General features: G+C 40.3%; 2 protein-coding genes across 4 annotated transcripts; one reads left to right on the top strand and one right to left on the bottom strand.

The window, feature by feature from the left end:
• Positions 1-1,528: 1,528 nt before the first annotated feature.
• Positions 1,529-27,785, bottom strand: LOC123816544 (uricase). Its single transcript, XM_045835563.1, has 8 exons — positions 27,630-27,785; positions 17,918-18,136; positions 15,360-15,476; positions 15,184-15,262; positions 8,068-8,254; positions 6,418-6,541; positions 4,403-4,486; positions 1,529-2,472 (listed from the first exon to the last, which is right to left on the bottom strand). The coding sequence occupies exons 1-8, from the start codon at positions 27,654-27,656 to the stop codon at positions 2,398-2,400; spliced, it is 912 nt and encodes a 303-aa protein (XP_045691519.1). The 5' UTR covers positions 27,657-27,785; the 3' UTR covers positions 1,529-2,397.
• Positions 27,786-28,500: 715 nt separating this feature from the next.
• Positions 28,501-40,323, top strand: DNASE2B (deoxyribonuclease 2 beta). Of its 3 annotated transcripts, none has more exons than XM_045835507.1 (6): positions 28,501-28,796; positions 31,683-31,860; positions 35,289-35,370; positions 37,448-37,609; positions 39,094-39,291; positions 39,643-40,323. In XM_045835507.1, the coding sequence occupies exons 1-6, from the start codon at positions 28,687-28,689 to the stop codon at positions 39,981-39,983; spliced, it is 1,071 nt and encodes a 356-aa protein (XP_045691463.1). In that variant the 5' UTR covers positions 28,501-28,686; the 3' UTR covers positions 39,984-40,323. The 3 variants fall into 3 exon arrangements, with proteins under 3 accessions (XP_045691463.1, XP_045691464.1, XP_045691465.1); XM_045835509.1 differs by lacking the exon at positions 28,501-28,796 and adding an exon at positions 34,013-34,148 and having other exon boundaries at positions 31,810-31,860; XM_045835508.1 differs by lacking the exon at positions 37,448-37,609.
• The last annotated feature ends 20,625 nt before the right edge of the window (positions 40,324-60,948 follow it).

The raw sequence follows: 60,948 nt of genomic DNA, 5'->3' as shown, positions 1-60,948 counted from the left end.
AGGCAAGGGAACAGGATACATTTTCTGAGACTGTGTCAGTGAAAAAGTTATGAGATGGGATTTAGAGAGTTTGGAGCAAGTCTCAGCCAGCATCTTGGCTGCCAAAACCACACGGCCCAGCAATGGCTGCTCCTTCCAGTGCTATGCCAATTGCCTCCCGGGGGGCAAATGCACCTGCATCATTCCCCCGTGGTAGTCCTTGAGGTGGGATGGGGGTAAGGACAGGGAGAGGAGAGGGAAGAGTGTTGTGAGAGCAGCTCTGCTTCCCAGGTGGAACACAGTCCCCTAGCCTTCCATAACAAAATTACAAAGGATTTGATACAAGTACCTCACAGGTGTTTACAGTTCCGGTGGGTCTGCTCCATCTGCCAGCCCTGAAAGGAGCGAGTGAAACCCAAGGCCTGGTTTGCAGTACATAGCCTACAGTCCTAACCACAAGGCAGCATCCTTCACAAAACTGGAAACTGGTTGAAGATTCACAGACCGAAGGCTTTCCTGCCACACATCTGGGATGTGATAGCTCGTCTGCCGCTCATTACAATACATGTTTTAAAGAGCTCAGGAAAAGCAAGAGCAGATATGTATAAAATGGGCCACTACTTCTGAGTATTCTGCTCTGGCATGGATTTCTTCTCTGAGCCACTACAGTGCTTCTGTAACTTACATGACAAAGAGAATATCAAGTAAGAAGGAAGGGCCTAATTAAGTTTTTCATATTGTTTGCTTATTCGGGAAAAATTATGTTAGGCTCTAACTTCCTCTTTGAACAGAATGATCAAATCAGCAGAGGAATAAAGTGTACTGGCCACTGGGCCATGCAAGTTACATGATGCGGAAGCACATTTTGTAACATGAGTATTCTATATGACACAAAACTTTCCTTATCAAATGAGTTCCTCCCTCTTACCTCCTGTTCTTTCCAGCACTAGCTGGGGAGTGGCCTCCAGTGTCTTCTAGGGTTAGTTGCTCCCAGACCTTCCACCTCTCACCCCACCCACAAAGTCCACTGATGACTTTCTACTTGAGTCTAACCATAGATTAAAAGAAGGCAGCATATGTCTTTTAACAAATGCATACAGAAATTTCTATGTGCTCAACATAAATACTATCAAAACACTTTACAAACCTTAACCCATTTATCCTCAAAAAACCTATGAGGTAGGTTCTATTTGCACCTCCATTTTATACAGAAGGAAACTTGACAGCTAGTATGAGGCAGAACCAGGACTTAAATGAGTGTGAAACTAAACACTATACATGCTACCTTAAGTAGTAATGTTATGAAACTGAATGAAGCAGAATTATCAAATTATGCTAAGTGCTCTCATGTAAGCATTATTAAAATGGAGATTATTTTAATATTTTTAAAAATAGAGTTTTTAATGGAAGAAGGTTATTTAGAATGGTCACGTGGACAGGTTTTCATAATGGGTTTCTAAAATTATAGTTTATGAAACTTTATGACACACACACACACATACAATAGTAGAGTTTGCCAATTGATATAAACATCACTCCAATTTGTATGTATCTTTGAATCATCAATTATATTTATTTCTCTGATTATGTAGATGATAAATGTTCATATTTGAAAGACCCAGAAAAGCACATGGCCAAAAATAAGAATCACCCAGATCCCACCATGCAGAAATCATCACTGCTGATATTGCATATACAGAGTTTCTAGTCTTCTTTCTGTGTGTCTGTTCATCCATTGGCATATTGACTTAGCTTTTATTAAATGTGCTCTTTGTGACAAAGTGATGCATTATTTAAAGAAAAAAACTTATACTTTTTTTCAGGGCCCCAATGCATACTAAATTCTCTCTAAGGATTGTAGAAGTCATAAAACCAATATAGCAAGATTAAAAATGTACTTTCAGAGTAGGAATAAACTAAGCATTCTTACAAATTCAAATATGCCATCTAACTGAAGCCACAACAGTGATATATTTCAAAATGTGATTTTGTTCGTCATGTTTTCTGCACTACCCAGGAGGAAAGTTCTAGCATCAGTAGGATGAATACAATGCTTGCTTCTTAAACTTGTACACAAATTAACTGATATGACACTTCTATTAATTCATGATTATTTTCTTGGTGAATTGATTCCAAAGCACCTCTAAGATAGGCTAAAAAGAAATATTAATAGATGATTATTCTAATACTGCTCTGCATTTGTTAAATAAACTGTATCCACAAAGCCTGTTATGGTTACTAATCATAAAACACCCTGCTGAGCTTGGTGTAGAAGAGTTCTTTCATACAAGAGGAAAGTGCACGCTATGAATCAACAGACTAGGTTGAAAATCTGCATGGTTACATGCTATGATATCCAGCATCACAAGTGGCTTGTGAATTCTTCAGCTGAGAGTGGACTCCAACTCGGCTCCAAAGTCACAGCTTGGAAGCCAGCTTCCTCCTCACTGTACCAGTAATTCTGCCATAGGGGTTGTCGGATGGGAGCAAGACCTGTAGAAAAGCCACAATGTAACTTCACAGACACTAAAATAGAGCTCTCCTTTATTCTATGAATCAACATTAAATCAACAGCAAAAACAACAGCTCGCTAAACAGAAAAATGTATATGTCCTGCAATCGAGTCTCTTCAAGCATGGTAATGCCTTATTTTTCTAGAAACAGTTGACAGATGAGTCAACTTTCCAAAAAATCAGAGTTTTAGGAAAATTTTAATCTTTGGAATATAAATGTTTCTCAAATGCATTACATATCCCTGCCTTTCAAATAGCGTAGTGAACATAGCTTGGCCTTTGCTTGATGACTCACTTTGAACATCAATCACTGTCCAGAGCCCCAACACCACCATGCCCCCGGCCGCATCTGAGGTCCGCAGGGCTGCTCTCTCTGTTCTAAAAGGCTCCCAGACAACTGTGCACTTAGAGTTCTTCTTCCCATCTTGTCATTTGTCACTTCTCTGTTATCGTTGGTGTGTCCTGACTCTCTGCTTCTCATGTGTTGCCTTCCCTTTATACACACCTGCTGGGCCAGGGTCTGGAAGTGGCTCCAGCCACCCCCAAAGTGCACACACAGACACAGCTGATGACACCCTCCCCTCTCTGCCAGATGGGGCTGGGTGAGTGGGTCTGAACTGAGCATGGCGTTAGTCCTGACGCGCAAGCCTTTTTCTGTTTGGGGCACGTTTGTTTCCTCGAGGGTGAACAGGACCATGATTACTTTTAGGTTCCTTCCCTTTAGAAGGTAATCATTTTAAAAAGTCTTTACATGTGAATTCATGGCATTCTGATCATCAATGTCCTTTCCTTCCTCTGAGATAAACACTGCTCCCCCTCCTTTCGGCAAGTGGGGTCACCGCGGCTCTCTGGCTCTCCGTAGCAGCTCAGGGCTCTGAATCAGCTACAGTGGGCACCTAAGCCTGGCTTTGTTTCCCAGCTCTGTTCCTCCGCCTCTGCTACAGCTGGGGTGGTGCACAGCCCAGTGAAGCTGTCAACATAATTTGCAGAACAGAGAAACATGTGCCTGGAGAGAAGCGTTGTGACTAATAAGGCTGCTGAGTCGGGGGCCCCAGAACTAGGACCTTCTGGACGCCCCTTCACTGGTCTTTGTTCTCCAAAGGATGTGATTCTATGGTGACAGAGCCGTGTTAATAGATGGCCCCTCCCTATTTCGTTCCCTCCACACACTAAAAGAAGCTGCCAAAATGTGTGTGTGTGTGTGTGTGTGTGTGTGTGTGGGTGTTTTCATATTCTAGAAGCCTGTGGAAGGATGAATCAAATAAAGAAATCCTGCTGTTCGGAAAGTGGTCTAAGGGGGAGGGACAGTTCTGCTTTCCCAGGACCGGCTGGGACAGGCTCCCCGTCAGGCCCTCAGGTCGTCTGCCAGCACACTGACTTGGTTTCACCTGCTGCGGTGGCTTAAAGCAAGCCAGGGTAAGCACTTTTTCCAAGGCAAGGTTTCCTTTCAAACCCTGAATTTCCCCATCTTGCCTTCTGTAATTGCAAGTAGAAACACAAATACGCTTTCATCTTTTTTTGTGTATATTGTATGCTACTGAATTGACTGCTTAATCAAGAGTTAGAGATGATGGATGAAATGAAAATAGAATCGTTCTTAAGCTGTGACCTTGTGTGGCCCTTTTCGGAGAAGGAGATGTCAGAGCTGCTCCTCGAGCACATGCTGTTCTTTCTCTGTCCTTCGCTCTCTGAGGCACCCAACCCTTCTCTGTAATCACTCATCCACTTTCAGGGTACTCTGGCCTCTGAAGCCAAGAGGCCCAGAGTCTGAGGGCTATAGTCAGTGGTAACTATAAATATTCCAAAGGCAACAGCTCTTACGGGTTTTGGTGGGTGATATTATCATCCAAAGTTTATAAAGAGGGGTGGAGGGAGGGTAGATGTACTACAAAGATTTTTAAAGTTCTTACCTCATCCTTGTTGATCAGTCCCATTTTAGACATGTCTATGTTAAAGTAATGGATATTTGGCAGGCTGATTTCCATGTCTTCTATCTGCAATCCACAGTAACATACATCACATTGGGCAACTGTGAGTCTATCTGCCACTCAGCCCCTTCCCCTACCAACCCAACCTCTGTTGTTCCTCTGCTGCCTGACACTGTTATCACCTCCTAGTCCTATTATTAGATGGTGCACCCACTCTTTTCCTCTCCATGTACAAAACCTGCTTCTCAGAAAAGCAAGAGCATCTTGGATCAGAAACCCGGGAGACCACTCCTAACTGGCCTCCTGGGGCTGGCCAGTCAACCTCCTAAATTTCTCCTCATTTCGCTCCCACTTCACCAGGCCTTCCCTTAACATTTGTGGGCCCTGGGGTAAGAGTGTAATTGGAGGCCCACATACCAGATGTCTAAAGATTTAGAAGTTATAAATCAAGCGAAAAAACTTATGTGAAATATGTTCTATCCTTCTAACTTGGCAAATACACCTTCAAAACAACCTGGAAGGCTGGGATCTAATTTGAACTTCTCTGACTCCTCCGAGTGCCGTGCTGGGACACGGCAGTGTGGGAAGAGTCAGCTCCCAGCCCCGGCCCACCCCATCTTCTTTCTCGTAGTCAGGTGGGTGGACACCCCAGCTTGTACATCAAGCCCCATTCACACCTCCTGCAAACATCTGACTTGTTCACTCTTGGGCCTAAGGATGCACACTCGGATGGCATGGTCTGCCCTCCAGAGGATGGTTCCAGGGACGAGAATTACTTAGGTTCTAGAATTAGTCTCAGGTTATTTTGGCAGGAAATTCTGGATTATGGGTATCCAGAGAGTTCTCTAAAAGGAATGCATGGGCTTCTGAAAGCTTTTTTTGTCTTGGTCTCACTGACTTTTCATGGGTGGACAGCAGCACAGCCACAGGAAGGCCTGAAGTGGGTCTCCGCAGTGCTGGCCACGGCAGGAGTCCCTGCAGCCCAGGCCTAGAGAGAATACTCTTTCTGAGCATCCCATCACAGCCTTAGTTCAGGCCCGTTTTCCACGTTTCTGCAACAGCCTCTCAATGGTTCTTCTTGTTTGAAGTCTATTGGCCTTTCAGAGTGGTCTTTCTGGCAAATCTGGCAGCACCATACCCTGCTTAAACCCCCGGGTGGCTCCTGAGAGCTTTCAGGGTAAAGTGCAGGCTGGGAAGGAGACCACAGAGGCCCTGCAGATCTCCTCTGGCCTCACCTGTAGGCGCGTGGCAAGGTGTTTCCTCGTGGAGCTTCACATAAGGCAGGCCCTCAACAGGAAATGGCTGTTCCATGCTGCCTCCTGTCTCCGTACCTTCCCTGCTCCTTCACTTCCGAGTGTGAGCCCAGATAAACCCCACTGGTCCCTTCAGACTCAACTCAAACGCCTCTCCCTCTAGAATGCCTGGCTGGCACTGTCTTAGTTAGGTGCCTTCCTCTGTATTTCCGTAATACTCTATTCTTTATTGTATTGTTAGTTTACTTATTTTCTTCTTTGAGTAAGGAGATCTTTGGAGATAGCAACCATGTCTAAATTATCTTTATATTCCTCATGTTTTGATAGAGGCATAATAACCATCAATGATATCAAAGGCTGGCTGGATGGGTGGACATGTGGATGAAGTCTCTCTGAGTCTGTCCTTCATTCTCTGTATCTCCTGAAACATAGACTGCTGGTCTAATTCTCTCTCACATTCGGGGCATGTGAATGTCCTGAATATGAGGCTTAAATTGTGGCAGGCTGAAGAGACCCAGAGAGTTTTCAACAAAACTAAAGAGCTATAGCCGTGGTCTGTGTTTTCAGGCCGGACAGATTTTTCCATTTTTTGCTCTCTTCTCACTTGCTATAACAAGCTTTTGAACAACAGATGTCGTTTTTCATGTGTCTTCCACTTTCTTATTTTAACTCTCAACCCTCTCTCAGAGCTGACAGGAGACACAAGTCCTCTCAGTCCATGCAATGTCAAGTGAGGACACGTACCTCAGGAAGCCGGCTCAGGGAGAGCACCTGGATGTCGTAGAGGGTCTTCTGGACAGAGGGCGAGTACTCGCCTTTGTCACAGGGTCCAGCAAATTTCTCTAGGACAAGGTCTCGAACAGTGTCCCTAAAACACAGAAAAGAGAACTAAGGACTCATAGGGTGGTCTTTAGGAATGTATATAAAGCTAAAAACAGTGACTTTCCTGTCCCTTGGAAAACAATTTGATTGTTGATTTTAGAAGGGATTACTACCTTGTAATATAAAAAATCTCACTTCCTATTCCCTTACACATGCACACCATTCAAGAAACATATTGAACGGGCTGTCTTCCTGATCTGGCGCCAGGGCCCAGTGGGAATTCCAGGATAGGTCTTCTTTCATGTTTGAAGAACCTATGAAGAGAACTCCAGGTACCCCAGCTCAGCGTGGCCGGGTCCTTGAATTGTTACATTTTAGGGGTTTTTTTCTCTGTTCTGAATATCATTTGTGATTACTTCATTGAATTCTCTCAATATCCCTGAGGCAGATACTACTATTATCCATATTAAGAGATGAGGAATCTGAGCTTAAAAATTAAATGGTCCACTCTACATCCTTCTCTTTAGTGGGAGGCCCGAAGAGTGCCCTGGCTCTGGCACACTCCATCTTGTGCCCTTTTCAACATAAATACATCAGGCCACTGCCCATGGGAAACATGTGAAATAAAAAAGGAAAAATGAAACTGAGGGGAGGTTCTCTTTAACCATTTCCCTGCCTATCACATAATCAAAGGAGCAGAGCAAAGCTGAACCAGTGGGAGCAAGCTGCCAGGGGCAGGCTCCAGCCCCTCACACGGAGAAGTCTCTGACAACTAGAGCTGCAGCAAAGAAACGAGATGCCTGGTCAAAAGGTAAACTCCAGGAGCTTAGAGGCTTAATTGCTGTTTGTGAGTATATCATAATAACCATATCTTTATATTGTTAAGGCATTTATCATTTATGAAATACTTTGGTGAATGTTATCTCACTTTGAGTTTATCCCAGAGTGACCAAGTGTCATGGTTTGCTTGGGACCAAGGGGTTTCCTGAGGATGTGAGACTTTCAGTGTCAAAATCAGGAATGCCCTTGACAAACTGGAATAACTTGGTCACACTAGTTGAGTCCTTTCTGCATCTACGATGACAAATGTAATTATCCTCACTTGATACAGAGGTTCTTACCATGTGGCTCCTGATCCAGTAGTATCAGCATCATCTGGGAGCTTGTTAGAAATGCAAGTTCTCAGGCCTTGCCCCAGACCTACAGAGTCAGGGCTTTTGGGGGTGGGCCCAGTGACATGCATTCTAACAAGCCTTCCATGTGATTATGATAACATAATAATGTTTGAGAACTACTGATTTAATCAATTAAATGCAGAGGATCACAGAAATTAGGGGGTCCATTCAATGTCATTATTGCTAATAGCATCTGAGAGTCAAGGGTAGATCTATTAACTGAGAGTAAGACCATTGGCTTTCTGTTATACAATAAAAGGGATTTTGAACAGTGGAGAAGTTGAATTGAATGGCCTCTAAGTTTTCCTTGCAAATTTAAGAGTTCATGAACTTTAGGCCTCTGGGACAAGGGCAGACACTACCTGTCCCAATGCCAGGCCCTAGCACATGCTCATACCAGGTAGCCTCAAAGTCCACGTCTCTGCATCGGTGGTAGCGCCACTTGCAGTACACTTGGGTGGCAAAGCACCGGTCCTTCACCTCAGGGAGTGTGGTGAACTGGTCCTTAATGAATCCTTCAAATCCAGACTGGGTCGTTTTTAAGACCTTGAGGTCTTTGATTCCAGAATGAATGACTGGAGGTCCTGTGTTAAGTACAAAGGCAAGAAGGGGTGGGGTCATAAAACAGTGCCTTCTCGCTGATACTTGGCCCTGAGCATCCTGGTCATTAAAACGTGGCACACTATGCCTATCCAGAGACTGCATCACTGCCCATGTTTTCTGACTCCCTGACTCCTCTGAAGTCCAAATGATGAGGACGGTGTGCCTTTCTCTCTGTCTTTACTCCCGGCCCCCTCCTGGCCTTGGAGAACTGAAGGTCAGAGACTACTCCTCCACGTTGTGTTGAAGCCCACAGAAATGAATACCATCCTCTCAGCTACATGTAGGCGAAATGCCTTCCACTTTTTGAGCTGCATCTCATTCAACAATCATGCTGAAATGACTTAATAAGCTCCCACAGAGCAGTTCTGTCTGCTGCTGTGACTCCTTTGTGGAGTAGTCCTGGTGCTGACTGCCTATACTGACTTATGCCTCCCATCACCACCAGACCCTCAGTTCCCTTGTGATTATGAGCTCAGCAAAATCAAACAACTTCGTGAATGAACAACAGCGTAAGCCTGGCTGAGCCTAAATAGCGACTGGGAAGGTGAGGCTGACGACACACAAGGCATAGATCTGCCTAAGTGCATACCCATGAAGGCTTTTTTTTTTTTTTGGCTGTGGGAGAGGGGACAAAGTTGGTTCGTGGGGGTCTGGGGGAGAGAGCAGGGCTGAAAACAATGCAGGGGGTGACATGGCTTTCCTACACCCCTGATGTCTTTCCGTGAGGCAAGTTGGGGAGGTGGAAGGGTGCCAGTCATAATCTGAATAAGCTGTTGACCTGTGTGCAAGGCAGTTTTAGCTCAGGACCCAGGGGACAGGTGGAGCACATAGTTAGTGAGAAGACGATTATCTTTTTCTTTGTGGAACACACTGTAGCTCCAACAGTTTGGTGAAGCCTGAAGAGAACATGGCACCAGGTGACACTGAGAAGTCCACCCCACGCCCCCCATCATGCCCCACCACACCAGGATGCAGTCAGTGTTCTGTGGAGAACATCATTCCTCCCAAGGAGCAGTGAGAGCTGGCACAGCTAACGCAGCTGAGCAGGGCCAGCGAGGTAGGAGTTGTAGCCAATGGTGCCTACTTCTCCTTGAGCATATGAGAGACCCTCAGGCTGTCAGAACATGGGGAAGTTTGCCTGGAGAGGACCAGAAGTTGTGTAATGAGAGAGATATAAGGCCAGGAAAATTCAGGAATCAACATCACTATGGTCTGGATGTTCAGGGTGGGGGGCACTTTGGTACACACCCCTGCTAGCACAGTGCCATGGCAGGATGACTAGGGTCACCTCTTTTCAGTCCTGAAGTTAGTCCTGATTCATATCTAACCTTCCTGGCCTGCTTAGCATACAAATCAAGGTCCAGAAGTGTCAGGCATCCCTATGTTTGACATGGTCTTAGTTGAAGAACAAGAATAGAACTCATGATCCACAGTTATAATGCAGGGCAGCTCTTAATAATTTAATGATTTACATCACCTGTGTGGTTTCAATGGCTGTGGTTAATTCAGGAGCTGTGCTGTTTCAGAAGTAGATAAATGGTGACTGTATTTTGATATTTTCCTGGCCGTGTGTGTGCATCTACCAGAGAGGTCAATGGCCAGTGGTTGTGGCAGATCTGCTGATTAAATATGTACTGATTAAATAAGGCGTTCTGGCCAGAGTGTTTCAGGATAATGTGGTAAAGCTAAAACTGGTATTTGTTTAACACTCCAAAGTTATCATTGGAAATTATAAATGCAGGAGAATCAAGAGAAAGATACCAGCAGTGTCTTGACACTTTTAAGATGGCCGGGTTTATCAGATTCTAGATGTATGAAGACGTGGTTCTGAAAAATCAGCATTTCTAAGTGCTGGTCCAACTGAGTCTAAGTCTCAAATCCAAAAGAACTGTAGAAGTAATCAATAAGTACCTGTGGAATCAACGAATGAATGAGTGCAACAAGATTGATTCACATCAAGAAATAAGTACCTCACAACTTAGTGTCTTTTTCTTCCAGACTGTTCTCCCCCATCGGTCTTTTCAGTTTCTCTTCCTGACCACCCCACCCGCAACTCATACACAGTGTGGTGGGGGGAGGGAGGACATCGCATCAGCTAAGAATGCCTTTACTACCAACATGATTTTAGCTGCTCTCTTTCTCAGTCCTTATCTTACCTGATTCTCACAAGTCTGTTACACAGGTACTGTATTTTTATCCAGGGGACTTTGAATCATTTGCCCACGGTCACATGGCAGGGAACTGGCAGAAGCAGGGTTTGAAATCAGCCCCCATTGTGACAGTCAGCACTTCTTTTCCTCCTGTTTGGATCACTTCCATCCACACAAAGTTTACTCTTCCCTTTAACTCTCCCCATTTCTTTACAAAAAGAGGCCTTTCTAGGACATAGGAAGGTTGCCACTTCTCATTTCATAGTCTGCTTTGGGGGCTCACGTAGAGCTCCCAGACTGAAAAATACCATCCCCACTGGTCTGAAATGGAAACATCACTTTTAGAAGTGGCCTTTATGTATCTTGAAAACTTTTAATTCCTTAAAAATCCCTTATTGAAATACAAAGACCCCCTTAAAGAACTGACTCCTAAAACCTTTATAAACTAATATAATCTATTTCCAACAGTAATCCCTTTTTTAAAAAATCCTGCAGAAATGAAGCCGGGTTTGCAATCCGGAGTGGGGTTAAAACAGTAGTGGGAAGACTGGAAGAGAGATTAAGGGAGGTAAAGAAAAATCAAGGAGAAACATTACCTACTGCATCTTTTCTTAGACAGCTGGCCTCGATTGCCCGCCCCCACGTAAGCCAAAAAAGACTCTGGCTCCTCCAAGGGCCTTAATCATAAGAGGGTTCTTGGATACACTGTTGCATTGGCCGTTGAGCCCACAGCCTTGGACCTCAGACTCCCTAACTTCAGACCTCAGCATTCTCCATGCTCCTTCTCCCCCGTGTATGAGCACTAGTCCCCTGGAAAATTACTCAACCTCTTTCTACCTTGATTTTCTCATCTGTCAAATGGACATGATGACCTAGAGTTGATAAATGTCTAAGGTAATGCATGTAAAGGACTTAGTGGAATCGCTGCCACATAGAAAATGCTCTATAAAGGTCTTTTTTCCCATAACTGACTGTTTTTTTTAGAACCTCAACCACCTGTAAATGTTTCCCAGGTTTCACAAAGGCTCATTGTGTTCTGAAAACTACTTCTGATGTGCAGCCACGGCCATCTCCGGCCCCCGGACGAGATTTATTGATCTTCTGGGAGAGTCACTCCTGCTAGGCAACTTTGAAATGATCTATTTTCTTGCTAGAATAGGAAAGTGGAGAAAGCAGTTGCATTTTCTAATGTGTTTTTGACCTCAGTTTCACACAGAATAAAATGTTTCATGTTGCTAAAGACAGTTAATTACTTGCCACAGTTTTGGCAGAATGCAAACCACCTTCTCATGTATACTCATCATTCTATGAACAAAGACAACAACGACAAATACCTGTTCTCTTTGAATGTGAGTTTTTTCCCTTGGCACACGTTAGACTCTCTGGATAAAATCAGAGAGCTTATCTTATTTCCTCTCTTGGCAGAGCCCCAGCTTTCAGAACACTGGTAAGAACCTGAACCTTTCAAATTTATGGACCCATCAACTAAAAATAGGGTGCTTCACACACTAAAATAGAATCCAGTTTAGACTAACAAGAAATAATTCAACCAAAAAAAAACTGTCCTTTTCTAGATTACTTCCCATTAAATCACTTAATCAGCCTTTTTTCTTGCCTTTCTGCCATGGTTATGAAATAATGCAAAAGGAAGATTTTCACATTTATATTCTGCTAGAATATAGTCTTTTCTAGCTTTTAGTGTCCTCCTACACACTTAGCAGATTGTGGTCTGTCTCCCAGAGCAGCATACATCCTACCCTTCAGTTCTCTGAGGGAAAGGAGCTCACTGCGAGTTAACAGAAAATAAGCCCAATCCTTACCTACGCATCAGGTGTCACAGAGCACAAAGCTTTACTGAGCCAAGAAAAAAAAATCCTGTCATTAAGAGGATAATTGCTTCCACATTTAACACCTTCAAAAAAGGACACAAATAGCTAAAAGCAGAATATCTAAAACTATATTAAATCATTCTAGTAGAAAACCTCAAACTTGTACAGTTCTAGAAGAAGTGAAGATCAACTAAATATCATTTGCCTTTGAGAGTCCATTTAGCTCATTTAGCAGGGAGAGCGGAAGTTCCCTGTGTGCAGTTCTGGATCCAGAAAGATGACATCATCCAAAAAGAAGGAAGCCACCTGGGCTTTTGGACAACTAGGTGATAATCACGATGGTTTCAAAAGACCTTGGGTTTGCTAAGAACTCTTCTTTGGGAGGAACTGAAAGGCGCTTTAGCCTTGATATCTAAAGGGTGTAAACTGCCGTCTTAGCAGTGGCCATCTCTGTCCTGGGTCTCCCTCTTGCCCCATCTCATTTCCATGGTCTTCCCAGCTTGACAGCTCTTAAATCCATCCTCCCCCAGGGCTTCAGTGTCAACTCTTCCTTGACATCATCCTCCTACTTCCACTAGTTTCCATGCTAATACGTCTCTCTTAGTTGAGATCTTATCTCCATCTTCCATTCCTAGCTATGAATTTTTATAATTAATGTCAGATTGGGAGAAATTTGATGAGTTATAATTCAAATAGTGCAGAAGTTTGGGGCCCAATTGAGTTCACATTAGTAACTCAGCCAGCCCAGTGACTTCAAGGCTTGGCTAAGCTTGTAGTTCACAGAGACTGAAAGAAAGTTTGGGAGATCCAGCTTCCACATAACACCTAAACCAACACCTAAACCAACAGCCCCCATCACACATGCAGAGCCTAGTTCTCCTCTCAGAGCTTGGGAAGTCACAAACATAACAGGCCTTCTCCCTTTGGGTGAACAAATTTCTTTCTCTCTTCCAGATTCTCCCATAGAATTAGCAGACTTTGAGACAGCCAAAAGTACCCTAAATAATGCAATGGGAGTTACAGCAATTCTCAGGGCCTAAAATGATGTTTGAGATTCAGAAGGCTTCCTATATGAATGTTTGCTCAATTGATAAGAATAAATCCAGTTCACTAGAAGAAACTCGGTTACATATTCTGCTGGGAAAAGCCTGCTTGGGAGTTGCATGGCTGGATATGTGATGAAGTGCATGTGTTTGAGGGGGCAGAATTTTCACCAACATAGCCAGCCCCCCACTAAAACCCCTACTTAAAGGTTTGTAGGGGTTCAGACTTCACCTTGTGGACTGGTGTGTGTGTGCGTAAAATAATGATTATTTTCTTCAGTTAAGCCTATGCAAGGGTATTGATTCAACTCACAGTTTCAGCTCTTCAATAATAAGCAAATGAATTCAACTTTGCTGCCCAAAGAGCACAGATCCCCACTCTACAAAGAGGTGCAGAGTACAAATGTCATCTTCATACACACAACACTGGAAGATATATACACCTATATACACTCTCCAAAGAGGTGCAGAGTACAAATGTCATCTTCATACACACAACACTGGAAGATACATACACCCATATACATGTGCACACACACACTGCCCACCCACCCTCAAGGCAGCAGATGTTTCTGGTCCTACCCTGATCCCTGCCAGCCCCACGGGAAATGAGAGGGATGCTGGATTCTAGGTGAGTCAAGCTGGAGCTTCTGGGAACACTGCCACAATGATTGTAATAACCCGAAGCCTTGCAGCTTTTTGCAGAAAGAAAAAAGCTTTGTTCTGATTATGGTGACTAGTTTTTCCACCCTTCAGCAGCCAGCTGAGCAGTTCAGGCTGATGATAACTCCTGGAAATTCCTGGAAAGAACAAGAGTATAAATAGCAGCCAGTTTTCTTGTTATGACCAGGAGAGCCCTATCCTGGGCCACTCCACTTCCAGCTCCAGGGCTCTGCTAAAATATTCTTGTGGAAGTTATCAATGGCCTATTTGTCAAACTTCATAGTTTCTCTTCAATCTTCTTTTAACTAAAACTTTTTTTAAAAGATTTTATTTATTTTTAGAGAGAGGGGAAGGGAGAGAGAAAGATGGAGAGAAACATCAGTGTGCAGTTGCCTCTCACATGCCCCCTACTGGGGATCTGGCCTGAAAACCAGGCATGTGCCCTGACTGGGAATCGAACTGGCGACCCTTTGATTTGCAGGCTGGCACTCAATCCACTGAGCCACACCAGCCAGGGCTTAACTGAAACTTCTTAACCTTTCTTGGAAGAGACTGCTAGCTGTTCACTAAATTTATTTCCTCTTCTTCCTGGGTACCTGGCTAGCCTATATTTCCCAACATTCCTTGTAGTTAGGTGAGGCTGTGTGATTGGGTTCTCTCCAGGAGAAGCACTATGTGCTACTTTCAGGCCTGGAGTTGTTGTAAGTATGGTCCACAGTTAATTCTTAAATATTTTGGTGAATAGAAATGTATGCATATAAGTGTCATTGCTGCTTGAAGTGAGGTTCATTTTTATAGTAATAATATCAGTAATTTTATTGCTATGCAAATAAAATGTCAGAAAAACTTGATTGCTATTCACTAGATATTTCCTAAGAAGGTTATTGTAATTAAAGTATGGTATGGTACTAAAAGTACTGGTCAGAAAGTTCAGAGATTTGTGTTTTTTGTCAGCTTGGGCCTTTTTTTCTTGCTTATCTCAAAACTGGTCATTAAAATTACTACTCTACTTAACTCCCAGATTTCTTTCAAAAAGTATTATTTCATTTTTATATTTTTAAGATAAAAAGTAGATTTAAAAAAAATGTAATCCATAGTCACAATGCTCATTCCCATATCAGATTTAAAAGCCTTCAATATTTTCTATGGTTTTCCTGTACAGGGTAGTTTAAAAAAATACTGCAATTGCTACAGTAGAATCATAGCAAGAAAAATATTTCCTCACCACTCCTCATCTGCTCAACCTCACAGAAGTGCGTTCCCGTGGGTGTATGAACAAACGCGTGGACGTGCTTGGCTCCGTTCTGAAAATTAGAAAAAAACATTGTTTCCGTACAACTTCAGCATATGTCAGGAAGCCAATTTCTTTAATTAAACTAAGGCACAAATAAATGAAGCAACCTTTTCAAAACGCTTCCAAGGGACTTCTTCCATGTAGACTTGAGCTCTGATGACATGGTTAAAAGAAGAAAGGAAATGTTCACAGATATTCATAGCAAAAGTCTCTATGCTTTTGATCTGTAGAAAGAAACAAAAGGGCAGTGATCAGAAATATTTGCCCCACTTGAAAATAATTGTTACTATCCTCAGCCCTCTCTTTTCTGATCAAGTGCTTTCTAGAGTCAGAGGAACACAGAATTAAAAAATTCTTGAGATGAATTGGTTGTTGTTTCAGTTTTTCACAAGGATTCCTAAATGTAATTAATAAATCACCATCACCCAATGTGACTATCCTGTTTTTAAAAGAAACCTGTTTTGTAGATGTATATGAGCAGTAAGTAACTTAACATTCAGATGCCCCTCACCGCAAGCGGAGGCATGGCTTATGCCAACTACAGTGCTACAGTATACTCCAAAACACTCTGGCCTCTTTATGATGTTGGCAAACAGGCCTCCCAGTTTTCCAAGGAAAAATGGTAATGAAGGGCCACTTCAGCTTTCTTGCCTTGTGAACAGGCCTTCTATTGACCATCCTCAGCTCTCCACCCCCATGAAGCTGCTCTCTAATTCCAAACAAATTCCTCATATTAATCTCTAGGCAATATTTTATGGTACTCTCATAGTCTACAGATTATTTGTGGCATTGCCTGTAATTAACATGGGCTATTTGTACAGGTTTCTCCAGGATAGTTCTGACATTTGTGAGACAATTTGTACATGTTGTCCCAGAACATGTATTAATAGCATCCTATTTCACTCTCAAAAGTATCCTGGTTTGGGAAATGAAAGCACTAACTTGAAAAGATACATGCACACCCATGTTTATTGCAACATTATAATAGTGGCAAAGATATGGAAATAACCTAAGTGTCCATCAATGGATGAATAAATAGTGAAATGTTATTCAACCATGACAAGAATAAAACCTTGCCATTTGTGACAACATGGATGGAACTTGAGGGCCTTAGGCTAAGTGAAATAAGTCAAATGGAGAAAGATAAATGCTGTATGATCTCACTTATATGTGGAATCTAAAACAAACACTAACACAAAACAAACAAATAAAACTAAGCTCATAGATATGGAGAACAGATTGGTAGTTGCCAGAGGTGAGGGGTAGGGGGTGAGCTAACTTTGTCAGATGAATAAAAGGACTGCAAAGGCACAAATTTCCAGTTATAAAACAAATTAAGTCCTGAGGATGTTATGTGCAGCATGGAGACTATGGTGAATAAGACTATATTGCATATCTGAAAGTGGCTAAGAGAGGAAATCTTAAACATTATCATCATGAGAATAAAAACTCTGTTCCTATGTATGGTGACTGATGTTAACTAGGCTTATTGTGGTGATCACTTTGTGACATATACAAATATCAAATATAAAGTTGTATATCATTTATACCTCAATTAAAAAATAAGAACAAAATTTCCTGGTTTGGAAAAAGCATTATATTGTCATTCTACCTAAAAATAGAATGACTATTAATTCATTTTATCTAAAAATGAATGAATTTCAGTAACTTTTAACATCCAGATTCATTCCTTCACTTTTCTGTACCTCTCCCACAGTACAGAAAATGTAAGAAAACTTTTTACGCAGCTTTCTTTTTTAATGCAGTACAAACACCTATTTTCATTTTATGTTCTCAAGAGAGCCAAGCCTTTTCCACAGCCTTGCCTGTGCTTGCTGGGCCATTCTGATTAACAAGAGAAAGTTTGAGGGTAGAAATATCTCTTGCAGAATTTATATTTCAAATATTTTGTTCATTTCATGGGTGCAGATTGCATGCAAAAGCATGAAAAAAGAAGCTTTCCAGTATATGCTTTTTGTCTTCTTAGGCTTCCTAGAAAATAAAAAAAAATGATCTTAAATTGCTCAGAAATCTGTTGCTTCTCTAACACTTAAAGAAACTCAGGGTGAGAGTGCTGAGATACCAGATCCAATCAGTTCCAAGGTCCTTCAAGGAGTATAATTGCCATCATATATGGATACCACGTGGTCACGGAGTTAGGAAAATACGGAAGGCATTCAAAGTTAGACAAATAAATTTCAAAATGTATCCTATGCTTAAGATTTTCTTCTATAATAACACCAAGAAGAAAAATGGTATCTTCTTCTATAAATGTACACCAGTTAAAAAATAAGATACACAATAAGACTCAAAGAAATGCATGACAAAAATGTGTAAATTTCTATTCTGAAACACTATCAAGACCTTGATTTGCCAATGATGCTAATCAAGATAGAACTGTCAAGTTCTTAAGTAGGATTCTCTACCTAAAAGGTGTGCAAAGAGTTAAGATCCAAGAAAAAAGAACAAAGAGGTGAGTTTAAAAAACAAACAAACAAATAGCCAACCTTTTCTGTAAGGCTAGTAATTTTAGAATAGAAAAGAAAAAATGTAAAAATAGAGTTATAAAGCAAAAGGAACTTGAAATAAGCAAGTAATATCATAATGTTATAAAACAGCGAATTCTGCACAAAGATTGGCAGCATCTAAGACGGATAGCACATACTCCTTTGAACTTTGCCAAGACATGAACTGTGTTCTTGATGGTGTCTGTAGGGATGATGTCTGAATTATCTCCATGTAGATAATCTTTTTTGGAGCTCAGCGTGAGTTGCACCGAAGTTGCCACCTCTTTAATGCTGTGATATATTCCATCTCGCTGAATATGGAGAACTTTTACCATATCCTTCCCATAGCCAGTTCGAACAAACTCCACCTCATTGTCCTGCAATGAAAACAATCATCTTATTGAAAAAAGCTAAATGAAAGCAAAAAGCCAAGTGCAATTTCTTTAAGCCTTACTTTAAGCATATGTAAGTCCTCAAATAACATTGCATTGTTATGGTGCCAATCAGATGCTCTGCTAACATAACCCCTGTTTATATCCATGAGCCTATAGTAAAATGGATTTCATAATAATGTCATTTCACGGTAGTTCCAAGAGCCTATCAACGTTAAGTGAGGACTTTCTATAATTATAAAAGGTGAGAATCAGAGTATTCATGAAAGCAAGATCATGTCTTACTGTTGAAGAAGAATGAGAACTTTCATGGAGAAAAGGGAACCACAAGTACTCAGATGAACCTATCTCAACTTGACCTAAAGACAGACAGGTAGATAGTTTTCTTGATAATAAATAATAATAATAACTGTACCTCATGGGTCAGACTACTCTTTATTTAATCCCTGCTAACTTAATCCTTATAACAGCTCTGAGAACTAATATTATTCCCATTTTACAGAGGGAGAAGACAAAGTTCAAAGTTAAGCAACTTGCCCAACTACATGTAACTAGGAAAGATTGGAGCTGAGGAGTCACACTCAGGCCTGTTGACTTTAAAACATGTATTCCTAATCATTACGTAAACTGTCTTTCTCGTGTAAAATTTTTGTCTATGTTAACTAAAAATTATTTCATTGCTTTTTTTTACAGAGAGTAATACTCTGGAGAAAATGTCCTGTGATCAATAAAAACAATCTGAAAATTGCTTCTTCTACTTGCTGCCAGGAAGAAGACTAATTAGCGACAGGGTGCAGATTACGTTCAGGAGGGCAGAACCAGGGCCATCTGGCTGCAGTGGAAGCTGTGCTTTAGCAAAGAGACACTGAGTAAGAGCTTGGCGACTGATTCATTAGTACCCTTGTCTGAAGCTGGAGCCCTCACTAGTGAAATATGTCCATCTGCACTGGTCGATCCACAAGACTTACCACTTTACTGGTGTTTGAAGGAAGAGGCAGGAGGGACAGAAAAAAACTATTTTATTTAACATTGAGATTGAACATTAAAATGGTAATGAAAGAAGGGGGCAAAAATAAAAATAAATCAAAAACAACCTTCAGTGAGACTCTGGGGAAGCGCACAGAGAAGGAAACCCACCCACTGATCGCACATGGGTGATATGCTTGAAGTGTCAAAGGCTACCTCAAAATGTTTGTGTAAAAAATCACCAGATCCCCTGGGGGAAATTTTAAAATTCTAGCCAGCATCAGAAATTATTGTAATATTCTTAATCAAGGTGAGGGATGGGAGACTTTCTTAGATGTTGGAGATAGAGCTTAGTAGGGCATGCTGCATACTCTGAAGATTTGTTGTGTCTGAATTGGTCCTTCCCCTGTGGGAGGGACATATTTAGAGACAACTCTTAAAGAGGCCCCTCAAAAGTCTCTGAACCGACCTTTGGGGGACTCATCTGCAAGAAGAGCATCAATAAGAAAACAGAAAGTGCCGACTTGAGGGATCCTAGTAAGAACTATAATAGTGACAAGGAAAGCACTGTTGTGTAGTTATAATGGCTTTGGAATCAGAGTAGGCCCAGATGCTGCCTTGCTACCTATAACTTTGTAGCTGCTGATAAGTAATTTGATGTCTCTGAACCTCAGTTTTCTCATTTGTATCAGTGGAGAAAACTACCGCATTTTGTAGGGTTGCTGGTGAGTGTGAAAGGCCTGGTTCACTTTCTAGTGCCTAGTGGTGCAGTGTGGTCAACCCTAATGACAGTGGTTGTGTCAGGCCTGGCTGTGGACACAGCAGAGGAGACCTTGAGTAAGCCCACGGGTTGTGGGCGTGGAGAGTGCCACTGGTAGGAGAAGGAGAAAGGCTCTTGAAACACGCTTTGAGCAATTAGAGATTTTACCTGGGGGAGAGAAACAGTTGGATGGCTTGGGGCCCCTGGATGGTATGGCTAGGATTCAGAAGCCAAGGTCTCTGAAATTATCCATCATCCCCAGTACACAGCAGGACAACAAATGTTATTCCTCAGTTCTATCCCCTACTGCAAAATACTCAATTTACAGTAAGTTGTCTGTGAAAACTATGTGATATATACAAAAATGAAATGATAGCCACACTTTATATCCCCAGCCCTGCTCACCTCTCCAACTTCATATCTTGCCACAGCCTATCTCAAACTACTTCCACCATCCTGGGCTAACCGTGGTTGTCTAGGCTCTGTGTGCCTTTGTGCCTACAGGCCTTTGAATTTGCCATTCCTTCTTTCTTGAACATTCTTTCTCTTTCTCACTACCCAACTACCAGCCTCTTCACCTGCCTAACTTCTAGTGAGCCTTCAAGTTTCAGATGGGACTTCTCCCCAGTAATCTGTCCCAGCCCTTTAGGCCTGGCGTAGGTACCCCTTCCATGTGTTCTCAAAATAGTTCTTTCCCATTAGAGTCTTTATCAAATTGTATTGCAGTTGCCTCATTTTGTGTCTGATTTGCTCAGGAATGGTAAATTATGGAAGCAGGAACAATTTTTATCTTAGTTGTCACGGCAACCCCAGCACTCAGCACAGTGCCTAGAACGTGAATAGGTGCTTAATAAATGTGTCATGAATGGTACACCAGCACCTCTACTCCTTGTGTAGTGGCACAGAATAGTTAATAAAAATACCCAGAAGACTTCAGTACAGGAAAGGCTGCTTTAGCTCAGACCCTAATCAGGAAGTTCCTCTTCCTAGGAAAGTGGGGAAGCCCCCTCTTTCCTCTGATCACCACAGGCAGGGCTGGCCAGAGAAGAAAGGTCCAGGAAAGGCAGAGTTGAGTGTAGACAGAGTCAGTGAGCTGCACAAAGTGCACACATAGCTAATAAGCCTATGAGTGTTCTAGCAGAGTGCAGCCATCCTGGAGTCCATGCATGCCACACATGAGAGAAGTCAGTGCTCCTTAGCAAGCTGCTGACTCGATCTTGGCACCCAAGCAAAGCTTGCGTAACTGAGTTCATTGAGCAATGAGTTGGAATAAAAAGGGCACAAGCATCTGAGGCTGGAACAGAATGGAACAAGAATGGAGCAGGACCCTGAAGGGTCTCTCCACAGTACATAACAAAACAGATAATAGTCTGGACTGCAGCTGAAGTTTCTTCAATATGTCTTCCCCATTTCCATAGTCAGAGTAATCAGACGTAAGTGCCAGAACCTCATCAAGCACGATGCACAGTGTGGTGCAGAGATCCATGTCTAAGACCACTACACAGTGAAATACAAAGGTTGCTCTCATCTGGCGCCCGGGCTCTTGGAGCCACCTAGGCCAGGTGTGAATTTTTGTTCTGCAACCTATTAGCTCTGTGAATGGAGGCACATTTCTCCATCTATAAATGGGAATAATACTAGTGCCCAGACCTGGCTGGTGTGGCTCAGTTACCTGGGCATCATTTCACAAAGTGAAGAGTCGCCAGTTTGATTCCCCAGAGGGGCACATGCCTGGGTTATGGGTTTGGTGCTGGCTGGGGCGTGTACAAGAGGCAACCAATCAATGTTTCTCTCTCACACTGATGTTTCCCTCCCTCTCTCCTTCCTTTCCCCTCTCTCTAAATAGATAAATAGAATCTTTTAAAAAATAATAGTGCCTATCAGGATTGCTGTGAACATTACATAAGAAAAAGAAAAGTACTTAGAAAAGTGTCCGGCAAATAGCAAGTGTTCAATAAATGTTAGCTGTAATTATAATTGATAAATAATAATTCTATGTCAGATTTTGCCTCAAAGAGCTCTCCTGGTTACTGTTCATGATAAACATCTAGACTACCCACCAATCCAGGGCCACAGTGGCAAAAATCAAAGACTGCGGCTGAGACGAAGCCCACTTCAGCCTTTGTGCTTTTGTTGTCCTTCCCCAGGCTCGTGTGGCTTGAGGACACGGTTGCAAAAGGACTCTCAATTACCTAGAGGAAAACTCCAAAGAAAAATCCCCTTTTCTTAAATGTGTTTTGAAAAATAAAGGCATGGATTATCACTATTTGCCTGCAAGTAATGTTGGAGAAAACTCAGAGATTTTAAATAAGTCTCATAAAATTTCATTTCAGTGACGAGATAGTGAGTGTCCTGTTTCCATATTGAAAGTGATGTAGGTTGTCACTGCAGGTCTAAGGCCTCTTAGCTTGGAGTCTGTTAACCTCTACAAGACCACATGGATGGATCTGTGGCAGAAAAATATTAGGAAAGATAGAACTTTTACAAATTTAAATTGAAAAATAACTAGACTTTTAGCTCATGTCTTAAAAGAACATCTCTACCCTCTATAACAGAGAGGAATACAGAAGTGCTAGCTATTCAGGACCCAGCACTCAAGGACAAATCTCAGTTCAGCTGCAGGGTGCAGTGACAGGCAAAGAACTGTGCGTGGACACGGCTTCTCTCTTCTCTGGAATGTGCTGGGCAAGTTCTCCCAGTTGTCTGCCCAGGTTTTTCCCTTGACTGGCTAGTTAATTGCACATTTGTGAACAAAAGGACTTCAGAGAAAAATGCTGAACTAATACAAGAAAAAGGAGCACTCAAATGAACAATATTAATATCACTTAGATGAATTTTAACAATATGGAACAATAAGAACAATAATGATGAATAACAGCCTTAGAGGCAGCTGGTATTTTTTCGGTTGCCTAGGATCTACTAAATGTCAGACGGGAAAATATTGATATCTAGTAGGAAATGTCATGTTGCTTTCGGCCGTGGAGCAGTTGATTTTTGCTATCAAGGTGGGGTAGTGTGCCCTAAGTTATGTTCAAAGGGTGACTCTAAAAGGACTTGTCAAGTAGATGTTTCGAGAACAGTTACTTAATAAAGACTCCATTTACAGGTGTTCAGTTGTTTTCAGACTTCTGCCAGTTACAGAAAGACAGTCATCACTAAATGCTGGGGGAGATGCTAATTTTCTTGCCAGCATCTCCCAGCACAAATAGCAACAGGCCAGGGAACTAGAACAAAGCCTTAAGGAGCCTCTAAAAGGGTGGGGGTGGGATGGGTACAGTGAGGGCAGGGAACTCCACAGCAAATAGTTGATGAAGACCTCCAAAAAGGCACCTGGAGGAAAAGTTTACTGAAATGCATCCACATTGTCTCTTTCCTAATGTATAAATCTTGCAAATAAAACAATAATAGTAGCAATTGTTTAGTGAGGGTTTGACATGTGTCAGTAAATCTGCATATATTACTCCCTCTGATGCTTCACAAAAACTCAGTGAAGTAGGTATGTCATCTAAGTCTGACAAAGGAAGACACTAGAGTCCCCTAGTAACTGCCATAGTCACACAGTTACCAGGTGACAGAGGCAGGCGGAGAACCCAGGCCATTTGGCTCCAGGTGACATGTTTTTGCCCACTACATCAGAGTCCCTACACCCCCTGATGACAAGCCCTTCCACTCATTAGTGATGGAAAAAAGGGCATTCTGATCCCAACAGAAAGAGGTTTTCTGCCATTCTATTGCAGAAACCTATATTTCTATACCATTTAAAATTTTCCACCCAATAAAACCTATGTTATCCTTCACAAAAACCTTGTGATTTGATACAAAGAGTATTTCACAAATAAACTAGCTCAGAGATGTTAAGTGAGCTGTGCCAAGTCACACAACTGATAGGCAGACTGGTACAGTGGGAAAAGCACCGCTGAGACTGGAAAGTCTTATTCCACTTCCACTATACTAAGAAGCATAACTTACCCCACACTAAGAGATTCCCCCAGCCCAAACTATCACTTTTTCTAGCACTTCAGTCATTATTTTCAACTAAAGGGAAAGTCTAGGTTCAGACAGACTCTGTGTCTATTGCAAGGATGTTTAAGCTGTGAAGTAAGGAGAGAATCAAAGGATGGCTGCCCTTTGGGGCAGGATGAAAACTAAGCATCATGCCTTTAACAACAGAGCAAAGCACTATGTTTGAGTTGAACATTGGCTTTTATGTGGTTAAGGATCATTACAACATGAATGAAGCAGGCTAATCTGTGGTCATTAGAACCATATTACCAGTGGACTGTTGGTGGTCCATCTGTAAGGACAGAGAAGGAGGTGCATCATGGAAGAAAAAGGAAAGAAGGTGGAGGGAACCAGCATTTAATGAGATTTAATGAGCACCAGTTACATGCCAGAAGCTATGCACACAGCATGTCATTGACTCCTGGTAGCACTCTGTGAGGGTGCAGATCATGAACCCCACCTTTAGAACAAGGAGATGTTCACAATGTTAAATAGCTTGGTCAAAACTATATGCCCAGTGAGAGTCGGGCCAGGCATGGAACCCAGGTCTGCCTGATTATTTTCACATTATCCAGCTATCTTCCTGACACAGCATTATAATGTTCTTTATAGTGGGATTTTACCTACCTAACTACTTTTATTTATTTCTCTGATTAGTTCTAATTCATTCTAAATTCACATCACCCCAAAATAGAATTCTCTCAAAACTTTTTTCATTCAATTCTTACATTCACCTATATTTATTTAGTTCCTTCCATGTGGCAAGCACCGTGATTAAGTTCCAGAGACACAACAGCAAACAAGGTAGACACTGTTCTGCCCTGATAGAGATTATACACTAGAACACACTTTTGCAGTGAAGAATCAGAGAGTTAGTATTGTATTTGGGCTTTGCAGGTTGTATAATCTCTGTTGTAACTACTCATCTCTGTCATGATAGCATAAAATAACTGTGCATAACACATAAACGCACAATAAAATGCATGAACATGGCTGTGTTTCAATAAAACTATTTACAGAAAAAATGGTGAGCCAGATTTGGCTCACAGGAGTTTGCTGACCTCTGATCCCTTCAGTAACAACCGGAAAAGTAATCAAGCACTTAGAACACATTCTGACAATCACTCTAATTAAAAAAATACAGTGAGCTCTGGGTCTCTCTTGCAAGGACACCTAAGCCAGATTGAGAGAGATGAAGGATGGCTTCCAGGAAGAACTGGCATTCACAAAGCCACCCGAATAATGAGTAGGAAATAACCAAATAAAATTTTTCTGGCCCTCTTCCACTTACGTTTTCCTTTACCCACATTTCTAATGAACAATTCCTTATTTTACAAATATCTGAGTCATTCTGCTTGCCTCACTCCTTTTCACCAAAATAATTCAAGTCCCCTACCCTTCCTCCCTCAACAAGTATGTCATCTTTTTTCTTCAGTTTGTCACATGCTGAATTTTACTCCATACATTAACAGTCTTGTAAAAGTTGAAACAAGAAATAAAGTTGAACTCAGAAAAACTTTATGGTATGTAAACCATACCTTAAAAGATGACTGAAAATACATGAAGCCAGCAGCCTGACTTTAAGAGTCCTCACAGGATGATTAACTTTTGATGAAGCCAGCAGAGACCAAGGCTTGGAAAAATTTAACTTTATCTCAATCTCAAAAAAATTCTCATAGATTAAGCTTCAAGGAACATGAACTCACTGCCCCAAAGCAAAAGTGCAGAAGGTAGCAAGGTTTCATGAGAGAGAGTTGTAGAAACAACAGATAGCAAAGTGTAATCTTCAAAGACTTCAGATATTGAAATGACCAGGCATAAAATATAAACATCTTATAGTAAATATTTTCACAGAAATAAGAGAGAAGACTAAACTTATCTTCTTCTTGAAATAGAGTGAATATGGCTTCTCTTCAGCATAAAACAAGGGGCCATAAAAAAGGCCAAGTAAATTTGAAAAAGAACCCAGTAGAACTTCTAGAACTGCATTGACAAGTGGATTAAGAAACAGATGCAACTGAGGAAAGAATTAGTTATTTGGAAAAGATATGTTAAGTAATAGATTAATGTTGCCAAAGAGAGACTGAGAGAGCTGGAAGATAGATCCAAATGAAGAATCAAGGGTCACCCAGATACACAGGAAATAAAATATTTGAAAGAGACATAAAATGTACTAAAACGATACAATAGAGCAAAGGTGGAAGAGACACAATTGAGATCAAGACTAAGATTTTCTAGAATTATTGGATGAATGAATATAAACTTTCAACCATAAAATAAGCTCATTACCAAGTGAAAAACTCTTCCTTGTTCAATACACTTGGCAAAGTTACAACGGAGGGATTTGCTACTATTTTTGGAGGTGATCATGTTGTGAGACAGAAATGGTATTTTGATAATGTTATATTGCTTGGGCTCCAAAAGTTGGTAATGTTGTGAAAAACATTCTGCCAAGTTTGCATCTTCTCTCTCCACTAAATTGTTTGTGTTTCTGTCCATAATATTACTTTGCTGGTTTTAGTAAAAGCTGGGGCACATTGAAATCTAGGCTTCAGGGTGATGTTGAAATCCCTGAAGCCCTTGAGTGTCCAGGACAGTGTCCGACACAGTGATTGCACAAGGGAGGTTGCTGATTGACAATTGGCATTATCGAGTCAGCAGCAATGGGAGATAAGGAAGTTTTCTGAAAGCAGCATCTAAAGGAAAGTGACCTACCAGCATTTGTTTTCAAGCCTTGAAATAAAATTAGATTTAGCAAAAACCATCTTCATGCAGATGTACCACAGCCCAATTACAACAAGGGATCAAATTGTAGAAAAAATAATCTCTAATATATACAGATTATTCACTATTTGTCAGGCACTATGCTAAGCATGTAATGATGAGAAAGCAGAAATTATTTTATATCTTATTTAACAAATGTTTAGTGTACCTAACTGAAACCAAAATGCTTATAGTTAGCCTCTATAGTCTCTAAACACATCACTGAATCCTAAGCCTGACATACTCAGCTATCAACACCATAATACCAAAAGGTACCACAAGATAAATAAAATTAACTTTATTTTATTTTAACTTAGATAAATAAACCTGATGCTATGAAAATTTTTTTAAATTGATAAAAAAAAGGTTGGGGTTGCTGAGATCCTTTTTATCTGAATGCAGCAAAAATTTATATAAAACAAAATAATACCCATAAAGGAGGTTCATAAAAATGTTTCTTGGTTTATCAATTGAGTAGGTTGTGAATATATCAGATACAGCATAGCTTGGGCCTCAGGACAGCGAGTCTCAAAGTTTAGGGTACACCAGCATCACCAAAGACCTTGTGAAAATCATAGCTCCTGGGCCTAGCCTGCAGGGTTCTGATTTAGTGGGTTGGAGTTCAGGCCAAGAATTCCACCCTTTTCATAGGCACTACAGGAAAATGTGAGCAGGTGGTCCAGATGCCCCCCCGCCCCACAAAACTCTTTTTTAGGAGAAATAGAACCACAAGCCCTCCCTTTCCTATGAACCTCGAGAATCCTCAACAACTCCCACTGAAGCACAGCACCGATCCTATCACAGGGGTCCAGTTCTGATCTGGATTCTTGAGTCCAGGGATGAATCAGAGCCATAACGATTTACAGACATGAGGTAAACTGCTACATCAGCATCTGTAATAATTGATTCAAAAGCATCATGCACTTAAGAAATTCTTTTCACATGTCTATCTACCCTATCCCTCCTCTAAGAAGAGAATAGTCTCACCTTATCGACGTTATGGTAATGGGCCATTTTCTCTTGGCTTTCAACTTCAGATTCAGTTTCAAAAATGAGAAAGAGTAGTCAGGGCAAAACAAATGTTTGTAACATTTTTTATTTGACCTGAAGGGTGAGTGGTCAATATGTTTACCTGATTGCATTACAGCCAATTGGACACCAAGGCCTCATTACAGTACAGCATCATGTTGAGTGGCTAAAACCAGGAGGCGGAGAGCATACGTAAACATGTTTGTTAAAATACAACTGCATCTACTCTTACTTTTAATCAACCCCTGAAATACCCCTTAGGAACTGTTTACTTAAGACAGATCTGGCTGATGTGGGTCAGTGGATTGAGCACCGGCCTGTGAACCAAAGGGTTGCCAGTTCAATTCACAGTCTAGGGCACGTGCCTGGGTTGTTGGCCAGGTTCCCCAGTAGTGGTGCTTAAAAAGCAAACACACATTGATGCTTTTCTCCCTCTTTCTCCCTCCCTTCCCCTCTCTAAAAATAAGTAAATAAAATATTTTTAAAAAGAGTACATCTTTGTGAAATTAAAAAAATGATAATATTATAAATGATAGATTCTAGTTATAACTAAGCCATAAATAAGATCTTGTCATTTCTGTTTAATGTGTGAATGATAAGCATTTGCTCTCATTTGCAGAGAGGCAATTGTGAGGGGAAAAAACCATGAAATATATTTAATTCAACATCTACTTACCAACATGGAATTTCCCTGTCTACTGAATTTTATATTACACAACATTCACTCCAAAGGGTTAAATATATTATCACTTTTTTCTCTTCAGGATTTTTTGATGACTTTGCAAACTAGTCAACAATTCAGCACAAAGGCATCCGGAGTCACGCTGGCATGTTGTGACTGAATCATAAGGCTACATGGGATTTGTCCCATTCTGAAAATGCCCGAACCATGAACACAGAGGCAAATGAAGTCAAGTGTCAAAGCCAGCACTGACTGAGAGAGACTTGTAACGCAGACTCCACAATCCATGGGGAAGTTTTCTGCTGTGCATGGAATAGAGGAGACAGACAGAAAATGACAGCAAGTCTTCTAAGAATAGCCCTTGCTTTACTCTCACTTGGCCTCTGTGGGGTCTTGGAGGCGACAATATCATGCAGAAACGAAGAAGGGGATGCTGTGGACTGGTAGGTAAAAGAAATGAATGTTTTGGTGCATGCAAATAGAAAGCCAGAGTGTCAGATGCAAATTGGTTCACTGTAAAGTTCCAAAGGAGACGTTACCCCATGCCTCCTCTTAAGAAAAAAGGAAATTAAAGAAGAGAAGAAATTAAATGGGCCAAATATTCAGATAAAGGTAGGCTTCCGAGTGAGGGCACTGCCTCCGGAGAAACCTGAGCAGCCCCTGAGGGCCTGCCCCACTGCTTTCAGTGGAGCAAGGCTGGTGGCCACAGATGTGGGGTGGAGCTGAAACTTCTCAGTTGGCAGTTTCATTTAATTGCGTTGTGGCTTTGCTAACAGAACCCTTCCAACATCCTTTTAGAGACTGTCAAAGGAGAGAAGGCAGATTATTTTCTTTTTGCACTGGAGCTTATGCTTCTCATTATGGCAATAAGAGGGCACGATCATACATAGTACTGTGTGGTTAATCTTTACTAGGCAGCACAAGCAGCTATTGGAGTGGGGAATGGACAGAGGCTTCTTGGACAGTGTCAACGCGATTAAACAGCTTTGTATCATAGTCATGGGTCCCCTAAAGCTTTGATCATTTTTTCACTCTTTAATTAGGGTATTTTGGTGTGCCATTACAGTTGGCATCAAGCTTTGTGTAAACTTCAGGCTAGAAAACACAGGCGCACTGAACTCAGCCTCTCAGCAAACAGTTACTCAGCTCACACCAGGCTCTGTGCTGAGTTTTAAAAATATAAATATGGACAAAACATAGTTCTTGCCTTCAAGGAGCTCATAGTTATGTGGTAAGGGCACAGATGGGGCGCTGGGGAGCATAGAGCCCAAAAGGCTTCTCTGAGAACGTAGTTTTAAACTCAGTTTTAAGGACAAATGTAAGTTAGAAAAACAAGGGAGATGCAAGGGCATCTCAGGCCAGTGAAAGAGCAATGACAAGGTCTGGGACAAGAAACAAGGAGGAGAGTTTGAAAGAAGTTCAATACTGCTGGCACTTCAGAAGAAGGTGAGGAGATGGTAGGAGGTGAGCTTAGGGAAATAGGTAAAAGCCAGGTTATGAAGGGCTTAATGTGCTGAGCCCCAGAGTCTGAACTTGACATTGAAAGGGAACTATTGAAGGACTTCAGGCAGGGATGTGATGTGGTCAGATTTGCATTTTGCAGAAAGCCCACTAGCAGTACTATGAAGGCTGGCGAGCCGGAGACCAGTCTAGAGTCATTAAGGACCTTTGCAGCATTACAGGTGAGAAGTGGTGTGGACCCAACTTAGAGAAGGGGTAGTGGAAATAGAAATCAGGGAGCACTCTGAGAAGACTTCGTAATGAATTGGCCGAAGGTTGTAAGAGACTGGGAAAAGAAAGACTTTCAGGTTACTGGCTTCTGTGACTGCATGGATGTATTCCCTAATAGCAGGGGATGAGGACATTTGGAGCAAAATATCACAAACCTGGTTTCAAAAATAGGAAGATGGACTTTTCTGGAACATCCTGGCACTTAGGTTTATCTGACCTCAGCATAGAGGTCTGGGCTAAAAATCGAATTGGGAATCTTCAGCATGCAATTGGAGACAGTCGCTCGGGAAAAGCAGTGAAAAGCACTGATTTCCAACTGCTGTGCCATGGCACACTGACAGTGTATACACCCTTCACTGGTGGGCCACCAAATTGTTATCAATAATTAAAATTTATTCTTGCCATAACTAAATGGACAATCGCTTAGCAATATTGGTTGGGGGAATGCTGAGCTGAGCAGACTGTCAAGCTGCTGCAACTTACTGAGAGAGCTAAAGGGCAGAGTCATATTAAGGCCGGAACCAAAGAATAACTTCTTGCTTCCTGCCACATGAAAGGACCTTGCCCTGAGAGTAAGAAAGCATGGTCAGGGCAGGAGAAAGTTTACTTAAATAGAAGTAAGACTGAAGAAAACCAAATAAGCACTGAGAAGCTTTTATGGGCAGATGAGACACTGTTGTGTTGTAATAGTGAAAATTCTTTACAATGTTTTCCTATCGAGAACGTTTGAGGAATAAAGTTGGGGTTTGTAGCATTAGGGAATATTTGGATAGACTGGGGTGATTCTGCCCTCGGGAGACTTTTAACATGTCTGTAGGCAGTTTTGATAGGCACAACTGGGAGTAATACTGGCATCTAATAGGTGGGGGGCTACAGTGCTCTGGACAGTCCCCTACAACAAAGAATGCTCTGACTCAGAAGGTGAATAGAGCGCATGGAGAAACCCTGAGCTGGGTGATCCAAACAAGCGCAAATGCTGTGTTGGCCCAAACTCCTCTCCTCCCCAAAGGAGACATATACGAACAGGAGACAGTAGCAAAGGAAAGCAAAGCGCTACTTAATTAACTGGCCTTGGCCCTGAATTCTCTCTCAATGCGGAACATTCTGATAACCTGAGTTGAACAATGTGGTTGAAGCCAGAAACTCCATCTACCCAAAAACCCACACCTAAATCTCAGACCAAGCCAGCCAGTTGCAAAGATGAACATGTCAAGAACTTAGAGCAGAAGAGAAAATCTCATCAAAGACCTTCCAGCCCAGGCCTGGGCCTTGGTCTCCTGCTTGTGTGTAGCCATATTGACTGTAGAAACAACAGAGAGAGGCACTCTCGAAATACATGTACTTTTTACTACAGAAATCCCAACCATCGAGGCCTAGGAATGTGGCTTAGAATGTGCCCAATGAGACCCACGTTTCCTTGTGTGGGAACAAGCAAGAATAAGGGTGGGGAAAAAGGCTGAGCTCAAGCACATCCCTTTCCTTAGACTTAGAGGCCTTTTGTGAAATGTAAATGAAATGATATATTTAAGTGCTTTACATGGCAGCTGCCACCAGGGAAGCAGTCAGTAAAAGTAATTCACAATTATTTCTTTTGTTAGGTTTACCTTTTACAAGTTACCTAAAAGGCAAGACCAGGAAAGTAGAAAGACTGGGTTAGAGTATCTATACCTAGACTCTACAACCAGAAGCTGGAGGAGGAGTAAACATCTGATGAATACCACCAAGAGTGCTTTGGGGAGGACATTAGAACAGCTATATGAAGCATATGCCTCCAAGGTATGTCATAGTTCATTATTAATTTGAATCATATAAAATGCATAAAACAGAATCTAAAGCTCCCAAAAGATTTTAACTGTTCCCTTACCCAACCCCCAATCTTAGCAATGTGATTCACAATCTGCATCACTCTGAGCGCCAGCTTAGGGAACATGTCATCAGACTCCACAGTAATGCCAAATTGTTGGTTCATTCAGCACCATGTCCAACGGTATCACTGGGCAAGATGCGAACTAATTACACATTGAAGCCTTCTGGCTGCCAAATTCTGCCAATTTTCTTAGTGCTTGCTATCTTATCCCTCTAATGGAAATAGGGAGCAGAGACCTCTCCTGTTATGATGCAGCATAGATCTTTGATGAATCTGTCATGAGTTACAGGGATGTTTATGCCATGCTGGTGATGCATGGTAGTTACCTACACAGAGGGTCACTCAGTCTTCCTCTTAATTAATCTTTTTCAAAATGGTAGGTTGAGGGCTCAGACTCTAGTTTAAGATCCTTGAACTAACTTGCCTGAATGGAGCTTAAACCTGCTACCTGGGCTTCATCAGGCAGTGAGGTAACCAGCAAAAGAGACATGGGTAAGGAGGCCTGCTGGCCAGTGTGGACAGTCTCCCGGAGTTCCAGGCCTCACGTGCTATTCAGTGACAAGACACTGCTTTCCAACCAGATGTGACAAGTAGAATCAAACAATAATCAATGTCTGATTACACCTGGTTGTACATTTACTAACCAATGACTTACACAGAAGTCAGTGTATAAAATGACTCAGCACTTACAATGTGCTAAACCTGTACCGATGGTAACTAATTTAATCCCTACAACAATGCTGTGTTAGACTTTAGTACTGTAGAACATGTGTGTCTGAGTATTTGCTCAAAAGGTGCAGAGAGCGGTCACTGTGTACACTTACACTCACTTTTTCACCTGCCATTAAAACCAGCATTTGGAGCCAAGTTACAAAGTCAAAACTTACCTGTCAGCTGGTTGAGTCCCTGTGATGTGCCAGGCACTGTTGTTCTAGGCACTTTTAAAAAATATTTTATCTCAGCAACAGCTTTGCTTTGAATTAATTAGATTAATTGTGTAAAATCAAAACCGCCTGCAGCTGCTTACATTTTCCAAGGTTGGGGCAGAGGATCTGGAACACAACTCAGCAGTTAGAAAATACACTTACATGGTGCCCTTCTCCATCTCAGACACTGAGGGCTGTGTGTTGGGGTGGGGAGTGGGGCGGGGGGCGGGGGGAAACAACATTGTTAAGCCTCTGTCATTTACCTTAGTTGGGGCAGATGGTTCTTAGTTTGGCAGAATATAATAATGATCTTTGGAGGCTCAGGAAGGCAAGAGAGCTAAACTGCAATATGAATGAGGGTAGATGGGAGCTAGAAATTAAAAAGTATAAGAAGCATGGAGGGAGACTGGGGGCAGGTCAGCTTGATAATGTCCAATCATTCAATGTTCACACCTTCAGTAAAACCTGCTCATACACAATGTCTTCACTGATGAATTCTAGGGGAAGGGAAATGACAGTAAAAGGTTGATTTCCATGACTGATTGGCATGGAGTGAAAAGAAGAACAACACTGGGTAATATCCATGTGAGATTGGGTGCTCTTTGGACCCTGGAACTATGTGCCAGAGTGACCATGAGAACTTAACTCTCTACCTCGTGACCTGGAATTGAACTTCTGAGAGTATTCCAGATCAGACCAACTACTTTTATATTTCAAATGTCAAGGTGACCTCAGCCAATATCTGGATTACATTTAAAATTGTTTCTCTTCTTTTGCCTTTGTAGATAAGAGCCTTCCATACACCTTCATAATAATGCTTATCAAACTATTATGTGGCAGTTGCCTGTACTTGTCTTTCTATATTCCTTTCAAGGCTGAGAACAGAGCCCGTACCTGTCTTGTTCAATATCCAGTAATCAAAATACTCCCCAACACATGTGTTAAAGGAATAAAGCTGTCCAGAGGCATGTGCTTACATCTGTCTATTCTAAAGTCCCTGATCTTTCCTCTGTATCAGAGAGCCTCTCTCCCCACTAGGGCTACAACCCTTACACCTTAGCTAGCTGTTCAAACCTGGTTAGAATAATACATGTCATCTACTATAAGAATAAATTTCCTCATTGAATCTTCCCAGAGCTCCTCCACATTGCACCCCAAAGGCACACAATGGCCTCACCACCACTTCGCTGCAGGCTCACAGAGTGACTGTCAAGTGCTCCAGAGGAGACATAAACGCCAGCGGTAGCTGTGGTCAATGATGGAAAACGAGCGTGAGAAAACAACTTCCTTTCCTGATATTCCTAAACACAGTGGCCAGGAATGCTGCAACACACAGATTGTGTGGCACACTTTTTTACAAATGTGTTTAGACTACAAATAATTAAGCAACTGTAAGAGATTCAGTTATTGACTATTTTTCTGAGACAAAAGCAAGGACCTTTTTTTAAAAAATAGGTTGTTCTTTCCTGCTTTAATTATGTTGCTTAGATTATTTTTTAAAAATCGACATTATCGACTTCAATAAAAGTCACTGCTTTCATGTCATGAAGCAGTGACTTTTATTGAAGTCGATAATGTGAAGCAGTGACTTTTATTGAAGTCGATAATGTCGATTTTTAATGAAAAAAATGAAACTGCACAGAACAAATATAAGCAAGTTTCTAAAACATGACACTGAGATACTCTCAAAATAATAGCTTCACTTTGACTCAGAGATGTGGCCAACAGTTTGGAGAATTCATTAATATTTTCCCTTACCAGAGGAAACCAATACCACACATTCAGTTTCACCACTTTTTCTAATCAGGGTATATCGAGTTAAAAAGGTGAAGAAATACGGAAAGGGACGAGAAAAACCCTGCCTCGTCAGGGAGGTAGAGGGAGCAGAATGAGAAATCCTGATTAAACACAAAGCTACAATCAAGCAGCAAGGCACAGAATAGGCGGAGAGAATCAGATCCTGACAACCAGTTCTGTGTTGTACCAATAACATCAACGGGGGTGGGGGGGGCGGTTGTGGACAGGTATGATCCTTGGCTGGTTGTTCCTACTTCATTTCCTGAACAAATATTGAAGTACTTTTTTTTTTATCATATACTGGTTGCCAAATTAGAAACATCGGCCAAAAGCAACCCAAAATAAGAGGAATATCACCCTCACACACACATATCACAATGCATAGGGCTCCTGTCTCACAAGACAAAGCCATACAGGTTAACAATGGACTTTCTGTCACTTGTCTTGTAGGTCTCAGAATTTTTATTGATGGGGAAGCTGCCTATTAGGGAACTGGATTGCTTCTCACGTATATTAATGAAAGCTCTGCATCACAGGCTAGGCAGCTGGTAGAAATGTTATGAGCATTTGAAGTGGAAGATTTCCACCATTATAACCCTAATATGTTCCTGCAGAACAACAACACTGCCTATCTAATGTACAATGATGGAGTCCCTAAATCTGTGAATTACAGCAGAAAGTACGGACACACCAAAGGTATGACGAATACTCAGTTTCTCTTTCCTACTGGAAATTAACATTTTCTTGAACATTCCATCTTGAATATTTTTATATTCCACATTAAAAAGACAGCTTTTGTTTTTAATGCTTTATTTTGAGTTATCAAAATGTGTGATTTCTATATCACAAGTTATAATTACATAATTTGACTGGGCAATTTCCTTCTCACAAAGGCCCTTGGAGTTGAGCCTTGATTACTGTTGTCAGGTGAGCAGAAGGGATTTAGCCAGCTGGTCAGCTATAAGGACTGGCTGTGACCACTGCCCACCACCCTCTGCCCTATTCGAAAGATCAGCTGTGCAGCGGCAGGGTGGTGGTGCTCTGACGTGGGCTGTAGCTTCCAGTGTGAGGTCAGGCCCTGGGATTTTTCCAGGTGGTGCAAGTCAAAATCAACCCCCACCTGTGCTCTGCCTGAGGCTACCCTGCCTGAGCTATAAATCAATCTGAGATGGCTGCTACTTGTGCTGGGCTTGGAGATTCCCAAGGCAAGCCGAACTGTGGATGTAGGCTGGCTGCTGTTAGTGCCGGGCCTGGGGCCACTTAGCAAGGGGTACAAGGACTGGGGGCTCACTGAGGCCAGCTGTTGCTTGTTTGATAGCATTTAGGAAGTTGTGAAACATGAGCCAAGACCAGCCATTCATATGGAAAAGTCAGTTAACAGCTTGGGTGGGCCCATAAATTGGGTGGGGGGGAGTCTCAGGGGATCTCCAGAGTGAGACAAACAGTATTAGCCATGTTGATAGAGTCTCAGATACGGCACCTGCCTGCTGGCTCTGTGGCCCTGTTGGGGGAGGGCTTAGAAAAGGGACCATGGCCTCTGCCCACCTTTCTGTCTGGGAGAAAGCTGTCCCCCAACTCCTGACTTGATGCCAGACACTTCAGTTCCTCCCTGTGTGCCACTGGTGCCTCTCAAGCTGCTACCCCAGTGCTGGAGCTCAGAGGGAGGGAGTCTGAGTAAGTCCCTGTGTGGGTTCTTTAAGGAGAACTGCTTGGGACTCCAGAAGTTTCTTCCACCAACTTAATCCCTCTACTGCAGGTATTGATTCTATATACACTGGGAGAGCAATAGCGTGCTTTCTTTAAAGGAGTTTTTGATAGAGAAATAACTGGTAGACATTTGGTTTCTACTTAACAATAAGGCAAACTTGAATAAGCTTTATGTTTGCATGGTCATGTGAAAACTAGAAAGTCTTGTCAGCATACCAAAACCACCCTGATTTATTTATAAACACAAAATAGTCATAGATGCCTGTTGGACAGGGTTGATTTTTTCATGTCACAAGACGATGAAAATCTTTGTTTTCTTCCTTCTGGCTTCCATGTTATTTTGCTCTAGAGAGTTTTATTAAAACACAATGACCTGGAATGCTCTGGCATGGCTTCCTTTTTTTCTCTTTGCTTCTTTGTGTATGTGTGTCGGGAGGTGCTTTCGGAACTGGGTAATTCTTCTGCAAATAAATGAGCATCCATTCCTTACAACAAATAACTGCAAGTATGTTTCTTCATTTGGTATTTTCTCTTTCAACTCTGTTTTTTAGCTGGCTTTTGAAAATAACTTAGCTGCTTAGCAGTGAAGACCTATCTAAAGCTTGCCAGGTGGCTGTATAGTTTTAACAAGGTCAAATTCAAATTTAGCAAATTTGCATTCTGTCAGAACAAATTTTCTTTGTGGTTTCAACATGAAATTCCTCTAGATTCCTAACGGGGATGGTTGCCCTCAATCCCATTTTCTGGTAGCTTATTATCAGGAATGGGGTGATATAATATGGGCCTGAACTGGTTTCGAAATCTTGGAAAAAATTGGTGTGATCCTTGTGATTATCAGCCTAATAAAATATTAGTCTTGAAGGCAGGGCAAGGGAGAGCAATGGGGGTAAATTGGGATGACTGTTATAGAACAACAATAAAAATACATAATTATATATAATTATATATATTTATATCTACATATATTAGCCTGAAGTATAAATGGGCTTAAATTTTGTACCTCTGAAGTCTTTTAAAAAGGAGCTTCATGTTTCTGATTTATCTGTGTTAACTGTATCTTTGGTAGGTTTATTGCTTTGGAACAAAGTCCAGGGGTTCTGGCTGATTCATTCTATCCCCCAGTTTCCTCCAATTCCTGAAGAAGGCTATGGTTATCCGCCCTCAGGGAGACGCAATGGACAAATTGGCATCTGCATAACTTTCAAGTATAACCAGTATGAAGCTATAGGTAACATTAGAGTGTGTACAAAAATATAATAATGTTGGAGAAGGGGCTATATTAATATATTGGGGCTATAGTAATAAATTTGTCACTTCATTTGTTTTTCCACTCATAGACATCCTGATCCCTATATTCTAATGTTGGCTTTTCCATGGTGAGACCTGGGGCAGACTCACCTACTGGACCTTGATTTCCTGGTCCTTCAATGAATTCTGTGAATTTATTCAGGGGTAGTAGTTTCAAATATCTACAGGGACCAGGTAGGTAACATAAATGAGGGGAAACAGGTGAATGTTACATGGGCAGTGTCCATAGTAACAAGCTGAGGCGTTAACTCTCTGCAGCTTCCCTCAAAAGCTTCAGCTCCATTGCATTGTAGCTCTGCAGGAATGCAGAACTAATGGTTGCAGATGTCCATATTTTATGAGTAAATAAAATCTAGGGGTGTGTATGTGTGTCTATATGTGTGTGTGTATGTGTGAGAGAGAGAGAGAGAGAAAGAGAGAGAGAGGGAAAAAAATCCTGCTTTTTAAATATAGTCTCAGCCCTAGCTGGTATGGCTCAGTGAATTGAGTGCCAGCTTGCAAACCAAAGAGTCAATGGTTTGAATCCCAGACAGAGCTCATGCCTGGATTGCGAGCCATGTCCCTGGTTGGGGGCACATAAGAGGCAACCACACATTGATGTTTCTCCCTCCCTGCCTCTCTGTGTAAAAATAAATAAAATCTTTTAATAAATAAAGAAATATAGCCTCAGTCTTACATATTTTTTAAAAAATTGTGTAGATCTCATATTGCCTGTAGGCTGCCAACCTGGCCCTTCTGAACCCCCAGGTCTCAAGCCCAAATGGCCCAATTCTTGGGTTTGGAAAACTATGATAGGGGAGGTAAATAGTTAAAGAGTGACTTGCCTTTAGATAAAAGAGGTTTAGAAATGTTTTTCATCCAATTTTCATCACATGACAAGGATTTCTGAGTCTAATCAAACCCCAGTCTAACTAGTGGAGTTTATGTAATGATTAGACAGGTGAATTACATGAGCTCAGGTATGTGCATCATGGATTGATCATTCCTGAAGCTGGATGACTGGTATGTGGGAGCTCTCTATGTTTTTGTATATGTACATAGAGAAGAAAAACATATGCCTGGGTTTGAATATCAACTCCTTCAGTTACAAGCTTTATAACCATGAGCATGTGACATGACTTCTCCATTAATTCTTCTATAAAATAAGGATAATGACAAACTCAATAATAAGAATGCTATTAGGATTAATTAGTAAACCCATGTAAAACTCATAGAACAATGCCTGCAAAGTAGGAAGTGCTCAATATGTGTCAACTGTTTTAACCCAAAAGTTATTTGAAAACAATTGGCTTTCAGAAGGGAATGCTTTTGTTCTGCTTTTTAGTTCACAAAAAAAGCTGTAATATCAATAAGATTTCCATTTGTATCTTAATTCTCAATTTTTCTTTATTATGTTTTTTTCAGATTCTCAACTCTTGGTCTGCAACCCAAACATTTATAGCTGTTCCATCCCTGCTATGTTTCACCAAGAGCTTGCTCACATGCCCCAGCTGTGTGCCAGGTCCAGCCCCTCGGAGATCCCTGGCCGGCACCTCGCCTCACTTCAGTCGGCCCATGGACAGAACTTCCTCCATTTTGCAAAGTCTGATTCTTTTCTTGATGGTATGAAAGACCATCATTTAACAATATGCTAAAAACTCTGCTGTTGAACTCATTTTGGCTTGTGTATAAGAAATATTCTGATTATTCAGGAGAAGAGAAGCCGAAAATAGGGAAAGAACATTTTTAGACACCAATATCATCTTCGTAATAATAATAATAATCATTTTTATTTGCATATTACTTTAGCATTTACAAAATGTTCTCCCACCCACTATCTTAATTTGTTGTTATTAGTGTATTTGTGACATTCACATATCAGGTATGAATGATGATTTTCATTCCCGAAGATATTTTAGAGACTTATCTAAATATAAATACTAATCTTACTGTCTATCTCTTTATAAACTCTAGACATCTTTGTAGCCTGGATGGCTCAACATTTGAAGACACATTTGTTAACTGAAACCTGGCAGCGAAAGAGACAACAGCTTCCTTCAAACTGCTCCCTTCCTTACCACGTCTACAATATCAAAGCAATTAAGATATCTGGACACTCTTATTTCAGTTCTCATCAGGATCATGCCAAATGGTGTGTTTCCCAAAAAAGGACCAAAAATCGCTGGACATGTATTGGAGACCTAAATCGGAGCCCATATCAAGCACTCAGAAGTGGGGGATTCATCTGTACCCAGAATCAGCATATTTACCAAGCATTTCAAGGATTAGTTTTGTATTATGAGAACTGTAACTAAACCTGGTGAATGGACATATATACTATCATTTTCAATATTGACAATGGATCTTCTTCCATTAGATTCATTCTTTATATTTTAAAAGCCTATGAGTGTATGTATAATCCAAAGATTATCAAGCAAAACACTTTCCTCCCATGTTTACCATTTGTCTTCTATTTAGTGGCAATTTTATTTACCTTGTACTTATTCCCTAAGCATAAGCTACCATATATAACTGAAATGTGAATGAAAGGAAAAATATTTGCTCCATGTTAGTCCACTCAATTGTTCACAGACTGACTGGTAATCTTGTGAATTAAATTTCATCTCTATCATAAAAAATGTCCCTGACTCTCCTACCCACCTTATTTTTTTTTAAAGGAAAAAACATCTCTTTCTCTGTGTACTCCATGCTGTTTACGCTTATTCCCTTTAAATTTCTTTCTCATTGGTTTATGGTTAAGCCATGTCATTCTTGCAGCTGCTACTTACTAATTGCATGATCTTGGATCATTCACTTGAACTCTCTGAGCCTTAGTTTTCTTACCTATGAAATGGAGAAAATAAGTCTGACACCGAGGTGGCAATGCTAGTGGAATTTTAATCTGAAGTCCCACACCCAGCTAAAAGAGACAAAAGCTTAGAAATGAGTAATATGCTTCCAAAAAAATTCTAAGTCAGATTAGGAAAAAGAAAAAAAAAACAGTATCTAAGTCTAGCCCATCAACTTAGAGGAAATAAAAAAGTGTAACATAAAGAACCCAGAATCGAATTAATAATTTTAATTCCAGGATGTTTTATTTTCTTTAATTCTTATCAATAAACATAACTACTATATAAATTAATGATAATAAATTTGTATTAAGTACCAGTTACTTAATAAAGTTTGAGGTATGGTTTCTAATTTCAAGAAGCTTACCATCTAGCAAAAGTAATCACAATATCAGGAAGGATTGCAGAATAACATGTTTCTTTTTATTTGCATTTTATTTTTATTTTCAAATTTATCGTTATTATTTTATTTTTTTTTTTAGTAGTGTCCTTGCCTGTGCCTTAGCAATATCAGCTGGTGGCCTTGAACAGCAGAAAAACAGTGCTGGACCTTTGGGCCAAGCTTCTTAGGCTCCTTACCATTCCCATTGCCGAGAATACTGTTCTGATCAGATGTGTCTATCCCATCCCTCTCTGATTCAGTGGCTTCTAACAAAGTTGACATCCTGGCATTCTGAAAGAATTGACCTAACAACATCCAAAGTGTCTCTTTCATCCTCATGGAGTCAGTCACTTTTTCTGTAACATGTGGCTATTGACCTTGATGTTGAAGACTTAACTCATCCCCACCCAAGAAGAGGAAGGTTATTACCTCCCTCCCCAGTAGTGGGAAAAATGAGCCTCATTAATATTTCCAGTGTCCCTTGAGAGGTACAGAAGTTCAGTGTTATAAGTGGCATTTGTTATTTTTTTAAAATTTCATATCTGCCACTAAGACACTACAAATTGTTAATGCCTATATAACACATCATTTAATGATGATAAAGCAAGTATAAACTGAAAGAGGGAAAAGATAGATGCAATCATTTATACAGAGAGAATAGACTAAAACTTGCAGCTAAATTATATATGATCGGGTTTTTGAAGTATCAGATATTCAGTAATACTTTTAACACCTTCCTTTATTTTTTTAAAGATTTTATTTATTTTTAGAGAGAGGGGAAGGGAAGGAGAAAGAGAGAAATATCAATGTGTGGTTGCTTCCTGCATGCCCCGCAGTGGGGACCTGGCCTGCAACCCAGGCATGTGCCCTGACTGGAAATTGAACCTGTGACCCTCTGGTTTGCAGGCCGTCACTCAGTCCACTGAGCCACACCAGCCAAGGCTTAGCACCTTTTTATATGCCTCAATTTAGTCACATGAATTTAACACATTCTCTCATTTTATCATGATTTTTAATGTGTATCCTGACCCTAAACTGTGTATTATGATGCAGTGTGTCAGCTACAGTCATAGCATATGTTTTGCTCCAATAACAGAGACAAAAGATTTAATCAAATATGGTTCAGCTGCTACAGTTGCATGATTAAAAACCATTTTAATCACACCAAATGTCCATGGCCCAAATAGTCGAGGCCTGCCATTTGTCTTCCATTTCAGGTTTGAGTAAATGGGCACTTTTAATCATATGGGTCATTTGGGAGCCTTGTTCTTTTGTACTTTGCTTTGCTAATGAAGGAACTTGTAGAAACAAGCAAAAAAAGTAATCATAACAATAACTAGAACTAGTACTTACCAAATATTTACTATATAGTAAAATTCAACCCACATTTTAATCTTTAAAATGTTTAATTATACTAAACAAATATTTTATATTTGTTTCAGGTGTACAGCATAGTGGTTAAACACATATAATTTACCAAGGATCCCCAATAAGTCTAGTACCCACCTGGCACCATACATAGTTATTACAATATTACTGACTGCATTCTCTATGCCATACTTTATGTCTTCATGACTATTTTGTAACTACCAACTTCTATTTCTTAATACCTTCACCTTTTCAACCTAACCCCCCAATCCTCTCCCATTTGGCAGCCATCAGTTTGCTCTCTGTACCTATGAGTCTGTTTCTGTTTTGTTTGTTCATTTATTTTGTTCTTTAGATTCTATATACAAGTGAAATCATATGGTATTTGTCTTTCTCTGACTTATTATATTTATCATAATACCTTCTAGGTCCATCCATTTGTCACAAATGGTAAGATTTTTTCTTTTTTATGGCCTTGCCTATATGGTCAATTAATAAATGACAAAGGAGGCAAGCATATACAATGGGGTAAAGACTGTCTCTTCAGTAAATAGTGTTGGCTGACAGTGACCAGAGGGGAGAGAGGAGGGAATTTCAGGGGAAAGGGGGAAAGGTTTGCAGGAACAAGTATAAAGGACACATGGACAAAAACAAGGGAGGGTAGAAACAGGAGGGAGGTGGGGAGGGCTGGGGATGGACTGGAATGGGGATAAAAGGCAAAAAACTGTACTTGAACAACAAAATAAAATAAAAATTTAAAAATAAATACACAGTATTGGGAAAATTGAATAGCTACAGGTAAAAAAAAAAAAGAAAAAGAAACCAGACCAGTTTCTTATACCATATGCAGGAATGAATTCAAATGGAGTAAAGACTTAAATGTAATATATAAAACCATAAAACTAGAAGAAAACATAGGCAGTAAAATCTCTGACATTTCTCTTAGCAATATTTTTCCATTATAACTCCTTGAGCAATGGAAGTAAAAGAAAATATAAACAAACAACACTACATCAAACTAAAATGTTTTGCACAGCTAAAGAAATCATTAAAAAAATAAAAAGGCAACCTACTGAATGGAATAAGATATTTGCCAATGATACATTTGACAAAGGGTTAATATCCAAAAGTTATAAAGAACACATACAACTTAACACCAAAAGAACAAAACAACAACAACAACAACAACAACAAAAACACAAACAATTCAATAAAAAAAGGCAGAGGACCTGAATACACGTTTCTCCAAAGAGGACATACAAATGGTGAACAGACACATGAAAAGATGCTTAATGTCACTAATCATCAGAGAAATGCAAATTAAAACCACAATGAGCTACCATCTCACACCTGTCAGAATGGCCATCATTAATAAATCAACAAACAAGGTTGGCGAAGATGTGCAGAAAAGGGACCCTTTGTTGGTAGGAATGCCAATTGGTGCAGCCACTATGGAAGACAGTATGGAGGTTCCTCCAAAAATTAAAAATAGAACTGCCTTATGACCCAGCAATTCCACTTCTGGATATTTAGCTGAAGAAATCCTAACAATAGCATGCAGTAAGAGCTGTTAGTACCTTAACATTTTACTGATATGAAAACTGAAGCCTATGGAGTTCCAAAAAAAGTGCCTACAGCATCACAGAAGTCTATCTGACCTGTAAGGCTATGCTTTTAACTTCTATTCCAAAAGACAGTAAAAGAAAATGATGCAATATGGGATCATTTGTATCTTGATATCTCTATAACAACCAAGGTTCATGAGACCTACTGGCAATGGTTTAATGACAGGCAGAGAGATAAAGCTAAGTTTATCTTCTGTCAGAAGCAAGCATGAGGTATGTGTATGTTGAATAAATTTAAATGCTTGAAAATATGAAAAAAAAACTTGAAGAGGCTAAAAAAATATATTTTGGCCTCTCAAAGGGCATCTGAGTATAAACAATTATAATAAAATAGTATTAAAAGAGAAATACAAAGTAGAAGATCCTGACTTCAAAGGTGAAGAGTTTCAAAATTTGATCCTATAAAGAATAAATGAAAAGGTAAAAGAAAGCAAAGGTGAAGAAATTCTACTGAGTGAAAAATGCACAATAAATATGAGCCTACTTTCTCAAAAGGCAAATCCACACTTTCCAGAAAAGTGTTTTCATTCCAAGCTTAGCAGAAGAGAATCAAAATCAGAACCCATAGAATAAGGAATATAGAAATGTGACAGAGAGAAGAAAAATAATGACCCACCGGAAATGCATATGGTTCCTTCTAAAGGGGGAGACAGGGAGTGACTAGCCCTCTTATCCCCACCCTCCTTGAGGAAGGAAAAAGAAATGCTAGAAAGAAATTAAACTGTCCCTGTAGTTCAAGGATACCACATACCCTGGAGGAAAAATTATATCTTGCTGTTGGAAGTTTCCTGTGATAAAGCTCAGAGGCAGCAGCAATAAACCAAAGAAAGCTAGCATTGCTATCTTCTCAAGCATACGCTCAGGAACGCTACCCAGTGATGCTGATTCCTATAGGGAGACTAGGATGCATCTTTAGGAGAATGACATTATTGGACGAAACCTGAAACATTTGAGACTATAGGGAATGTTTTTGTTGATTCTGTTTGGGTGAAATGGGAGGATATGGGAGATATTAATGAGTAAAATTTAAGTTCTAAACTATGGTTTAAAGTAAGTCCTGGAATGAAAGGCTCATATTTAAGATGTGAGTGTATCTTACAAAAAAGGGTAGGATGTGTTTGGCTGGATATTACTTAATGTGATAGTGGAGAAAAAAATTAAAAACAAAATAAACCTATGGCACTGATTTGAGTGAAGGATGGCAGTTCTAACATGAAAATTCCAAATCATTTCTGCTATGCCCTCATACCCTTCTTAGGAAGCTATTTTCCACAAACTGTTGGTATCAAGCGACCCTTCCCTCTTCAGCTCCAAATAAGTAGGCCAATAGTGGACATATGACACCAAAGAAAATGAGCCATAGGCTAAGCCCTAGCCTAAGCCAAGGCATCAGATTTGAAAGAGAGCTTAAAGCAGGGGTACCAAAATGGAGCTTGGGGGTTAGGGTACTTGATCAGGAGGATCATGTCCACTAAAGATAACATCACCATTTTCTGTCTTATGCATGAGAATGCAGGGCTGCAGAAGCTAGAGAATGGCATATATGTACCACAAGATCAAAGGGCAAAGAGAAAGTGATAGCAATTCCCAACGGTCTAGAAGTCAGCTGAGTTCCTTGTGGCACCCAGCAATTTTCCCCAGTCACATACTCTATGAAGATGACATACCCCCACATTCCTTTATTAAATACCCCATTTTTAGCTTAAGCTAGCTTGAGTACGTTCCTGTTTCTTGCAAGCAAGCAACTCTTGTCTAACTCAAGTAATCAAAAGAATGACATTGTGAGCATAATGCCAAATCACCTCAACTGGAATAATAATTGAAAAATGGGTCATAAACAATTCTCACAGTTTCACAATCTTGGGTGTTTTACGTATCAACATAGTACATGGCTTATAAAGGAAGTAAACTTGAGATTATGGAATAGCATAATAAATGTGCTTCATAGGAAGCAATAGGAAGAATTGAGTGGGATAGAATAAGAAAAAGTAATGAGATTCAAATATTCAGACATTTACTAAGGGTTTTATTCAACTAAAATAATTCTTAATTAACTTTTGACTTGACACACTGACAATTTCATCTCCCAAAGAGTAGATGAAGTGACCAGAACCTAAGATTTGAAAAAAAAGGAGTGGTTTGTTGGTGAAATTAAAGTAATGGTTCCCCAGGAGAAAAATATCCCCAGATGAGTATTAGGGAAAGAAAAGTTGAATATAGCCGAAGTTTAGAAAGTCTGAGCTTGAGATATAGGGGGAAAAAATGATCACATGGTAGAAGACCCTTAAAGGGAATGAAGTTCAAGAGGTTAAGAAGGTATCAAGAATGAAATCCTGACTATGTGATGTGTCCATGAGAAAGGAAAGGAGAAAGTGCCCACAATGTAACTACACAGCCTGCTTTCTCACAAGCTCCCTTAGGTACATACATAACATGGGAGGAAAAAAAACAGTGAACAGGGAAGAATAAAAGAATGGTACCAATCTATACACAGAATTATATGAAATCACAATGGTTACTTATTACAAAAAATGTGAAGGTTAACAAAAAATGTTTTATACTTATTTTTGGATCAGAATTACATTAGAACTAATAGTAGTTTGTGAATGACAAAAAAAAAAGCCATCTCTTTTATCTTTGTCTTTTCAGTAAAGATGAATGGTATTTTAACCAAGAAGGCAGAAAAAAAATGGTCGGAGACAAGGAAATTAAGAGCACTATAATGCAGTTTTAAACATTGCATTACACTCCTTTAATGCAATGAGTTTATGTTTCCAGGCCCAATCAATTATAGTGAAAACTACTGAAAGACCAGAAATCTTTGAGAAAACATGAAAGACAGATTAATATAATTTTAATTTTCAAAACTGGATGGAAGGTGTGGTCTCAATCCTCAGCATAAATCTTCAGTGGATCTCTAAAGGGCCAGACTGTAAACCTTCAGAAAATGATGAACTAGACAATCTGCAGGTATCTGCAGGAGCCAGGTCCTCAAAGAGTCAGTCATCTCTAACTCCCCATTTCCTTTTTGACAAGAGTTACGAGACTGGAAGAACATAAAAATGTAGGTATAATATCCTTGAGCTGCAACAAAACAAAAGTCTCTCTTGATATCCTTATGGTCAAGATGGTAACTTGGGATGAAATTGAGTACAGTTCAATGAATCTATGCATTATTCAAGGGGTAGTGATAGTGAATCTGTGTCAATTTGAAAGGAGGATCTTGGTGTCATACCAAAGAGCCCAAGCATTTTTTCCAATTTAATCTGTCAAACATAATCTAATCTATAATCTGTGGAGAGTAAAAAATACAACACTGTACAAGACAGACAGTCCCTGCTCTTATAGATCTTATATTTAAGTCTGTCCTTAGCCTTGTTCATAAACATTTTTATATGACTTTGGTCAGTATTCAGAAGATATATTCATTAAATTTGGATTTAACAAGCAGATAAAAGGAATAGCAGATCCAAGAAATGATGAAATTGCATTCTAATGAAATTTGAAAGGCCAGTGTCATGGGCTAAGCCAAATAATAGTTAATATAATAAGGATAAGTGTAAGACTCTGCCCTTAAATCCTAAACAACAACTACTACCCACAGTGGCCATCACAGAAGTATAGGTTGAGGGGAAATACAGTTTAGCAGCAGATAATGTAGAAAATTATCCAGAGGTTTTGGCAGGAAACTCAATATGACTAAATGGTGTGATTTGCTGAAAAAAGAAAAAAGGAATAAGATAATACAATCTTGAGATGTATGAACAGAACACATATTAGAAAGTAAGGAAACAGACATACTCTATCTTATGATAATGGCCTAACTACCGCCTTTATGAGGAATGTAGGGAGAGTGGAGGATATAGAAGATACTGGCCAGAATACTGATGGCTCATAAGACAGCAGAAGGAACAGTAGAAAGAAATGAAAATGTCTATTTCTAAAAGGCCTCACTGGGGACAGGATAGTTATTTTCAAATATATGACAGATTATTTGGGGGAGGAGCATCTACACTTATTCTATATGACATCTAGAGGCAGAGGCATTTTAAAAATGAAAATAAAGTGATGTATATTTAGTTCAAACTAACTACAGACGGTGTGGTCCAAACCTCTGGCTCCGGCCTATGATGTACCCTGGGCTCCTCTCCAGCTGTTCTCCCAGCTCTCTCCTGCACACTTGTTACACTTCACCCCCTCTGTTCTTCCCGATCCTAGAACTCACCAGCCCTGCCCCACCTCAAAGTCATGCACTTGCTGTTTTGCTATCTGAAAAACTTTTCTCCTAGATGTGTACATGACTGGCCTTTTCTCGTCATTAAGTCCCTCAGCAATTAAGTAATTTCTTTCGAGAGGTTTTTCCTGGTCACTGCTTAAATTAGCATCTCCAGTCACTTTCTAACACAACACCATTTTGTTATTTTTATTCTATTTTAGCATTTACCACTCATTATATAACATTGTCTTTGTGAAAGAACTTGGGTTTTTATGTTCTATTCACTGTTGAATGCCCAGTCCCTAGTGGAATGCCTGGAACATTGGGTACTCAGTAAATATCAGCTGAATGAATGAATGAGTGAACATAAAAGATGGCAAGTACATACATGTTTGAATGAAGAGCAAAATGGCATCGGCAGTCTGTGGTAGAGAGGATTCACACATAACTTGAAAGGCAGAACTGGCTGGATGATCTTAAATTGCTTTTCAACACTGAAATTATTATAATAAGCACTAAATTGTGGGATGTATAATAATTACACTGTTGGTTCAAAGAGAGAGGTGGTTGATGAAGAACAGTCAAGAAGTCTTCATTGAAGAAGTGGAAAATCAAGGGCTCTTCAAGGGTGGGAGGAAAGATATTCTAGGAGAAAGCAATACTATGAGCAAAGTCTTGGAGGTAGACTTGGGCAGCACATGAGAAGGAGGCAACTGTAAGGAGTGAGGCTTGACTAAAGGAGAGGATGTGCTTTGGGAACTGAAGATAATGAGATTAGACAGGTGAAGTAGAGGGCCACAATGTGAGGTGGGACCTTAAAGCCAAGCTATGAATTAAATTCAACAGACAAATTCTAAGTTTACTTTTTTATCTTCACCTGAAGATATTTTTTTGTTGCTTTTGGAAAGCAAGGAAGGGAGGGAGAGAAACATTGATATGAGAAGGCTGCATCGAGTGGTTGCTTCCTGTACACAACTGGACTGGGACTGAACCCACAACCTAGGCATGTACTCTAACCAGGAATCGAACCCACGACCCCTCGGTTACAGGATGACACTCCAACCAACTGAGCCATACCAGCCAGAGCATCCCTGAGTATTCTTGAGGATATAGATAAACACCATGATAGAGGCAATAATTTAAGGGAAGTTAGAATATGATAGCATCTTAGCTATCTTAGCCATCTTAGCTATTGTAATCAATTTGGACTAAATGATATCCTTTCAACTCTAAAACAATGTATTCTTTTCTATTCTATTCCATTTTAGGAGGCTCTGACAATAATCCCAATATGCAATATGATGTTCTAGCCTAAGACTGTAATGAGTAAAAGGAGCAGAGGTAAATGTGAGACACATTTTTTAAAAGCTGTGAAGATTTCATGCCTAAATTAATGATAATTATAGTTATTTCCATAATGGGAATGTGCTTATATAGTAGATGCTCAATAAATATTTGCTTGCTGCTGTAAAAAGATCCTATTACTGAACTCTGACAAGATATCTATAAACCTTTGTGTAAGAATGACAATGAATTTACACATACTCTGTCACTCAGACTCCTTTCTCACCAGTGTCCTGCAGGTGGCTGGCTGATTATGGCCACATGGAAAAAATGTCCTCTATTGTAAACAGATGGCCTCTATGACCTCTATCTTCCCCCCAGACCAGCTGCTACAACCTTGCATGACCAGACCGGACTTACAGGAGGCGACACCATAAAGGGATTAAAATGATATCTTATCCATCTTTCCAGCCCTTATACATTCAATGAATCTGGTCCTCTTCAATTAATTACTTTAAAAGCCTATCCTTTAGTCTTATTCTTCCCACTCTGACACTTCTGTTTAAAAAAAAATTTCAGAAGCTGCACACCAGCCAAACAATAAAAATGTCTCATCACTGCAAGCAGTAGCCTGTGCCATGTCACTGCCAAATCTCCCTTTAAGTGCCAACCCCCCCCCCCCCCCCGCCCCTGCATTAGGCCACAGTGGTTAGAGATCTGGACCCCAGCTCTCCCTAACCCTGGTTCACCCCCTCTTCCTTGTTTACTGGCCTCTCATTTCTTCTTTTTCCACTTGACTTATTTCCAATATTTCTTGATTTTTGTTGTTTTTTCCTCACAGTTTGTTTTAATAAGGTACTTTAAAGGACATGTTTACCACATGGGTGTTATTTGAATGGATTCAGTGTGCCATTCAATGAGAACCCAGCTGAATTTGGAAGGGAGCATAGTACAACATAGTACAACAGCTCTGTATTCACACAGCCCTAGCCCTGCCGACCTTGAGCAATTACAAGCTGTGTGACCTTGAACAAATTATTTAACCTCTCCAAATAATTTTCTCAATTGAAAAACAAGAATGATAATAATAGGAATAAGATAATCTATGTAAAACATTTCGTGCCTAGCACATAAAAATGTCCCCTTATCTTTTATTTTAAACTATCAGAAAAATAATATTACCTATATTAATCTTATTAATTCAGAGGTTGAGGGAAAAGTAAATGCTCTGCCTGCATCACATTGTAGCAACTACTCAATTCTGTGAATAAATCAGTCTAACAGATTGGTGCAAATAAAGCAAAGGAACCGAGAATGCTGCTTGAATTGTTCCCTTTCTCCATGGTGATAGTGCTTCCTCAGTAACAAACAGACAAACATATAAAAGCCAGTCATTTTTTACTTTATCTCCTACTTGAGGAATCAAGAGGAAATGAATGAAAGAAATAATCTCAAGAGAAGGGAAAGGTACAGGCATAAGGCTTATAAACATGGATGAGAGTTCTTCACAAATGCTTTCAGTACAACATTGACAAGCCACCTAAAGGGTGCTGCTGCCATTATTTGCAGAGCAAACAGGCGTGAAGCCATTCAGGAGAGCAGGGCTTTGGAAGTTTAAATTCCAGTTCTGCTACTTTCCATGATGTGTCTGGCAATTTACCCAAACCCTCAAAGCGTTGATTTCCTCATTTGTAAAATGGATAAATTAAGAAAAAGATATGTAAAGTTTTTACACAGTAAGCAAGAGGTGTATACTGTATCACTACTGCCTTAGGGCAACGTTAAACAAATAAAATTGTGTGCTCTGATCAGGGTTTCTAGGCTGCATCATCTGAAGTGTACATGGTGCTTTGGTGCAAAGGAGGACTTTGTATCTGAATAGGAGGCAGGCAGGTGTTCAATAAATATTTGATCATTTGTTTTGGCTTTCATGGAAGTACTTTGTGTACCCAATGCATAGTCTAGGATCTCCTCCATAACCTTTGTAGGTAAGGAAGCTACCAGCTTCTTAGGTTTGCAACATCCTAACCTAGTCACAAGATCTGGTCTATTTCATTCCCCACTGTTTTTCTTTCACTTCCTATAGTCTCAAAAGTTTCCAGTAGTTTTTCAGGAAAGCTATCTATGGGAGGCAATCTTGTTGATATATTTGGACTGTGTTAAGCTTCCACTGTCTTTAATCATCACTCTGTGGTGGGGAGGTATTTCAAATAGAATTGAAGGAAGAACAATAATTTAAGTGATTGTCCTAGGCAATAAATTGGTATCAATGTCACATATCTATAAGTTTCTGAAAAGGGAGCTGTCTCCCTTTTTTCGATTTTGTGTAAGAAGATTGTTATAACCCCTAGAGGCCACTCATTTGTGAGGGGGTGGGGAGCTGTGGGCTTTGGGGGCAGGGTGGGTCTGAGCAACTCTGAGTCAGCCAAATGACTGGAGTGTTGGTAGGCAGTTGGGGTGTTCCTTTAGGGTAGGGGGCAAAGTAAGAAAATAGAAATTCCACCCTTTGGTGCATATGTTGTGGAGAAGAAATATATAAATCAATTCGGAAATAACTTTATCTCACAGATTAACATTTTGCATTTCTTTTCTATTTTTAACCTAGTTTCAAAATTACTAAGTTTTTAAAATAGATTTTTAATTTTAAAAAAGAATTACCTGTTAACTGGAGAATATTACAATATACAAATAAGCAAAAAAAATTCAAACTACTTTGCAAGAAAGTAGATCAGTGGCAGACAGGAGCTGGAGGCTGGGGGTAGGGGCCATGAAAATGATTAAAAGGGGTATGAAGAAACATTTGGAGGGAGAAGCAAATGTTCTGCGTTCATTGCTTAAAAATATGTTTACATGGTCAAAGTTCATAGAACTGGCCCTGGCTGGGTGGCTTGGTTGGTTGGAGTAATGTCCGGCACACCAAAGTGTTGTGAGTTCGATCCCTGGTCAGGGCCCATGTATGGGAGGCAACCAATTAGTGTTTCTTTCTCGCCTGTGTTTCTCTCTTCTTTCCTCTCTCTCTAAAATCAATTAAAAAACATTAAAAATTCATAGAACTGTATACTTAAATAAGGTACAGCATATCTCTGTATGTAAATAATACCACTACAAAGCTGACTGATAACTTTTCAAAGTACTTCTGTCATCACCCCATACAAAACTACTGTTAATACCCTTATGTGCATTTTTTCAAATGATTTTCTATGTGTTTATATCTAAACATATTTGTCTACACAAAAATGGTATCATTTTGATCAAATGTAACTGGTTTTTATCAATTTCTATTTTTTACTCTCTCACCTAGAAGTAGGTTTTACTAACATAACCAACTGCTCCCACAAAGCTTATTGCATAACACCCAAGTGGGAAAAATTGCTTTGAGGAGAGAGAAACATGAAGCTATTTTGACTTTTACAGCCTCCACAGTCTCATTGTTGCTGATTTAACAATCATTGCATACTTACTAGGCAGGGTCTTGCTGTATAAATGTTGGAGCAACATTTGCCATCAAAATTTAATGGCAACTGACTGCTGAGAAACCCACTGGCAGTGGCTGCCAGCACCCTTGATTACATCACATCTGCCTCTGAAAATGTGATTCTACCTACATGTGTGTGCCTGACACACAACTGCAAGACTCTTCCACCTAGAGTTTTACCAGACATTTTAAAGAAGAAGACAGCAAAAAAAAAAAAAAAAATGCCTGCCCTTTCTTTCAGAGACAAACCTATTATTTTCCGGAAGTAATTTTAAAGGAGGCAAAACTTTACCTCTGCCCTCTTTGAGTCTCCAGTTGGGTCTAAGAATTAAACTGATACAAGACAGAGTAACAGAATAAACTCATACAAGCTTTATTTAATATAGGTTTATGTGACATGCAAACTTCATAAGGAAATGAAGACCCAAAGAAGTTGAAAAAATGAAATACTTTTATACTAAATTGAACAAAGAAAGGCAATTGTGAAAAAGTAACTAAAATAAATGGGGAGACTAAATGAAGAAAACAGTTGTATTTTTAATGTAGCCCTGGCTGGTGTGGATCAGTGGATTGAGTGCCAACTTGCAAACCAAAGGATCACTGGTTCGATTCCCAGTCAGGGCACGTGCCTTGGTTGTGGGCCAGGTCCCTAGGCGGGCCCACAACCCAGAGGCAACCACACATTGATGTTTCTCTCCCTCTCTTTCTCCCTCCCTTCCCCTCTCTCTAAAGATAAAAAAAAATAAAATCTAAAAGAAATTAATGTAAACTTAGAATGTTTTATTTTTTATTATAGTTCACATTCAATATTATTTTGTACTAGTTTCAAATGTACAGTATAGTGGTTAGACAAATCCTATACTTTACAAAGAGGGCCCCCAATATTTTAAGTACCTACCTGGCACTATTCATAATTATTATTACGATATTATTGACTACATTCCCTATGCTGTATTTTATATCCCCAAAACTATTCTGTAACAACCAATTTGTACTTCTTAAGCCCTTCTCTTTTTCCACCCGGTACCCAACCCTCTTCCTCTCTGGTAACCATCAGTCTGTTCTCTGTGTCTATGAGTCTGTTTCAATTTTGTTTGTTGGTTTATTTTCTTCTAGAAAAGAGTTATTTTAACAAGTCTGTTTGTACAGAATTATCTGGGCCTTAACTTCCTGAGTATGTTTCTTTTCTCCTGGTATAGAGAGGGATCTTTCACATGGGAGTTTTATCTCCTGCATTTAGGAAGAAAAAGGCAGGTCGGAACACCCTTCTTATTCCTGCTCTTTTTCAAGTGCCTTTAGCCGAAACTATTTCTTAAACCAAAATGGCATATTTGGGGAAGACACATTCTGTTTCCTTTATGGTTATGAGCCCCTGAGAGCTGGTTCCCTCCTTTGCATTCTAGACTCCAGGAGTAAGGAAGGAGCCAGAGGATATGAAGCCAAACCATCCCTGCAGTTAATATGGATGTTGGCATAAAAGCTCGATGGCGGGGGAAGCAGCAGCAGCTACCATCTAACTTCCACCTCCACTCTAGTGGGTACCTGTGTGCAGGTGGGTCATCTAGCCAGAGAGAGTTGTCCTTTCTACTGGGGCAGTTAGACAAAGATGCTAACTGTAGGGTAATGTAATCTGTTCCCGCTGTGGCTGGTTCCTAGAATGCAGGAAACGAAGCCATAAAAATCCATCTACTTTTACCAGGGACAAAATACCTTGGCCCCATTGACTGAATAACAAAAATAAAACACTGGTCAGATTTCATGACTTATTCCCAGCAGTGCTCAGTGACTCAGAACCACATACAAACAAGGGTTTAATCACAGCCTCCTGATGACTCAGGTCTCCACACCTCCAGGAGAAGGACCAGGGCCTGGTAACTAAGGGGAGACTGGGCTATGATGCCAGGCCAGCTATTGTGTCTCTACATCCAAGAAGTCAGACTTGCAGCTCCCACAACTCCCTTCTGAAGCCCAGGTGAGGACTTGGAGGCAGGAAGGCCAGAGTTCCTTTGGGCCAGGACTCTGCATAAAGGTACCAGAGTAGCTGAACACATTGCCTCTGCATCTGTGTGTGCACTTTGGGGGTGGCTGGAGCCACTTCCAGACCCTGGCCCAGCAGGTGTGTATAAAGGGAAGGCAACACATGAGAAGCAGAGAGTCAGGACACACCAACAACAGCAGAGAAGTGGCAAATGACAGGGTGGAAAGAAGAACTCTAAATGCACAGTTGTCTGGGAGCCGTTTAGAACAGAGATAGCAGCCCTGCGGACCTCAGATGCGGCCAGGGGCATGGCAGTGTTGGGGCTCTTGGACAGTGATTGATGTTCAAAGTGAGTCATCAAGCAAAGGCCAAGCTATGTTCAGAACATTTTGTTTAAGAAGGCAAAGTAAAGCACTTTGTAAAAATCACCTTCCAAAATAAAATTTTAAAATTGGCATTTGTTTGGGATATATTATGTTGGCTATTAATAGTATTTCCACTTAAAATATTAGACATATTATATATTACTATATTAAAAATCCCATCTAGTGAGAACTGATTTTTATCTATATGTACTTACTGATATATAAATGTATACACTCACATACCCCTATTTTAAAATCAAATCATCTATCTTCCTCTTCTTAAGCCATGCTTTCCTCCAGATCCCTGTAAAGCTGTTCTTCTTTATTTTCTTTCTAATTCTGCCTTACCAGGGTCTCCCCTGAAGTTACCCTTTCCCCTCTCTGAACCCTCAAGGTTGATATTTCTCAGGATTCTATCTCTGCTCTTCTTACCTGAAACACTCTCCCTGGGTAGCCTTGTCCACTGTTTCTTTGATGACACTCACATCTATATTTCTGACAAAGTTCTCACTTGTGCATGCATACATATGTGAGTGTGAAAAACAGTGAAGTGAACATCATCTGGAGGGCACCTAACATGTCCCATGTTCAAGCCTCCTTCCTGCTCCTCAGACGGGCTCCTTCTCAGTTTTTCCCTGTCTGAGAAACACTCACCCCATAACCCAGCTTTGAAGACACTGTAGATTCTTCCCTTTCCCTCACTCATCCAAACAATTGCCTCCTCTTGATTTTGCTTCCTTAACAGCCCTCAAATCTGTGCCCTCCCTCCTGCCTTCCTCCTGTGAGCTGCTTTATCTTCGCATTGTATCAGTGCGTGTCTTCAGTCCTCACTGTCACACTTCAGTCCTTGGTTCCTGCCCTTTTTGCTTGTACTCCTTGGCTCCCCTTTGGAACTTTGGATTTGGTAATCTGGATTTATTCTCAGTCACTATCCAGAACATGAAGCCCTGGTCCTGGTGTATGGTCTAAAGACCATTCTGCCCTTACTCTTACCACCACCCTCCGTAAAGAGGAAACTGGACAATTTCTCTTGATTGAGGGCACTCCCCCACAAACCATAGCTCAGTCATAAGGAATTGTTATTCTGTTTGGGAACTGTTGGTCCCTTTGTTAGAGTGCACTTTGTGCTCTGAATTACTTGACAATACTTGACTGCTGATTTCAATATCTATAGATCATCAATGGGACCGCGTCTATCATCTGCTTTTTCTTTTGATTATTAGCAACGTTTTATTGCCTCATCACATGTTCACTAATTCTCTATCATATGCCGGACATTAGTAATAAAGATTACAAATGTTATATTCTACCAGCGAGAATTCCCCTTTTCCTCTATTAGGCACACAGGGTAGGAGGCTGGTCATTGCAATTACATGAGAAATTGAAGTGTGTTGGGCCTGGATCTCAGTTTCACTAAGATTTGCTCTCCCTCCAGTCCACCCCTGTTACAGGGCATGGCTCCCCTGAGTTGGTGATTGTGAACCTGAGAGTCATCATCTCCTTAGCCCTGCAAAGCTGTAGGAGATCCTATCTGCGCTCCAGAAGTGTCCACCCAGCTCTTCAGCCTCTGGTCCCCCACAGCTTCAACATCTGGGAAATTTCTTGAAAGAGACTGGAGACATTTTGAGAAAAGGTCTCCCTAGAGGGCCTTGTTGTCCTAAGCATTTCAAGACAATGAGAGGTAGATTTGACTCTGTCTTTTTGGAGCTTTACCCCAGTTCTGTGGACTCCTGTGCAGTACCACCATTCAGTAAATACAGGGAAAATCAACCAAATGTTTGAGTCTCCTCCTTCCTATTTTTTCACATCATACCTTTGAGACTGTTAAGAACTTTACTGTTTTGTTTTTTTTTAACCCAGCATAAGTTCTTTGCCTAAGCAAACCCTTCACCCCTCAGTCGGGATAAAAAAATGCCCTAAGGAAAAAACATCACCTAGCATCAGCTAATTTGGAAAGGATTCTATTCTCTCTGGAATTTTAGTTCATCTTATCTTCATTGCTTCCATAGCAACTTGATGTTTTTAAAATATAAATTTTGCCATTTATCCCGGTCATCCTAGTGTTGTACTATATGTTACCAAGAAAAAAAGTCTCATATGAGACTTTCTGAGGGCGGCTTTTCATCTGAGGGCGGCTTTCTGCCTGAGGGCCGATTCACAGGACCGGCCTCTAGTCAAGGTGCCCAAATCACCTTTTCCTGGGCCCACACTGCTGTCCGCTGTCCTGAACAATAGCCATCATGCCTCCTGGTCAGAAGAACAAGCTCTGTGCTCCTGAGAAATGCTGCCACAACAGAGCCGAGACCCAACATCTTAAGAGTGCTCAGGCCACTACAGGGAGGAAGCAAAAGCCGCCTGCTCCTCCTCTTCTGTTCTGGTGGACAGGCCCTCAGGCTCCACTGGTGCTGGCACTCTGTAGGTGTCTCTGAGTGCCGGGGCCACAGCCCGTGCTGCTGCAGGTGTTTCATGTACAAGATCTGCTGTAAAAGCCAAGGGCCATGTGGGTAAAAGTAAAAATTCCTCTGGGGCCTCAGTTTCTACAAAGGTCCCTGGCCTACATATTCCATCTCAGAAGGCAACTAAGTTGGTAGAGTATCTTCTTACTTGGTATGAAATGAAGGAGCCCGTTAAGAAGGCAGACATGCTGAAGATAATCCACAAATGGTAGAGGAGGGACTTTTCTAAGATTCTCAGGAAAGCCTCTGAGCACAGGGATCTGGCTATGGCCTAGAACTGAAAGAAGTCAAGTCCAACAGTAACTTCTACACCCTTTTCCACAATCAAGATGACACCAACGAGGAGAATTTGAGTAGAGGTTGGAGATTTCCTACAAAAGTGATTCTGATGCCTCTCCTGAGTGTGATATTTTTAAATGGCAATCGTGCCCCTGAGGAAGAGATCTGGGAATTCCTGAATATGATGGTCATCTATGATGGAGAAAGTCAATTTGGGGGGAATCCAGGAAGCTTATCGCTCAAGATTTGGTGCAGGAAAATACCTGGTGTACGAGCAGGAGCTCAACAGTGATCCTCCATGCTGCGAATTCCTGTGGGGTTCGAGAGCCCTAGCCAAGAGCAGCAAGATGAAAATCCTTGAGTTGTTGGCCAACCTCAATGATAGTGATCCCACAGCCTTCCCATGTTACTATGAAGAGGTTTTGAAAGTGGAAGAAGAGAGAACCCAAGGCAGAGGTCAGGCCACAGCCAGGGCTGGCACCCCTCCCAGGGCCAGCGAGCACTGCGCAGCCGCATGCAGCCACTATGCCCACCCTCACTGAATTCAAGGTGGAGTCTTCACTTTTTGGTTGGAAAGGCCTGTTAAGCAGTTGCCTAATATGCAAAATAACTTGTTGGTTTATTGTTGTTGTTTTTAATTTTTAAGTACTGTTCTTTTAGACATGTTTTCTCACATTCAGAATATATACTTATGAACAACATGGATGTCACAGTTGTTGCCATGTATCAGGTTAGTAGTAAGAGTTTTGTTTTTGAAATACAAATTGGCAATCCTTCAATCATTTTTGTGATCCTGAACAAGATAACATGGCTTTAGGATAGGAGTGTCTTTTATCTGACACTGAAATAGTTGAGAGCAGTATCTGGATAGATAGGTACATAGACAGATACATAGATAAAACAAAAATCAGTAACTTAAAAAAAAATTTTTTTTTGAATTTTTTACTGTTGTTCAAGTACAGTTGTCTCCATTTCCCTCCCTCCTCTCCCCTTCACCCCAGCCATCCCCAACCTCAATCCTACCCCCCTTTGGCAATTGCAGTTGACATAGAATATTATTTTAAATGTAGGTGTACAACATAGTGATTAGATATTATACAACTTACAAAGGGTTCATCCCCATGAGTCAACTACCCATCTGAATCATATGTAGTTATTATAATATTATTGACTATATCACCTATGCTATATCCAGGATTATCTGTTACCACCAAGTCATGAATGCAAAGTACATGTCTATTCATAGACAAATGAATAAAGAAAATGTGGTACATATATGAAGTTGATTACCTGTTTTTTGCCTACTAACTTTAATCTTTCATTGTGCAAATTGTAAACATATGTATCTAGATTTGCTTATGTCATTCAAGAATGTCTGAGAATATAAACCATAGTGAGTAAGAAAAAAAAGACTTTTTGATAACTATCTCATTATTTTGTGCATAATACACAATAACTTGCCAAGTTTGTAATTAATGAATAATCATTTAACTTTTCTTAGCCTCATTTCCTTTTAGTGAGATAGTAATATTTTACATGAATTTGATGCTTACTGGTAAGCAAAATATTTTGAATTCAAGAAAGAATGTGGTCCATATTCCATATTCATTTAATTTTTACAATACCTCTTCAGTAGGGGTTATAGTGATGGTGAGGAGAATAAAGATAGCTACTATTTACTCACTGTGTGCTAAGCCCTACGCTAAATACTTTATATACATTATCTTATTTAATCCTTGCAATCAGCTAAGCTACTTCTCTCCCTACTTTCAAAAGGAAGTTAAGGCTAAAAAATGTTAAGTGACCTAAGTACTCAAAGGTGGCAAATGGAAGAGTTGGGATGCAAATACAGCATGTCTAGTTCCCAGTCCAGCGTATTTTCACTGCACTTCAGCTTTCTCTCTGGTGTGATATCAATTTTCCTCTATGGTTAAACTAAAATGCCTGATACTCTTCAGCCTATAAGCTTCCTCCAGAACAACATAAATATAAAATATACTTATGACATATCACAAGACAATACTGAAAACACTTAGAGTGGGGTAAGGGACTTGAGTTGGTTGCCTCTTATTGATGGAGATAGTTTTGCCTTGTTCAGATGGCATTTCATGGTCTAGCTTCAAATCTGGACTGCAACAATAATTTGTAACACAAATGATCAGATAGAATTAGAGATGTGTCTGTGGCCACAGTAATGAGTAAATATAAAGCTCACAGGAATTAAATGTATTACTTTGACTTCATTAACATCTTACTTTGAACTTCTGTGTTAACCAGCTACAGATCAAATAGTACTTTATATTGGTAAAAATAAAAGCTATTCCGTTTGTTTCTTTAAAATTCACTACTTTAAAAAAAGCAACCTTAAAGCCATATATCAAACTGTTTGCTGTCATTTGGAAAAAGAAAAAGATTAACTAAAAAAAATCAGCCATTTTAGAAACTAAGTGAATAAAATGCACACTTTTATCATGTTGGTATTTCTCTTGATTCAGAATCATGTATTTTTAAGCACTTATTCCTCTTAAAATCCTTACAAAAATATGTTGATGCTGTGCTTCCATTCATGGTACAAATGAAACAGGGGAAACGTGAACTGGCGGAGTGTTTGCCAGGTCCAGAATTAGAGAAGGGTGGGCGTGTACAGCATCATCTTTTTTCCTCAGGAAATGTGCATGGGGAATAAGAAATATTTTACAAAAAATAAGAAAACGTCTCACCGAATAAGAATTTTAAGAAGGAAATGATATCAGTAGAGCCCTGAATTCTTTATTATTTCTGCCTGAAAGCTTATAATTCTCAGTGAGTGAGTTGAATAATTTTTATAAACAGATTAATACTTTCAGAAAGAACTGTTTTCCTATTCACCTCTTCTTTGTGTATAGATTTCTTATATAGATAGATATAGAGTTCACATATATCTTATATATGTATAAATAAATCTGTTTAGCTATATATACACATATATATACACATTAGGTATATATGTATTATATATGCATC

Source organism: Phyllostomus hastatus, unplaced genomic scaffold (assembly GCF_019186645.2).
Source record: "Phyllostomus hastatus isolate PE091 unplaced genomic scaffold, TTU_PhHast_1.1 phas_contig_209, whole genome shotgun sequence".
NCBI lineage: Eukaryota > Metazoa > Chordata > Mammalia > Chiroptera > Phyllostomidae > Phyllostomus > Phyllostomus hastatus.
This window is presented reverse-complemented; position numbering and strand designations above follow the sequence as displayed.

Coding starts and splice junctions, on each gene's coding strand:
- DNASE2B (XM_045835507.1), top strand. CDS start 28,687: ATGACAGCAAGTCTTCTAAGAATAGCCCTTGCTTTACTCTCACTTGGC. Junction 28,797..31,682: donor GAAGGGGATGCTGTGGACTG/GTAGGTAAAAGA, acceptor TTCTTTTGTTAG/GTTTACCTTTTACAAGTTAC. Junction 35,371..37,447: donor AAAGTACGGACACACCAAAG/GTATGACGAATA, acceptor TATCTTTGGTAG/GTTTATTGCTTTGGAACAAA.
- LOC123816544 (XM_045835563.1), bottom strand. CDS start 27,656: ATGGCCCATTACCATAACGTCGATAAG. Junction 15,263..15,359: donor CTTGGAAGCGTTTTGAAAAG/GTTGCTTCATTT, acceptor TCTAATTTTCAG/AACGGAGCCAAGCACGTCCA. Junction 2,473..4,402: donor GACTGATCAACAAGGATGAG/GTAAGAACTTTA, acceptor GCTTTTCTACAG/GTCTTGCTCCCATCCGACAA.